This window comes from Trachypithecus francoisi, unplaced genomic scaffold, assembly GCF_009764315.1.
Source record: "Trachypithecus francoisi isolate TF-2019V2 unplaced genomic scaffold, Tfra_2.0 Lachesis_group17, whole genome shotgun sequence".
Classification (NCBI taxonomy): Eukaryota; Metazoa; Chordata; class Mammalia; order Primates; family Cercopithecidae; genus Trachypithecus; species Trachypithecus francoisi.
Window position 1 is genome coordinate 92612349 of NW_022681462.1, and position 70726 is coordinate 92683074.

General features: G+C 45.6%; 2 protein-coding genes and 1 non-coding gene across 5 annotated transcripts; 1 reads left to right on the forward strand and 2 right to left on the reverse strand.

Moving 5' to 3' along the window:
- Positions 1-24184: 24184 nt before the first annotated feature.
- MYCN (MYCN proto-oncogene, bHLH transcription factor) lies at positions 24185-30707 on the reverse strand. The gene is made up of 3 exons (XM_033176513.1): positions 30419-30707; positions 28316-29222; positions 24185-25694 (listed from the first exon to the last, which is right to left on the reverse strand). The coding sequence occupies exons 1-3, from the start codon at positions 30572-30574 to the stop codon at positions 25090-25092; spliced, it is 1668 nt and encodes a 555-aa protein (XP_033032404.1). The 5' UTR covers positions 30575-30707; the 3' UTR covers positions 24185-25089.
- LOC117062701 lies at positions 29243-35227 on the forward strand. Of its 3 annotated transcripts, XM_033176515.1 has the most exons (4): positions 29243-29635; positions 30067-30189; positions 32435-32663; positions 34305-35227. In XM_033176515.1, the coding sequence occupies exons 1-3, from the start codon at positions 29437-29439 to the stop codon at positions 32440-32442; spliced, it is 330 nt and encodes a 109-aa protein (XP_033032406.1). In that variant the 5' UTR covers positions 29243-29436; the 3' UTR covers positions 32443-32663; positions 34305-35227. The 3 variants fall into 3 exon arrangements, 2 of the variants coding, with proteins under 2 accessions (XP_033032406.1, XP_033032405.1); XM_033176514.1 differs by lacking the exons at positions 32435-32663; positions 34305-35227 and adding an exon at positions 30810-31261; XR_004428498.1 differs by lacking the exons at positions 32435-32663; positions 34305-35227 and having other exon boundaries at positions 29243-29630; positions 30067-30109.
- Positions 35228-68124: 32897 nt separating this feature from the next.
- LOC117063164 lies at positions 68125-68228 on the reverse strand. Its single transcript, XR_004428778.1, has one exon. It is a non-coding gene; the product is annotated as a small nucleolar RNA U13 (small nucleolar RNA).
- Positions 68229-70726: the final 2498 nt, after the last annotated feature.

The following is a 70726-nucleotide window of genomic DNA, read 5'->3' on the forward strand; positions in this document are numbered from 1 at the left end:
GTGCTGCACCCATTAATTCATCATTTACATTTGGTATATCTCCTAATGCTATCCCTCCCCCAGGCCCCCACACCGCGACAGGCCCTGTTGTATGATGTTCCCTACCTTGTGTCCAAGTGTTCTCATTGTTCAATTCACACCTATGAGTGAGAACATGCAGTGTTTGATTTTCTGTCCTTGTGATAGTTTGCTCAGAATGACGGTTTCCAGCTTCATTCATGTCTCTACCAGGGACATGAACTCATCCTTTTTTATGGCTGCATAGTATTCCATGGTGTATATGTGCCACATTTTCTTAATCCAGTCTGTCACTGATGGACATTTGGGTTGGTTCCAGGTCTTTGCTATTGTGAATAGTGCTGCAATAAACATACGTGTGCATGTGCCTTTATAGCAGCATGATTTGTAATCCTTTGGGTATATACCCAGTAATGGGATGGCTGGGTCAAATGGTATTTCTAGTTCTAGATCCTTGAGGAACTGCCACACTGTCTTGCACAATGGTTGAACTACTTTATAGTCCCACCAACAGTGTAAAAGTGTTCCTATTTCTCCACATCCTCTCCAGCACCTCTTGTTTCCTGACTTTTTAATGATCGTCATTCTAACTGGTGTGAGATGGTATCTCATTGTGGTTTTGATTTGCGTTTCTCTGATGGCCAGTGATGATGAGCATTTTTTCATGTGTCTGTCAGCTGCATAAATGTCTTCTTTGAGAAATGTCTGTTCATATCCTTTGCCCACTTTTTGATGGGGTTGTTTGATTTTTTTCTTGTAAATTTGTTTGAGTTCTTTGTAGATTCTGGATATTAGCCTTTTGTCATATGGGTAGATTGTAAAAATTTTCTCCCATTCTGTAGGTTGCCTGTTCACTCTGATGGTGGTTTCTTTTATTGTGCAGAATCTCTTTAGTTTAATTAGATCCCATTTTTCTATTTTGACTTTTGTTGCCTTTGCTTTTGGCATTTTAGTCATGAAGTCCTTGCCCATGCCTATGTCCTCAATGGTATTGCCTAGGTTTTCTTCTAGGGTTTTTATGGTTTTAGGTCTAACCTTTTGAGTCTTTAATCCATCTTGAATTAATTTTTGTATAAGGTGTAAGGAAGGGATCCAATTTCAGCTTTCTACATATGGCTAGCCAGTTTTCCCATCACCATTTATTAAATAGGGAATCCTTTCCCCATTTCTTGTTTTTGTCAGGTTTGTCAAAGATCAGCTGGTTGTAGGTGTGTGGTATTATTTCTGAAGGCTCTGTTCTGTTCCATTGGTCTATATCTCTGTTTTGGTACCAGTACCATGCTGTTTTGGTTACTGTACTCTTGTAGTATAGTTTGAAGTCAGATAGCGTGATGCCTCCAGCTTTGTTCTTTTGGCTTAGGATTGTCTTGTCAATGCAGGCTCTTTTTTGGTTCCATATGAACTGTAAAGAAGTTTTTTCCAATTCTGTGAAGAAAGTCATTGTTAGTTTGATGGGGATGGCATTGGATCTATAAATTACCTTGGGCAATATGGCCATTTTCATGATATTGATTCTTCCTATCCATGAGTATGGAATGTTCTTCCATTTGTTTGTGTCCTCTTTTATTTCGTTGAGCAGTGGTTTGTAGTTTTCCTTGAAGAGGTCCTTCACATTCCTTGTAAGTTGGATCCTAGGTATTTTATTCCCTTTGAAGCAATTGTGAATGGGAGTTCACTCATGATTTGGCTCTCTGTCTGTTATCGGTGTATAGGAATGCTTGTGATTTTTGCACATTGATTTTGTATCCTGAGACTTAGCTGAAGTTGCTTATCAGCTTAAGGAGATTTTGGGCTGAGTTGATGGGGTTTTCTAAATATACAATCATATCATCTGCAAACAGGGACAATTTGACTTCCTCTTTTCCTAATTTAATACTCTTTATTTCTTTCTCCTGCCTGATTGCCCTGGCCAGAACTTCCAACACTATGTTGAATAGGAGTGGTGAGAGAGGGCATCCCTGTCTTGTGCCAGTTTTCAAAGGGAATGCTTCCAGCTTTTGCCCATTCGGCATGATATTCACTGTGGGTTTGTCGTAAATAGCTCTTATTATTTTGAGATATGTCCCATCAATACCTAGTTTATTGAGAGTTTTTAGCATGAAGCGCTGTTGAATATTGTCGAAGGCCTTTTCTGCATCTGTTGAGATAATCATGTGGTTTTTGTCTTTGGTTCTGTTTATATGCTGGATTACGTTTATTGATTTGCATATGTTGAACCAGCCTTGCATCCCAGGGATGAAGCCAACCTGATCGTGGTGGATAAGGTTTTTTATGTGCAGCTGGATTTGGTTTGCCAGTATTTTATTGAGGAGTTTTGCATTGATGTTCATCAGGGATATTGGTCTAAAATTCTCTTTTTTTGTTGTGTCTCTGCCAGGCTTTGGTATCAGGATGATGCTGGTCTCATAAAATGAGTTAGGGAGGATTCCCTCTTTTTCTATTGATTGGAGTAGTTTCAGAAAGGATGGTACCAGCTCCTCTTTGTTTGTAACTCTGGTAGAAATCGGCAGTGAATCCATCTGGTCCTGGACTTTTTTGGGTTGGTAGGCTATTAATTATTGCCTCAATTTCAGAGCCTGTTATTGGTCTATTCGGGGATTCAACTTCTTCCTGGTTTAGTCTTGGGAGGGTGTATGTGTCCAGGAATTTATCCATTTCTTCTAGATTTTCCAGTTTATTTGCATAGAGGTGTTTATAGTATTCTCTGATGTAGTTTGTATTTCTGTGGGGTTGGTGGTGATATCCTCTTTAACATTTTTTGTTGCACCTATTTGATTCTTCTCTCTTTTCTTCTTTATTAGTCTTGCTAGCGGTCTATCAATTTTGTTGATCTTTTCAAAAAACCAGTTGCTGGATTAATTGATTTTTTGAAGGGTTTTTTGTGTCTCTATTTCCTTCAGTTCTGCTCTGATCTTAGTTATTTATTCCCTTCTGCTAGCTTTTGAATGTGTTTGCTCTTGCTTCTCTAGTTCTTTTAATTGTGATGTTAGGGTGTCAATTTTAGATCTTTCCTGCTTTCTCTTGTGGGCATTCAGTGCTATAAATTTCTCTCTACATACCACTTTAAATGTGTCCCAGAGATTCTGGTATGTTGTGTCTTTGTTCTCATTGGTTTCAAAGAACATCTTTATTTCTGCCTTCATTTCGTTATGTACCCAGTAGTCATTCAGGAGTTGGAGTCTTGCTCTGTGGTGCAGGCCAGAGTGCAGGAGTGTGATCTCAGCTCACTGCAACCTCTGCCTCCTGGGTTCAAGCAATTCTCATATCTCAGCCTTTCAAGTAGCTGGAATTACAGGCGTGTACCACCAAACCTGGCTAATTTTTGTATTTTTAGTAGAAACGGGTTTCACCATGTTGCCTAGGCTAGTCTTAAACTCCTGGCCTCAAGTGATCCACCCACCTCGGCCCCCCAAAGTGCTGGGATTATAGGCATGAGCCACCGCTCCTGGCCTAGTTTAACCATCTTTAAGTGTACGATTCAGTAGCATTTAAGTAATTCACAACGTCGTGCAACCATCACTACTATTTTTCTCCAGAGTTTTTCATTCCAAATTGAAACTCTGTATCTGTTAAACAATATCCCTCCATTGTTATTTTCTTTGTTTTTGTGTTTGTTTTTGTTGTTTTGTTTTGTATAGTAAAGTAGTCATCCTATTGGGCATAAAGTGGTATCTCATTGTACTTTTCATATGTATTTCCCTCACAATTAATGATGCTGAGCATCTTTTCATGGGCTTATTGGCCATTTGTATGTCTTCTCTGGGGAAAGTGTCTATTTAAAACCTTTGCCCATTTTTGAGTTGGGTTGTTTGTTTTTGGGGGGCACTGGGAATTTTTTAAGTGTTCCAGATGTTTCTAATATCCAGCCAGAGATGAGAACCACTGTAAGATGACAGCTCATAGGCCGGTCACAGCGACTCACACCTGTAATCCCAGCACTTTGGGAGGCCAAGATGGGTGGCTCGCTTAAGCTCAGGAATTCGAAACCAGCACGGGCAACATGGCAAAACTCTATCTCTACAGAAAAATGAAAAAAAAATTAGCTGGGCTTGGTGGAGCATGCGTGTAGTCCCAACTACTTGGGAGGCTGAGGTTAGAGGATGGCTTGAGCCTGGAAGATTGAGACTGCAGTGACTCGTGACTGCACCACTATACTCCAGCCTGGGCAACAGAGCAAGACCCTGTCTCCAAAAAACCAAATCAAATCAAAGCAAGACAGCTCACAGGCTTCAGGGGCAGGTGTCACCAGCTCAGTCATAGAGCACAGCTGAGGCCAGGAACTGGGAGACACCTGCAGCACAGCCAAGAACCTTAGAACCAAGTCCATTCCAGAGCCTTGGGAAACTGTGTAGAACCCACAGGGGGTTTGGGAACTGAGTAGAGCGGAAGGTGGGAGCTCTCTCCTTCCCCTCTTTCCCTGGGTATTTTTATGCTCTTCTCCAAATCTTAATGTATGCTGGAAAATCTTGCTTTGCTCCCAATCTTGAAATTTCCATTTGGACACAATCAATGAATTACAGGAACCTATGGGACTAGCTGCATTGTTTTCACTTTTGAGAAATCCTAAGTGAAAAGAGGACATCACAGCAGTAGCCATTAACTCTTTTGATAGTAGCTACATCTAACATTAGCTACAGGCGTGGTGGCTCATACCTATAACCCCACCACTTTGGGAGGCCAAGATGGGAGGATCACTTGAGACCAGCCTGGTCAACATAGCAACATAGTCAGACATAACCTCTTAAAAAAAATTATATGTATATATGGAAGCTGGTACCAACTCTCTTCTGTGGATATACATTATATATATATATATTTTTTTTTTTTTTTTTCTTGAGGGAAGAGGAAATGGAGTTGTAGGGGTGAGAAGGAAAATATGACTTCATCTGTTTACCAAGATCTTTTTTTTTTTTTTTCTTGAAACGGAGTCTTGCTCTGCCACCCAGGCTGGAGTGCAGTGGCCGGCTCTCAGCTCACTGCAAGCTCCGCCTCCCGGGTTGACACCATTCTCCTGTCTCAGCCTCCCGAGTAGCTGGGACTACAGGCGCCCGCCTCGTCGCCCAGCTGGTTTTTTGTATTTTTTAGTAGAGACGGGGTTTCACCGTATTAGCCAGGATGGTCTCGATCTCCTGACCTCGTGATCCGCCCGTCTCGGCCTCCCAAAGTGCTGGGATTACAGGCTTGAGCCACCACTCCCGGCCTTTTTACCAAGATCTTAATGGTACTTTCCTCACTATAAAGTATGAAATTGAGTTGCTGGTAATAGAACTTTTCTTGTAGGTTATTTTTGGTGAAAGCCACTTGTGCTCAAGCGTGAGCACTCTGGAAAAGACCAGCACTGCCCTTTAAATCACTCTTCCTCCTGGAAAGGCTCTGTTGAGGTAAAAGGATTAGGTTGTTACTCTTCCAACAGCACCTTGAACTCTGACTCCATAACAACATAGATCAGTGATTCAAACTTAGAAGGTCTTTGCAGATTTAAAATAATTTTCTATTAGCACTATGAGGTCACGTTTAGCCTACAAAACACTGAACTGTGAAACAGAAGTCCAAAGTTCAAATCCCACTTCTACCACTCTAGGTGCATATGTTTAAGTCTTGGTTTCGCTTCATCTATAAAGTGGGGATAATAATACCTACCTAATCAGGTTATTATGAAGCCTTGAAAACCATGCAGAACTACAGAAATACAAAAGACCAAGGGAATATGGAATAAAAGTACACTAGACACAATGGATTTAGAGAGCAAGTAAAGAGAATGTAAGTGTAGGAAGTATTCTAAGGTTAAATAGATGGCACGACCTTATCCTTTAAGACTTGTCTTCAAATTGTTTCAAATAAATTCTATGAACACTGTATTAGTTTGTTTTTATGCTGCTGACAAAGATATATCCAAAACTAGGAACAAAAAGAGGTTTAATTGGACTCACAGTTCCACGTGGCTGGGAACGTCTCAGAATCATAGCAGGAAGCAAAAGGTACTTCTTACATGGTGGGGGCAAGAGAAAAATGGGGAAGAAGCAAAAGCAGAAACCCCTGATAAAACCATCAGATCTCGTGAGACTTATTGACTACCACGAGAGTAGCAGGAGAAAGACTGGCCCCCATGATTCAATTCCTCCCACTGGGTCCCTCCCACAACACATGAATTCTGGGAGATTCAATTCAAGTTGAGATTTGAATGGAGACACAGCCAAACCATATCATTCAGTTCCTGGCCCCACCAAATCTTACGTCCTCACATTTCAAAACCAATCATGCCTTCCCAGCAGCCCCCCAAAGTCTTAACTCATTGCAGCATTAACCCAAAAGTCCACAGTCCAAAGTCTCATCTGAGACAAGGCAAGTCCCTTCTGTCTATGAGCCTGTAGAATCAAAAGCAAGCTAGTTACTTCCTAGATAAAATGGGAGTATAGGTATTGGGTAAATATAGCCATTCCAAATGGGAGAAATTGGCCAAAACAAAAGGGTTACAGGGCCCATGCAAGTCCCAAATCTAGCAGGGCAGTCAAATTTTAAAGCTCCAAAATGATCTCCTTTGACTCCAGGTCTCACAGCCAGGTCACCCTGATACAAAAGGTGGATTCCCATGGTCTTGGGCAGTTCCGCTCCTATGACTTTGCAGGGCACAGCCTCCCTCCTGGCTGCTTTCATGGGCTGGCATTGAGTGTCTGCAGCTTTTCCAGGCACACAGCACAAGATGTTGGTGGATCTAACATTCAGGGGCCTGGAGGACGGTGGCCCTTTTCTCAAAGCTCCACTAGGCAGCCCCCTAGTAGGGACTCTATGTGGGGGCTCTGACCCCATATTTCCCTTCTGCACTGACCTAGGAAAGGTTCTCTGTGAGGGCCCCGACCCTGCAGCAAACTTTTGCCTGGGCATCCAGGCATTTCCATATATCTTCTGAAGTCTAGGCGGAGGTTCCTAAACCTCAGTTCTCGACGTCTGTGCACCTGCAGTCCCAACACCATGTGGAAGCTGCCAAGGCTTAGGGCTTGCACCCTCTGAAACCATGACCCAAGTACTACTTTGGCACCTTTCAGCCATGGCTGGAGCAGCTGGGACACAGGGCACCAACTCCCTAGGCTGCACACAGCACAGGAACCCTGGGCCTGACTCACAAAATCACTTTTTCCTCCTGAGCTTTCAGGCCTGTGAGGGGAGGGGCTGCCATGAAGGCTTCTGACGTAGCCTGGGGACATTTTCCCTGTGGTCTGGGGATTAACATCAGATTCCTTAATACTTATACAAATTTCTACAGCCACTTGAATTTCTCCTAAAAAAAAAAAAAAAAAAAAAAAAAAAAAAAAAAAGGGGTTTTCTTTTCTACTGCATCACAAATTTTCTGAACTTTTATGCTGTGTTTCCCTTTTAAAACTGAATGCTTTGAACAGCACCCAAGTCACATTTTGAATGCTTTGCTGCTTAGAAATTTCTTCCACCAGATACCCTAAACCATCTCTCCTCTTTCAAGTTCAAAGTTCCACAAATCTCTAGGGCAGGGGCAAATTGCGGCCAGTCTCTTTGCTAAAACATAACAAGAGTCACCTTTGCTCCAGTTCCCAACAAGTTCCTCATCTCCATCTGAGACCACCTCAGCCTGAACCTTATTGTTCATATCACTATCAGTATTTTTGTCAAAGCCATTCAATAAGTCTCTAGGAGGTTCTAAAGTTTCCCACATTTTCCTGTCTTCTTCTGAGCCCTCCAAACTATTCCAACCTCTGTCTGTTACCCAGTTCCAGTCATTTCCACATTTTCGGGTATCTTTTCAGCAACACCCCACTCTGCTGGTACCAATTTACTGTATTAGTTAATTTTTATGCGGCTGATAAAGACATACCTGAAACTAGGAACAAAAAGAGGTTTAATTGGACTTACAGTTCCACATGGCTGGGGAGGTCTCAGAATCATTGTGGGACGCAAAAGGCACTTCTTACGTGGTGGTGGCAAGAGAAAAATGAGAAAGAGGTAAAACTGGAAACCTTGACAAATGCATCAGATCTCATGAGACTTATTCACCATCATGAGAATAACATGGGAAAGACCAGTCCCCATGATTTGATTACCTCCCCCTGGGTCCCTCCCATAACATGTGGGAATTCTGGGAGATAAATTCAAGTTGAGATTTGGGTGGGGACACAGCTAAACTATATCAAACATCAAACACTCTATATTCAATGTCATGTTAATATGATAGATCTAAAGATCAAATAAGATAGAGTTCTTCTCTAGGAATTTCATAGACAGTAACAGGTATATATTACAATTATAGTAATTATAGTGTTTATTGTGGAATCTGGAAGATCCTTTTTATCGTCTCCACTTTAAGGATGGTAAAATTGAGGCTCAGAAGGCCACATGGGCCAGGTACAGTGGCTCACGCCTGTAATTCCGGCACTTTGGGAGGCTGAGGCAAGCAGACCACTTGAGGCCAGGAGTTCAAGACCAGCCTGGCCAACATGGTGAAATCCCGTCTCTACTAAAAATACAAAAATTAGCTGGGTGTGGTGGCATGTGCCTGTAGTCCCAGCTGGGAAGGATAAGGCACAAGAATTGCTTGAACCTGGGTGGCAGAGGTTGCAGTGAGCCAAGATTGTGCCACTGCACTCCAGCCTGGCTGACACAGCGAAACTGTCTCAAAAAAAAAAGACAGGCTGCTATGTGAACTAATCACTAGACACTCAAAGGAAAACCTGAGATGGGGAAGAAAAGAGTGGCAAGTGAGTACTAAGGAGGTACACGTGAGGTTTCAGCGAATTCCAACATGCAGGTCATGGAAGGCTTTGTGGAAGAGCGAGGCTTTGACCTGAGCCACAAAAAAATGGGTCATATTGAGAAAGGAATCGAGGGAGTCAGGGTAGCTTTCAGATAGAGGGGCCAGCAGGAGGAAGAGCACAGAGACTGCTGGGTGTCTTAATCCTACCATAGAACTATACCGTCAGGCAAGCTTGCAAATGCTGATATTGATTACACATTTCCTGCTTATTTGCTTATAGAAGAATTTTGAATATAGATGTTCTTCTAGGTACCCTGCATCAAAGTTGCCAATATAAGTGTATAGTTTCTGTCTTGCCCAAGGGATTTTTCTACTGACGGGGCAAGAAAGGAAGCGAAAATCCAGCTGCATTCTATTTGCCAACTGTGATTACCTACTGGAGCCACGGTTGCCTGTAGCAGAGAGGAAGCCTTTTTCTAATTCAAGCAAAAGTGCTTCATAGACTATTAGTAACACTGCAGGTCAGGAGAAACGAGGAATCCAGAGCGTTGAAAACAATTAGTTTTTCTCAGATTCTAAGAGTCGACTGATATCCCCAAATTGGCCCACTTTGGATAAGCCAAAAAAAAAAATTAGTTGAATTTAAACTAGGCAAATCTTAGGATTTATACGGACACATCTTGAGTGCATTAAATCATCGTTTTATTTATTTATTTATTTATTTATTCACATTTTATTTATTTACTTATTTTTTTGAGGTGGAGTTTCACTCTTGTTGCCCAGGCTGGAGTGCAATGCCATGATCTTGGCTCACTGCAACTTCTGCCTCCCAGGTTCAAGCAGTTCTCCTGCCTCAACCTCCCGAGTAGCTGGGATTACAGGCATGCACCACCACACCAGCTAATTTTGTATTTTTAGTAGAGACGGAGTTTCTCCATGTTGGTCAGACTAGTCTCAAACTCCCAACCTCAAGTGATCCACCCGCCTCGGCCTCCCAAAGTGCTGGGATTACAGGTATGAACCACTGCGCCTGGCTTATTTATTTATTTATTTATTTATTTGGTTTTTTTTTTTTTTGAGATAGAGTCTTGCTCTGTCACCAGGCTGGAGTGCAGTGGTGCAATCTCGGCTTACTGCAACCTCTGCCTCCCGGGTTCAAGTGATTATACTGCCTCAGCCTCCTAAGTAGTTGAAACTACTGGTGTGCTCCACCACGCCCAGCTATTTTTTGTTATTTTTAGTAGAGATGGGATTTCACCGTGTTTGGCCAGGCTGGTCTTCATCTCCTGACCTCGCGATCCACCCACCTCGGGCTCCCAAAGTACTGGGATTACCAACGTGAGCCACAGCACCCAGCTAAATCATTGTTTTATTGTTTGTTTGTTTGAGACAGAGTCTCAATCTGTTGCCCAGACTGGAGTGCAGTGGCGCAATCTCGGCTCACTGCAACCTCAGCCTCCCGGGTTCAAGTGATTTTCATGCCTCAGCCTCCCAAGTAGCTAGGATTACAGGCATGCAACACCACACCCGGCTAATTTTTCTGTATTTTTAGTAGAGACAGGGTTTCACCATGTTGACCAGGCTGGTCTTGAACTCCTGGCCTCAAGTGATCCACCTACCCTGGCCTCCCAAAGTGCTGGGATTGCAGGCATGAGACACCATGTCTAGCCGTAAATCACTGTTTTAATTATTATCATCTCATTTTAGTTTGGGGACATTACAATGTTAATGCCAGGAAGGATGTGCCCAGTCATCAGATGTGTAGGAAAGTTCTTTCTTCTACCTGTGTTGGAGATTTAGTGAGCAGAAGTCTTCAGATTACTGGAACTGAAAAGGACCTCAGACATGATGTAAACCAAAACTCTCGTTTTGCAGATGGATAGAGAAAAGCCTAATCAATCATTCATTCATCACTTGTTGCTTGCAAGTGATGCAATTCTAGAAGATGCAGAATACACAAAAATTCTAGAGGATGCAGAATACACAAAGATTCTAGAGGATGCAGAATACACAAAGATTCTAGAGGATGCAGAATACACAAAGATTCTAGAGGATGCAGAATATACAATGATGAGATAGCTCCTCACTCCTGGTAACAGATAAGACCCAAATACAATTCCTTATTATATATAATAGAAACTAATTAATGATCTTATAAAGATACAAAATAAGTGGGCATAGCCATACTGGTTTGTGTGTATATGAAAAAAATCTAGAAATAAATGCACCAAAATTTCAGTAGCTGCCATCTCTGAAAGGTGAGTTAACAAAGATATTTTTCTTTCTACATTTTTTTTTTTTTTTTTTGGAGACAAAAGTCTTTCTCTGTCGCCAAGGCTGGAGTGCAGTGATGCGATCTCAGCTCACTGCAACCTCTGCCTCCTGGGTTCAAATGATTCTCCTGCCTCAGCCTCCCAAGTACCTGGGATTACAGACACCTACCAGCTAATTTTTGTAGTTTTAATAGAAATGGGCTTTTGCCATGTTGACCAGGCTGGTCTCCAACTCCTGGCCTCAAGTGATCCACCTGCCTCGGTCTCCCAAAGTGCTGGGATTACAGGCATGAGCCACCATGCCTGACCTCTATTTTTCTTTTGTCTTTATACCTTTCTTGACTATTTTATTTTTTCATAAAGATCTTGATAGGAAGGGAAGGATTATTTACATTTTTCAAACACAAAAAGGTATAGAAAAGGCTCTGGGTGAGGTTAGAGGCAGGAGAACAAGCTTCCTGCAGCAGGGAGTCTGGAGGTTTTGTGCAGAAGGTTCCCCTGAGCTGCTTCCTGGAAGACAGTTGGGCTTTGGACCTATGAGACCAGGGGGATGGATAGAGGAAAGAGAGAAAGCACGGGATCGGCAGATGCTTGAGGTAGAAGAATCTTTAAGTGGTGGCCTCACTGAACCAGGACCCACCCCCACTCCCAGAGACCTAGGTCTGGGCTCTCCTCCCATCCCCAGGAGTGCTGGATCAGCACCCGTGCAAAACAGGTGCATGGTTACTTGTTACCAACGCCGATGCACATATGGAACGCTTTGACTTGATTAAATATGTCTATTGAGTGTCAATTTCTTCCAAAACCACAAAGAACTTCATCACGTTCCCTGTCCTAGGACACCATGCCTGGAGTGTCCTAGGACACTCCCCATTGCCTGGAGATGATCCTTAGACTCAATCCATCTGTCTCACCTCATGCTCCAGAATGCACTTGAGCCCTGAACACGCCATGCACATCCATGCACCTAGGTTCAGGCTGCCCTTCAGCTCCTCTTGTTTCTCCATCCAGCCAGTCCTTCTCCCTCCGTCAAGGCCACTTCACATATTATCCCAACCAGAGACGACTCCTCTGTCCTCCTATCCCACTTCCCATGCTCCCTCCTTACCTAGGTGATGCTCAGAGTCATCTGCACTCCTGTCTCTTCCCCGTCCTTCCTCCATCTCATCCCCACACATCTAATCTGCACTTCTAGAAGGACTGGATGGAATAGCATGGAGTTTTACATCTCGCTGTGAAGCCCTCTGGAAGCCTGTACCAATGGGAAGTGTTATATGGCTCAGGAGAATTTAGGGATTCTGGCATTCATAAAATTTACCATTTTATTTTATTTTATTTTACTTTTTTTTGAGATGGAATTTCACTCTTCTTGCCCAGACTGGAGTGCAATGTCACAGTCTCTCACCGCAACCTCCACCTTCCAGGTTCAAGCGATTCTCCTGTCTCAGTCTTCCAAGTAGCTGGGATTATAAGTGCTCGCCACCACACTCGGCTAATTTTTGTATTTTTAGTAGAGACGGTGTTTCACCATGTTGGCCAGGCTGGTCTCAAACTCCTGACCTCAGGCAATCCTCCCACCTCGGCCTCCCAAAGTGCTGGGATTACAGGTGTGAGCCACCATGCCCAGCCAAATTGACCATTTTAATTCAAAAAAATCAAAACAAAATTGCATTTCTTTGATCATGCATCGAGGTGTCTTCTTATGGGTGGGTGTGGAACAGGGCATGCTTGGAGCTCTGCACCAGTGGAAAGCATCCCCCGCGCCAAAACACCGCTGTGTTCTCCACCAGGATAGCTTTATGAAGTAGACTCTTCCAGGGCTCTCCCTCAACACCCCCATAAGGGTGTCCATCTGCATATTGAAGAATCCCTACAACAAACTCTCATTCCCAAACTCCAGGCCCTTTGACCCTTCTCCTAATAATATGCACATGTCATTAACATGACAGATCCTGTCCCCTTCAGGGGGCCCTGGAGCTAGGGAACATCTTCATCTGTGTACTTCATACTCTTTAAATAGGATTTTCAGGATATATAAGCTGTTGTTGGCTGGGAGTTAACTGCAGGGTTTCTCCCAAAAGCTAAATACATGTAAACACCTCTTTTAAAGGTCCCTAAAAGGTCCACTTGACTTTCCATCCTGTCCCTTTTGTGAAGGAACACACCTTCAAAGCCTGAGGAATGTCATCCCTCCGCCCTCAACAACAGATGCCAAAACGCTTTCACACTGCCAGAGTGCAGGAAAAACCCACTGCAAGAAGCAGTTAACCTAATGGGATGTGGTAACAGCAATGTTATCCCAGAGCCCTCAACCCAGGGAAACAAGGTCCGAACCCATTTCTAGGCACCTGAAATGGTGCTTCTTCTTGCAGCTTCTCTGATGAAATGAGGCCCGACTACCCACAGAATCTTGGCGAGGATTTTATTCCAGGTGCTTCCCTGGCTTCTCCTTAGACAAGCCCACACCCAGAGAGCTTCAGGGAGCCCAATGCCCTCACTGCCTGCAAGGGGGTTTGATTGATTTATTTACTGTTGTTGTTTTGTTTTGTTTTGAGAGAGTCTAGCTCTGTCGCCCAGGCTGGAGTGCAGTGGTAGGATCTCGGCTCACTGCAACCTCCGCTTCCGGGGTTCAAGTGATTCTCCTGCCTCAGCCTCCCAAGTAGCTGGGACTCCAGACCTGTGCCACCATGCCTGGCTAATTTTTGTATTTTTGTAGAGATGGGGTTTTGCCATGTTGACCAGGCTGGTCTCGAACTCCTGACCTCGAGTGATCCACGCGCCTCGGCCTCCCAAACTGTTGGGATTACAGGCGTGAGCCACCCTGCCAGGCCAATTGTTATATTAATTTGAAAACTGCTCCTTTTGGTTCCTTGCAAAGACCTGAATGAAGAATAAAGAGCAAAGCTAGTATCACAATGCCTCCGATATACAATATTTGTCATTCATCAGAAGGATTAGAGTGCGGGGCGGTCAGTGGAATTCTGGTCCCTGGTATTTGTACAGGACCTGCCACTTTTGCATTCATTATTTCCTGAGAGGCCAATAGCATCTCAAAAGGAAAACTGAGATTTTCCCTCTCTTGCCGTCTCAGGTGCTCTGAGTCAATGGGGTTTCCAGAGCTCAGATCCATGTGGTCTAACACCAAGACAATGTTCTTTCCAGGCTTGCTTGGGAAGGAGCACAGGTCTGTACACAGCTTGGCTGACCCTCCCACACTGCAGTCTGGTGGAGCCCTTGGCGGCCTGTGCTGTAGAGTTTCAGCCTGGGTCTCCAAGCCCGCCACAGGGAGCCTTGTGAAGCAGGTTAAACTGTGGTGAGAAAAAGCAAACACTGAAGAGAGGGAAGAATAGGGAGGCGGAGCGGGAGTGGGGAGGTTGGAGGGCTTTTTTTCGATTTGCCAGAGACTTGACACAGGACACAGGACTTTCCCGTTTTGTTTTTGTTTTTGTTTGGGATGGAGTCTCGCTTTGTCACTCAGGCTGGAGTGCAGTGGCGCAATCTCAGTTCACTGCAACCTCTGCCTCTTGGGTTCAAGCAATTCTCCTGCCTCAGCCTCCCAAGTAGGTGGGGTTACAGGCACATACCACCATCCCTGGCTAATTTTTATATTATTAGTAGAGACGGAGTTTCACCATGTTGGCCAGGCTGGTCTGGAACTCCTGATCTCAGGTGATCCACCCGCCTCGGCCTCCCAAAGTGCGGGGATTACAGGCGTGAGGTACCGCGCCCAGCCTGATATTCCTTTTTAAAACCAGGACAGTCACGGGCAAACTGGGAGAAGTCAGTCACCCTAGGTAAAGAGAAAAAAAGAACAACATCCTTGCAAAGAGACTCCTCCCCCTCAAATGAAAACACTGTGGAGAGAGCACTTGAATGTCAGCGAACATCATATCACATATGCATTTCATGGCAATTTCCACTCCAGTTACCCAGGCCTCAGCATCTCATCCCTCCAGTAAAGCTGGGGCTTGATGTGCACTTGGGCAAAATTCTGTTTCTTTTCTCCCAACATTTGTACCTTGTGGCTCATCATGGTGTGCAAGTCCTCCCATCGCTGCCCAGCCAGCAGGACCAGTGGCCATAGGCGAGAAGGCCGCCTCCACACAGTTGGTGCGAGCTGCAGCAGGAAACTGACTTGCACATTTGTTATCCAAAGGAATTATCAAGTGAGGTAACACTCCAGGAGAAATAACCTCCCAGAAGTGTTCAACAGAATGTATTCACAGCCATCCCGGAAGTTTATAGTTAAACCCATCCAAGAAAACCTCTGAGTTCATTATTTTAATGAGATGTCTGAGGGAGAGGGCTGCTGGTAGAAAGACGATTTTCCCTCAAAACAGACTATAAAATATTATTTCAGCAAATTCAGAAGGACCAACTTGGGATAAAAACGATATTTCTTTTGAAACTCAAATGTAATTAAACTATTTATAATAGTAAACTCAGGTCTCAATTCTGCCCTCTTTACCAAGAAAAATGCATCTGACTAAAGCTTCGTGGTTTCAAATCTCTAGTTTAAATTCCTTGTTCTTCCTGGCTTTATGCCAAAGAAAAGTGGCTAAACCAACCCAAGCAAAAGCTTGAGGTGTTAGATGTCTGTTGCCATATTCTATTTCATTTGAGTAACCAAACTAAAAACCAGATTAATCATAGTTGTCTGTAGTTCTAGATGAGACAAGCCTGTGTAACCAGTGTGTTTGCACAAATTGAGTCTCTCTATCTGGCTTTGAACAATCAGTCAAGTCTTTTCATTGGTTATCATTATTTAACAAATAATGAAGCAGCTATTATGAGCATAGCCGTGTTCTAGGTAGAGAGGAGCACCCAGAGGTGTGCTTATTTGACTTTAAAGGAGTTTCCTACTGGGGGAACCCACTTAGAGATGAATCCAGAATGCAAACGGTGGAATGGGTGGGCCGTGTTGGAAAGGGCTGAATATGTCAATATCTAGGGCAATGAGGGTTCTTCAAAGATTGCCCCATCTTCAAGTGCTATCACCTGCCTCCTATATGTCATTTGGTCCTTATGAGAGCCTGGTGAGGTGGCGATTATTATTATTGTTTTAGAGAGAGACAGTGAGATTCAGAGGGAAGTGACTGATCCTCAGTCATAGAGTTGGTAAATGGCAGAGCCGAGATATGCCCCAGGGCTCCTATCTGAGTCTCTTTCCTGCTGTTGTAATAGAATGCCACAGACTGGGTAATTTATAAAGGAAAGAAATTTATTTATTTTTATATGCATTTATTTATTTATTTATTTGAGATGGAGTTTTGCTCTTGTTGGCCAGGCTGGAGTGCAATGGCACCATCTCGGCTCACTGTAACCTCACCTCCTGAGATCAAGTGATTCTCCTGCCTCAGCCTCCTGAGTAACTGGGATTACAGGCATGCACCACCACACCCAGCTAATTTTGTAGTTTTAGTAAAGATGGGGTTTCTCCATGTTGGTCAGACTGGTCGTGAACTCCTGACCTCAGGTGATCTGCCCGCCTCGGCTTCAGTGCTAGGATTGCAGGCGTGAGCCACCGCGCCTGGCCAAGAAATGTATTTCTTACAGTTTTGGAGGCTGAGAAGTCCAAGGTTGGGAGACCTGCACGTGGCAAGGGCCTTCTTACTGTGTCACTCCGTAGCGGGAGGTGGAAGAGCAAGAGGATGTGAGAGAGAGAGAGAGAGAAAGGCTGCTTAACCTGCTTTCATAACAAGCCCACTCACTCCTGAGGCTGTAACCACCGGTGGGTTCACCTTGTCTGCTGTTTAGACAGAGCCAATTTATCAAGACAAGGAAATTGCAATAGAGAAAGAGTAATTCATGCAGAGCCAGCTGTGCGGGAGACCGGAGCTTTCTTATTACTCAAATCAGTCTCCCCAAGCATTTGGGGATCAGAGCTTTTAAGGACAGCTTGGTGAGTGGGGGGAAGTCAGTGAGCCGGGAGTGCTGATTGGTCAGAGATGAAATCACAGGGAGTCGAAGCTGTTGTCTTGTGCTGAGTCAGTTCCTAGGTGGAGGCCACAAGATCAGATGAGCCAGTTTATCAGTCTGGGTGGGGCCAGCTGACCATCAAGTGCAGGGGCTGCAGAATATCTCAAGCACTCGTCTTAGGAGCAGTTTAGGGAGGGTCAGAATCTTGTAGCGTCCAGCTGCATGGCTCCTAAACCGTAATTTCTAATCTTGTGGCTGGTGTTAGTCCCACAAAGGCAGTCTAGTCCCCAGGCAAGAAGGAGGTTTGTTTTGGGAAACAGCTAATCTATAAACTAAGTTCCTCCCAAAGTGAGTTCAGCCTATGCCCAGGAAAGAACAAGGACATCTTGGAGGCGAGAAACAAGATGGAGCTGGTTATGTCAGATCTTTCACTGTCTCAGTTACAATTTTGTAAGGCAGTTTCAAGGTCACTAATCCACTCCCCCAATAAGCACGTTAATCCATTCGAGAAGGCCGAGCCCTCATGACCTGATCATCTCTTATTAGGCCCCACCTCCCAACACTACTGCAGTGGGGATGAAATTTCCATCACACGAACTTGACAGGGCACGTCTTCCAACCAGAGGGTGTTGACAGACACTGCAGTCTTGCTGCCGTCTTTAAAGCTCCAGCCATTGCAGAGGACCAATGACTCTGGATCCTCAAAGTTGACAGGGAGCCCCAGAGATCACTGACTTCAGCCCATTCTACTTATAGAAAAGGAAACTGAGCAACAAGAAGTTACTTTCCCATTTCAAGGTTGAAAATAGTCAATAACTAAGTTAAGACCCAAGCCAGGGGCTTCTTCCAAACTAACTATTTCTGTGACTCAGGGTTGCCTCCCAGTCAACCCGGAACAACATTTTTCCAGTGGAGGGATTGCTGTTTTGTCCTCTCTCAGGAAGATGGCTGAAGATAGCCTGAGCCACAAAACAACACACAAAATTCAACTTATGTCAAGCTTTGTGAAGGAGTGGGCCCGTTTCCCCCACCCTAGGCCAAAGGCTTGCTGAAAATCTCAGGCCCACTGGAATGCAGAGAAAAGTCGATTTTGTGTTGCCTGTTCCTCGTGAATCCCACTGCAAATCGTCTGTAGCTATCGGAGGGGTTTGTGCTGTGTGTGCTCTCCAAACGTGCATTGTAGCAATAGGTCTGTGTGCTTCCACCATAAAAAGGCTCTGTTACCTCTCCTGGTCAAAGGTTTCAGGATGAATGTCTTGTAGCATGATACATCAATATCAAAAGAGATCAGGTAACCCTGGTCAGTGGCCTATGAAGAGATTTCCTTTACAAGTAAGGAAAACTAATAAACCATTGTAGAAGGCGTAGATGTTCTGCGGCACTCAAATTCCTAGGCTCCGTCTTAAAATAGGCTTCAAAGCTCACATTCATTTGTTTCCAAGGTACCCGTTTTCAGGTTTTGTAAGGCCTCTTTTGAGGAACAAAAGTCTGCAAAGTTCTTGTTAAGCTCAGGCTTGTGAATTTGTTCTACCGGTAAATGGTTTTTTTAAAGGTTCTTTGCCCTGGTAACATACTGAGGAAATAGAGAGAGGAAAGATCCCGTCAACATCAAATCATATTATTGAACAGATTTAAACTACACCTGTCACATGCCAGACACTACTCTATGTGCCGTATATAAATTAATTGAAGGCGGGGTGCAGTGGCTTATGTCTGTCATCCCAGCATTTTGGGAGGCAAAGGTAGGCAGATCACTTGAAGTCAGGAGTTCAAGACCAGCCTGGGCAACGTAGTAAAACCCCATTTCTACAAAAAATGGAAAAAATTAATTGGATATGGTGTTATGAGCCTGTAGTCTCAGCTACTTGGGAGGCTGATGTGGGAGAAGCACCTGAGCCCGGGAGGTCGAGGCTGTAGTGAGCCAAGATCAGGCCACTGCACTCCAATCTGGGCAACCAGAGTGAGACCCTGTTTAAAAAAATATTAACAATAATGATGCCATCCCACTAATAATCCCAGTGTTATTCTCCTCACGGTACCAGTTGGGGAGCTGCACAATCTGGAGCCTGTGAGTATGGGATTCAAATGCAAACCCAGGGAGTCTTTAACTTTTTTTTTCTTTGAGATGGACTTTCACTCTTGTTGCTCAGGCTGGAGTGCAATGGCACGATATTGGCTCACTGCAACCTCTGCTTCCTGGGTTCAAGCAATTCTCCTGCCTCAGCCTCCTGAGTAGCTGGGATTACAGGCATGTGTCGCCATGCCCGGCTAATTTTGTATTTTTAGTAGAGACGGGGTTTCTCCATGTTGGTCAGGCTGGTCTGGAACTCCCGACCTCAGGTGATCTCCCCGCCTCGGCCTCCCAAAGTGCTGGTATTACAGGCATGAGCTACCGTACCCGGCCAAACCCCAGGACTCTTAACTTCAGATTCATACTCTTTTTTTTGAGACGGAGTTTTGCTCTGTCACTCAGGCTGCTGCAGTGCAATGGCACGCTCTTGGCTCGCTGCAACCTCTGCCTCCTAGGTTCAGGCAATTCTCCTGCCTTCGCCTCCCGAGTAGCTGGGATTACAGGCTCCTGCAACCACATCTGGCTAATTTTTTTGGATTTTTAGTAGAGATGGGGTTTCATCATGTGGGTCAGGCTGGTCTTGAACTTCTGACCTCAGGTGATCCACCTGCCTCGGTCTCTCAAAGTACTGGGATTACAGGCATGAGCCACCACGCCCGGCCCAGATTCATACTCTTAACTACTATGCTCAATGGTTTCTTCTCGAGACAATGAAGGGAAACTTGCTGGGGTACATTTACCAATGTCTAGAGGGAGATAAGGGAAGTTAAGCACTGAACCAAGAAGCCTGAGGCCTGAGTTCTGATTTCTGAGCAAGTACAAGAGTGCCCAGGGCTGGATGCTCTCCCCACAGGCCCTGCCCCTCAGCTCCCAGGACCAGATACGCCTTCCCTGAGCCGCCTACCTCTGCTGTTGGCATCCCTGAATTCCTCTAGCCTTTCTACTTATTTTTTTGTGGCATTCACCACTATATTAGATACTGTTTAATTTATTTGCTTATTCTGTTTATTTGTACAGATGTCACTCTCTCTCAGACTATAAACTTCAAGAAGGCAGAGAAGATTTGGGAGAGTTTTGTCTTTTTGTTCATTGATGTCTCCCAAGCACCTAGAACAGTGCTTGATATATGGTAGCTGCTAAATAAATATTTGTTGAGAGAGAGAGAATGGGAAAGAGGGAAAGAAAAAAAGGAAAAAGAATGCTGCCAGGCATGGTAGTGTGTGTGCACCTGTAGTCCCAGCTACTCAGGAGGCTGAGGCAGGAGGATCACTTGAGTCCAGGAGCTCTGGGCTATAGAATCCTAGGTCTCCTGGGTGTCCACACTAAGTTTAGCATCAATATGGCAAGCTCCTGGGAGCAGGGGACCACCAGGTTTCCTAAGGAGGTGTGAACTGGCTGGCCCAGGTCATAAATGGAGCAGGTCAAAACTCCCGTGCTGATCAGGAGTGACACTGTGCCTGAGATCAGCCACTCCATGCCAGGCTAGGCAACACGGCAGGGCCCTGTCTCAAAAAATAAAAATAAAGTAAAATAAAATAAAATAAAGGAAAAATATAATTCTCACAAGCAGACTGTAGGTGCCTTCCCTGAAATGGGAGAGTAGCTAGTTGACTTCTCTGCTTCTTCCAAATCAAACAACCTCTGATTTTCAAAAGAACTCAAATCAGAATTTCAAAACATAGCCACCATAGGGATTAGTGAAACTAAAACTCAGAAGACCAAGTTCCCTCACTTATAATGTGGAAAAGTGACAAACTGGTCAAAAATCCTCAAGGATTTGTGAGAGTCAAGCATACAAAAATTTGGGAAGCTCTGCAGTGCTACGCAGGGGTGGGAGGCACTGCAACCTTTTTCACTGTGAGTGTAGACCATCTGTGGCCTAAGGCCAGTGTTTGAGCTGCCTCAGGCCAGGCCAGGGGTAGACTCAGTGAACCAAGGCAGAGGACCAGCTTCCTCTGTCAGACTGCCCCAAACTCAGCCACGAGGGCCCTCATATGCTTTCATTCATCAGCCCCTCAACCCCAGTGCCTCTTGGTTTCTCCCCTTGCCTTCTATACAATCTCCAGGGCTTTAACTCTCTTGCAGACTGTGGGCTTTTTGTAGACAGGCCTCTATGAGCATTTTATCTTCACTTCCCCAGAACTACCGGCATAGTCAGTACCAGACACTCACTGAGGACTAAGGGATATCTTTTCCCATCTGAATTAGCCCAGAGCTTGTGAACTGGGGTTGGTGGGAGACCCACCCATAATGGAAATCCTCACCTCACTCCTTCCTCTGTTACCGTCTCTACTGCTGGCATCTGCTAAGGCTCTGTCACCTGTCAGTCACAGGGCAGGTGCTCAGAATCAGAGGCAAATAAGAGCCCTAACTGCCTTAAGGGAGCCCACAATTTAGAGGGTCTAGGAGGTGTGTAAGGCAGCTTTTCTGTCTCCAGAGGGGCTAGAGGATAAGTGCACAGAGGCCAAGGGCTGGGAAAGGCCCACCTGGGGATGCAAGATTGAGAAGGATTTCAATTAATGGAATCTGGATAACCCAGAAGGTGGGATGCGGCGAAACAAGTCACGAAAGAGAAACAGCCAGAGTCCAACACCCGGAGAGCCATGGGCAATGGAGCTGGTGGGACGGGTAGAAGCACCTCCGTGCTGGGCCGGAGAGTCAGGACTCGATTCTGTAAATAGCAGGGAACAGTTGTAAGTTTGCATAACAAGTAGGTGGTTTAGAAGGGTTAATATGGAAGCATGATGTAGGTGGACAGGAGGGCCAGGAGGTGGGGAGGCTACTGTGTGGGCAATGAGAAAGCAAATGTTTTGGGAAGGGCACTGGGCGGATCATAGGAGACCCTGGCTCTAGTCTCCCTGGGTAAAGCCATTAATTCCAGGTGGGATCCCACACCCCCATTCTGTGAAATGAATTTCAATGGGATGATCTCTGTGCTGCGTCTCATCTCTATGATTTATTGATCCAAATGATGTAGAGCTCTTTCCCGGTCTCAAAACTGCTCTTGGAATGCAGAGATGGTTTCTCATGTTATTGAAACAACTAGCTCAATTCTTCTGTGACTACAGCAATTACTTTATAGATAATTACAGAGCTAAATTTGGTGACATTCCGTCAGCTAGGTCAGAAAAGGCAAATATGGGATTTTTTTCACTTTAGTTTTAATACTTTAGGTGCATCTGTGTGGTCCACCTAATGCAAAAACATTTCATGTTATATACTACATTATATACGTTAAAAAGATGACTAACCTAACAATGAAAAACAAGAAACCATAAACATTTAGAAGAGAATGACCACTGGAGATGTTAGAGGGGGTGGAATTTGGCTCTGAGCTTCCCAGCAGCCAGAGCAAAAAGAGAGCATAGGAGGAATTGTAGTTTAGTGGCCTCATTCATATGAACAGTTTTCTTTCTTCACAGTTAAGCATTCCCTTTCACTGGACACACTCAGGTAGGCTCCTTATGGGAATCACAAATAGAGAAATTGGGATGACTGAGCTGGGCTTCAAGAATCTTAGGTGCACAATTAACGTGAGGTTGCTTAACTTTCTTTTGCCTCTTGCATACACAGAGGGGCAGAGGCTGTGAGTGATTTGGGGCCTATAAAATGCAAACGAACAGAAGTTTTTTGAATGACAATTCAAAAAGAAAGGGTGCATTATTTTTAGTCTGGGGATGGGGACTAGGAGAATTAAAGGGCATTTTTTCTATTTTCTACATGGCAAGACCATCAGAAAGATGTACATGGTAGTCTCACCTATCTCACATCTCAAACTTGAGTTCTGAACTCCTACTTGCCTTTATAAAATGACCAAAGTGGCTGGGCACAGTGGTTCATGCCTGCAATTCCAGCACTTTGGGGGGCTGAGGTAGGTGGATCACAAGGTCAGGAGATCGAGACCATCCTGGCTAACATGGTGAAACTTTGTCTCTACTAAAAATGCAAAAAATTAGCCAGGTGTGGTGGCATGCACCTGTCTTCCTAGCTACTCAGGAGGCTAAGGCAGGAGAATCGCCTGAACCCGGGAGGTGGAGGTTGCAGTGAGCTGAGGTTGCGCCACTGCACTCCAGCATGGGCACCAGAGTGAGACTCCATCTCAAAAGAAAAAAAATAATAAAAAAAAAAATGACCAAAGCAGACAAGGACACATGGCTTGGTGTCTCCCATTTCTGCCCCGACAAACTGTGTAGCCAGGCAAGCAAAGCTGTCTCATCTCTGGACCTGCTTTCTTCTCAGCGAAGCAAAAGGCCTTTTTTTTTTTTTTCTTTTTCAGCTCACAATCAAAAATCTGAGATAAACAAAACCCTAGAGAAATAACCGAGTACAAGCTGACACTCAAAAGAGAAATAGGTTATTTGTACACTTTTAGTTCTGAGAAGCTGCTTACAAGCAAGGGTCTTACGTCCCAACAGGTCAACTATCTGAAACCTCCCTAACAAGTAAGTCTTGGCTGTCTTCTGGAGCCTGCAAGATTGATCCCATCTCCACAGGAGTAGCCAGACACTGCTGTGTGATAGGAATGGCTAGTAGGGAGCTACACCACCCATATGGGGTCTCCATTGTGACCCCAGGGTCTCTCCTGCACCTGGAATTTGCTCTGGACTACATAACTGTCACTTCATTAATTACACGTTGGTGAATCAGATTGAGTTCATTGAAGGGAGGAACCCATTTCCATCTTTTTATTCTGCTTACCATGCTTAGCCTAGAACCTCCACAGATCCTAGTAAAGGTTTTTAACAATGAATTCTTGGAGACAAACTGTGCTCTATGTTAAAATAGAAGACTGTCTGCCAATGGGGAAATACTACCAAAGCCCAATACAAGCAAGTTAAACAACTCTGTGACTGCTTTTACAGGGACTGATCTGAGGTCCCAGCTTAATTCCACTAAGGAGCCACACTATACAGAAGTGCTCTGCAAACTGTCAAGTGCCATTGCTACAATGCACAGAATAGTCACTAGTAGCATCTCTATTCTGCATAATCTTGGAAATTTCCCCAAACTCAGTTTCCTCCACCGTAAGTGGCAACAATGACTCAGGACCCCCAACCAGGATTGTACAGGTGCAAAAAGGGCTATTTATGGAAACCAAATCCCCTCTATAAGTTATGGATTATTTATGGTTGCTTCTTAAGGGACAAAGTATAGTGCCAGGAAGGAAAAGGTTGAGTTGCATCATTTAATTTTAAGCTATTTATTTTCATAAACATGAGGTATTTCAAAGTGCTATAAGATGCAGCACTAAATATATACATTTTGAAGAAATTAAACACAGAACTTTGCATTTACCCAGTTCTATGCACCAAACATGAACAAATACATTAACAGGAAGAAACAGGCTAGGAAAAAGGCATATATATATAGTAAATTTCTTTACAAAAGTTTCTTAGTTCAAAAAGTGATAAAGTAATATCTACTCAAAACTTTCACAACTCATTTTCATACGAAAATATAAGTATCAAATTTAGTTATGTATCAGCGTCATACTAAAGTATACAGGCAGTGTAAGAATTAGTACAGTACATAACAGAGATTAACAATATATTTGTATACAAAACATGCTCCTCAAACATTGAGGTATTATTACAGTACTTAGGTATGAACTTCCAGTCTAATACTGGCCGCAAAAGCCACCTCTCATTACCCAGGACGTATACAAAAGGCGGATGTGTCAATGGTATTTACAGAAATGTTCCCCAGGGGTATCAAATGGCAAACCCCTTATGTGGCATCTGCTGGAACTTAAGCACCATTTTAAAAAGAAGGAATGACTTTCTGTTGTTTGGAAACTTGGAACACACAAGGTGACTTCAACAGCCCCAGAGGCTCCCAACCGTCACCAACTTTTACCGCTGTCATGGAGGTGAGGTGGAGGAGGCTGCAGGGCCACCCAGCATCCTGGGATGCAGGCTCTCCAAGGTCCCCGCAGAACCCCACACTGGTGGTCCTGCTCCCCACCCAGAGCCGAACTCGACAGGGGACCGATTTGAAAGTAAACCAACATTCTTAATGTCAACACAATGTTTGTTTAAAAAAAATCAAAATGTGCAAAGTGGCAGTGACTGTCCAGTTTTGAGAAGCGTCTAGCAAGTCCGAGCGTGTTCAATTTTCTTTAGCAACTGCTGCTGTCTTGCCTGCAATTTTTCCTTTTCCAGCAAAAGCTGGTGCTCCTCGGCCTGGAGGGAGTGGACGTACTCGGTGGCCTTTTTCAAAATGACCACCTTGGCGGCCTTCTCATTCTTTACCAGCTCCGGCACGTGGTCCCTGAGGGTGAGAAAGCTGGACCGAAGGTCGTTGCGGCGCTGGCGCTCCAGGATGTTGTGGTTCCTGCGACGCTCACTGTCCTCCGAGTCAGAGTTTCGCGGGCTCAAGCTCTTAGCCTTTGGGGGGATGACACTCTTGAGCGGACGTGGGGACACCTCACTCTTTATCTTCTTCTGGGGGGGTGCATCCTCACTCTCCACGTAGGGAGATGGGGCGGCATAGTTGTGCTGCTGGTGGATGGGAAGGCATCGTTTGAGGATCAGCTCGCTGGACTGAGCCCTCCCGGGACCCAGGGCTGCGTTCTTGGGACGCACAGTGATGGTGAATGTGGTGACAGCCTTGGTGTTGGAGGAGGAACGCCGCTTCTCCACAGTGACCACGTCAATTTCCTCCTCTTCATCTTCCTCTTCATCATCTTCATCATCTGAGAACAAGATGCGAGTTACTCTCATGTGAGAACCATTTGAATGAAATTCATATATATTCATGTTATTATGTATGTGTTATCTGTCTCTTCCGGCAGACCCTGGCACAGAGTGTGCTATTTTTATGGGTCCATCAACGTAGATGTGGACAGTCATGTATGTTTTAGATCTCTTTAAATTAAATATATCTGTAGGACGGACGTGGTGACTCACACCTGTAATCCCAGCACTTTGGGAGGCAGAGGTGGGAGGATCACCTGAGATGAGGAGATTGAGACCATCCTGGCTAACATGGTGAAACCCCGCCTCTACTAAAAATACAAAACTTTTCTGGGCGTAGTGGCATGCTCCTGTAATCCCAGCTAACTCGGGAGGCTGAGGCAGGAGAATCACTTGAACTCGGGGGGCAGGCGTTGCATTGAGCCCAGATCACACCACTGCACTCCAGCCTGGGCAACAAGAGCAAAACTCCGTATCAAAAAACAAAACAAGAAAAACATACATGCATACATATACATGTATGTGTGTACATGTAAGTATGTTTTCCTTCCCCATTCCCCAACTGTGCTTTCAGTCTCCATTCAAGACTTGAGCAGGTAGTAGAAATAAATATAAAGAACTTGGCCTTCAGGGTCAGACAGAATCCTGGCTCCACCGCAGACTAGTTACATGACCCTGGTCAAGTTACCCAGCCTTTCTAAGCCTCTGTTTCCTCAGCTATTAAATGGGGATACCACTTTGACAGATAAAATGTAGACTTAGCATAGAGCTGCGCCTAGTAGACAGATGCTCAGTCAATGGTAGCTTTTATCATAATCAGCAGTCTGCCCGGTGGACTTATTTACATTTCTAGCTCCACACTTAAAGAGTTGAGGCCTCTCATTTTAGGAGCCTCATTTGGCAATTTACACATGGTTGTGTTTGATTTTAAGTCCTTAAACAAACTAGAGGAACAATTTAATTAACTGAAGAAGAAAAACAACTTTTCATCCACAAACCTGAGTTTTATACAGTAAGCAGTTTTTCATTTAACAAAGATCAAGTCTTAACTACAAAGCCATAATCCACAGTTGGTATAAACCCCCAAATGGGAGCAGCTCTCCTCAAATAACAACAGTCTCCACCAATAACAACAGCAACAACAAAAACGTGTAGCATCATGTGTGCATTCTTCCCCTCTCTCCTCATTGACTACCACGCTGAGGTAGAAAATTATTGTTTAAAATACAAGCATGAAAATCAAAACACATCTTCTGCTTGATCTGAAGGGGACCGGAAAGCTGAACAATTGTGGGATTTGTTCTAAAGCCGAAATGTGAGGCTGTTCCAGTCTGTAGGTCCCTTTAAGCCAATGTTTTGGTTTTCTGCCAAGAAGACAGCTGTTGGAAGGAAGTGCTTCCTCACCGAAAGCTGTCAAGGCGCAGACATTAAAGGGACAGGCCGTTTCAAACTGGAGGCTTATCACCAAGTTTCCTTCCAGGAGCCTCAAAGATCTCTCCTCAGCCCAGAAGTAAATTTAGGATTGTTTCCACCTGCATTCTGAAAACACTGATTTTCAAAGTCCAAGGGGGGGTGGTCCCAGCTCCCTGCTCCAAGGACAAGGCAATGCCACTCTTTGGGTTGAGCTCTGTTCATCCAGACCCCCAGGGAAAGGCCTGGTTTTAATCCTTCCCTTCAGCTTAAGGCACAGACAAATGCACACAATAGAATTAACCAGGGAGTCCTCCCAGGATGCGAGCATTCCTGGAGAGGCTGCTGAGTGCCTGCCCTCGCCTTCAAGGGCACTGGGTTACAGATACAACTCACATCTCAAATTAGGCCTGGAATTCAGGATGGAAGACAAAACTGGAGCCAGTTTTCACTGCACATTGGAAAGAGGAGGCCCCTTAAGAATGTACACAACTGCTGCTGCACTTGCAGCCAGCTGCTGAATGGAGGGAGGGAGGGTGCCCCCCCCAACCCCCAGCCTTTCAGATCCCGGGCCCGCCTGCTGGACTCGCATATCGCCGCCTGCTGGCCACGCACCAGGAGCAAATAGCCCACCACCCACTGAGGATGGGGGAAGGGTACCGACATTAAAGAAAAAAAAAAAAAAAAGAAAAGAAAACCGGCTCTAGCCATCTGTGCAACCCTCCTATAAGTTCCTGCGCCTTAAAAAGGGCTTTGCACAGTCCTTGTATCTTCTCGGGATGTCTTTCCCTCCCCTGACCTGGGCCGGAGAGTCCCTTTCACCCTTGCGCTAACAGGTTTCTGTCCAGGCAATGCACCCAGCAACCCCCTAAACCCACACCCGGTTTAGCCACCAACTTTCTCCAATTTTATTCCTCAGGCTGCGCTACAAAAGATGGGGGGAGGGAAGGGGGTGAGGGCCCGTGATGGCCTAGAGGAGGGCTCCGCAGGAGAGGGTGGAAGGAACTTTAGTAAAGGCGAGAATTGGAGAGCACCCTTTGCAGTGGCCTTCTCTCAGCCCCTTCTCTTTACCCCGAGGACAGACTTGGAGGAAACAGGACCTCTCTGCCCCCAGCACTGCCTCCAAAATGCTCCCCAAGCACTAACAAAGGGGACGCGACCCGGGGTCCAGTGCCCCAGGGAGGCAGCCGGACCCGAGTTCGTTCTTTACCTGAATCGCTCAGGGTGTCCTCTCCGGAGGTACTGAGGGCCTTGTGGTCGCCGCCGCTGGTTTGGCGGCCGCCTGGGCGCAGAGGGGCGACCCCCGGGGCCCCGGCTGGGGCGGAGACACCCACCCCCGAGGCGACCGCAGGGCCCGCCGCCGGGGCACTGGCCGGGGGTGCGGGCATGGGTGCTGGCTCGCGCTTGTTCACAGGAAAGGGGAAGACCACCGCAGGATCCACGCACTCGGCAGCCGGGTGGGCGAGCTCGGCGGGCAGGGCTGCCCCGGCGCGGCCGGCTCCCGCAGCCCCGCCGTGCCCGCGACTCGCAGGGCTGGCGGCGCCGGCTCCCGGGGACTGGGCGGTGGAACCGGCGGTCGGCGGCCCGCGGCCGTGCTGCAGCTTCTCGCTCACGGCGCGCTCCAGCTTCTCGCGGGCGGAGAAGCCGCTCCACATGCAGTCCTGGAGGATGACCGGGTTGGGGGTGAGGCCACCCAGTCCACCCAGGCCGAACGCGTCCTCCTCCGCCGGGCTGCCCCACAGCTCGTTCTCGAGCAGCATCTCCGTGACCCAGCTCGGGGGCTCGGAGCTGTGCTCCGCGAAGCCACGGCTGGGCGACAGCGGGGGCGTGGGCAGCAGCTCAAACTTCTTCCAGATGTCCTCCCCCGGGGGGGTCGAGTCGGGGCCGCCGAAGTAGAAGTCATCTTCGTCCGGGTAGAAGCAGGGCTGCAGGGAGTCAAACTCGAGGTCTGGGTTCTTGCAGATCATGCCCGGCATGGTGGACGCGGAGCAGCTCGGCATTGGCTCGCCTCCCGGCCGGCGACTGAACGCTTCTTTCCGCCCCGCTCGTTTTAATACCGGGGGTGCTTCCTTCCCGTGGGGGGCGCGGAAGGCGGGGGCCGGCGCCGACCTCCAACACTGCAACCGACAGACACACCGGAGAGGGTGGGCAAACGGAGCAGACTGAGGGGATAGGCAATGGGCGCCCCCTCTAACCCGGTTCCCCAATCTTCCCTCCAAGCCCCCCACTCTGCCCACGGCTCCCGAAGGTGGAGGAAGTTGTGCCTCTCGCTCCTTACCTCCCTCCCTCCTTTTGTGTACAAGCTGTCTACGACAGGGGGTGGGAGGGGGCATGCAGATGCAGGGGGTGGTGGCGTGGCTCCGCAACTTTGGAAACTGCCATTTCATTCACACAAGGCACTGCCTGGGGGAGGGGGTTGTTCCAGGCTGCAGAATTCTAGCTCTCACGAGCACGCAGACAACCCCACTCGCAGCGGTGTGGGGCCGGCTGCTCAGGAGAGCTGGGCTCTCCGACACAGCTACCGGGTATGGTATTTGGAGTACTTCTACCCCCTTTGTAAAAATGCAGCCTCGGGAGTGCAAATGATAGCAGGGGATTTAGGAAACTTTGCAAATGAAAAAGCCTTTCTCTAGACAGAGACCAACAACAGACACCCATATCCACAAATCCTTCCCCTCCCCAAATTTGAGCAAACGCCCTCGGCATTCACCCGCTGCAGGGATACTCCTACCGATAGCTTATCTGGAACCTCTCTAAGCCCATTCCTGCTCTTCCAAACCCCCAACAACGTCCTCTTCCAGGGAGGGGGAGGTTGAGCCCCTGTTCTCGGGAATGGTGCAGGGGCGCCCGCGCGAGGAGGGTCACCGGGAGAGCCGCCTCTCCTCCGAGCTGGAGCAGCCGTGACCCAGATTACGACCGCGGTGGCCTCGCCCTGCCTAACCTCCCGTCTTCTTCCTCCAGGGGCACCCTTTGGAGAAGAACCCCAGCCTAGGGTGGGGACGCACCGGCTCTCCGACAGCTCAAAACAGACAGATCTTCTAGAGCAGGGGGAATTTCTTTTCGCAGAAGCCATTACTCCCCCCGGTAAGGGCTGCAAAAGGATTAGGGCGGGTCTCCTCTAGCCAGGATGGCTTCGGGGCTGGAACTGGCTTTTCTGGGAAAACCCAGAGATGGTTTTGTTTCGGAAGCAGAAACAGTCCCCCGGGCATATTCGGGCGCCCGGTGCGCACGTCGCAATCCCGTCCAGGGCTTGCCTTGCCCCGGCGCTCGTCGCTCCCTGGGCGCCGGGCGGTTTGGAAGCCCTGCTCCTTACCTCCCGCCGACTGCAGGGGATCCGGAGGCGATTCTGCACGGGTGTCTCCGGGTGGGCCGGGGGGCGGGGGTGTCCTCGGGTGGCTACAGTCTGTGCGCGCTTGCGCCTGGCTAGCGCTTGCTCGGCTCCAACACAGTTCCCAGGAGCCCCCCGCATCCACCCAGCGCGTCCAGACAGATGACTGTCACTGCCTGCGCTTTGAAGCTCGGGGGATATTATTAACTGAAAAATCTGACACACCCGGGGGGCGGGGAGAGAAGGGGGCTGTGGCGCAGACAAGGGGGAGGGAGAAAGGAGAGGAAAGCGGCTTTACCCCGCCCTCCTGATTTCCATAAAAATCAGGGGAGGCGCCAAGGCTTTCGCGCCAAAAGCCACTTGCTTTTCTTTGCAGAGAGAAGGCTGCAAAGCTGGGAAGCCCGGGGTGTGCTCCTCCCGCCCTTTTGGACCCCCGGGCTTGCACCGGCTGCATTCAGAACCAGCTGCGCGCCGAGCGGTGCAATGCAGCACCCACCCTGCGGGCCTGGCAATTGCTTGTCATTAAAAGAAAAAAAAAAAAATTACGGAAAGCTCCGGGGGTGTGTGTTGGGGAGGGGAGACCGATGCTTCTAACCCAGCCCCCGCTTTGACTGCGTGTTGTGCAGCTGAGCGCGAGGCCGACGTTGAGCAAGGCCTTGTAGAGAGGTTGCTCCTGTGTAATTGCGAAAGAAGGCTAGTCCGAAGGTGCAAAATAGCAGGGAGAGGACGCGCCCCCTTAGGAACAAGACCTCTGGATGTTTCTAGTTTCGAATTGAAAGGAGAGGGGCGCCCCCCTTGTTTGAAAATAAATAAATAAGTGCGAGCTACGAGGGTGGCGCCGCGGTGGTTTCTTCGGCCGAAGGCGACACCTCGCGGAGACTGAGCAGAAAGCGGAGCTGCCCGGCCTCGGCGCGGACCTGGAGGGCGGCCACTCCGCAAGTCTCCCGCCATCCCCGTGAGACTGTCCACGAGTCCTCACCGCTGCGGAGGGGAGGCGGCCTGACTCTGCTTCCGAGGGGGAATGGGCGTACGTTCCCTGCAGCGGTCCCTAGGGCTCCCAAGTTAACCTTTTCAAAGCCACCATTCTCCCCAATTATGGGCAGGCGAATCTGATTTCCAGAGATGGAACTGCTGTCCACACCTCCTGAGGCCCAGCCTCGGCTCAAAAAGCTTGATTCCGAATTGTTGAAGGGAAAAAGGAAAGCTGCTATCACTACTTCGTTTCTTTGTGCCTCAGTTTCCTCAATTGTGAAATGGAGTTTGTAGTGCCTCTTACCTGAGAGTTATGAAAGCTCTCGTAAGTCTTCAGCCCATAATAGTTGTGTCAGCTATTATTATTATGATGACCACGACATGATATTCTTCCGGGGACAATAACACCTCTCTGTCCAGCAGCAGCATTGGCCCCTCCCTTCCCTCCACCATCAAATCCTGGCTTTACTTCACGCTGGTCTAGCTTTCTTACAGGTGCATTTGTCTGCAGGGGATCAGACATTACTGCCCCTGCCCGCCAAACTCTTCCCCAAGAACAGTCCTGGTCTCCTGGACAGCCCCCTTTACAACCAAATACACAGTGAGGTGGGATTTTGCCTTGAAAAACATCCCTTAGGCTTGTGTGGAGGGAGGGAAACCTGGCCCTGGGATTGGGGTGGGAAGGCTTCCCCACCTCCCCCTCACTTTTTTCTCCAAACTGGAAATGCCATTCTCCATCGCCCCCACCTCTTCAACTCACCATCGGATCTAGTTAAGGAGGAGGATGCTGAGGGTCAGCGGGCAACCCATAAAATGCTCACAGATTAGCATTTGTGAAGGCCTTTCCAGCCCTGACCCTGGATGCCTACAGAGCTATAGGGAGAAAGATTCCCAGAGTTCTAGGAAGAGGCCCATGAATGCGGATGAGCTGCCCTTCCAAGCACCTTTATTATTGTTATTTCCCTCACAAATGTAAAAGGCTTCACCTTTGCAAAAGCCTTTTACAGCCCCACTTCTGCTTTTCCCTAGCCCCCTAATCGACATCAAGCCCTCCTGCTGAATTCTCGCCTAGCATCCTGTCCTTTCCTGCCCAGCACTCACCTCCATTTGTAATGATCTATGCCTGGGAGTATTTGTTCAGTGCTCACTTCGGTGACACTGTAGAAGACAGGCTCACTCTCCCTCGCTAACCTGTGATGACCTGGGTCAGTTTTGCTCCAGAGGGGATCCTCAGGGCACAGCAGCATACCTGTATATAGTAAGTACTCATGGTATTGTTCAAGACCAAGATCACTGAGTGAGTCCTTTGAAGGCAGCCAGATCTTCCGTGGCAGGACTGTGAAAATAGGCCAGGATGGGTTCAGTTGCTCAGAGTCAAAGCCCTGCCTTTGTCCTTTCTCATCAGATGAATGACCATCAGTAGGTCATTCACCCTTTGTTGAGGGACAAGGTGTAGCAGAAGAGAGGGACAGAGGGACAGGAGACCTGGTTACTCTACATGCCTTTGAGCAAATCATTTATACTTCCTGGACCTCAGTCTCTAATCTCCTGCTTTTAATGCAAGCCAGTAATTACTGACAAGTCTGAATCTGAAGGTTAACAGAATGATAAAATGCAACAAATATTTATCGGTTACCTTCATTTGTAAGTAGAAAGATAAAAGACTTTGTACATGGAGAAAACATGCTAATGCTGATTCTTAGTCTGCTTATAGAGAAGCCTGAAAATCTCTTAAAAATGTTGAAATACTTCAACTGTGTGAATACACACAAAACAAGTCTTCATATGGCTTCAAAGCCAAGGTTTTGTTCAGTATTGCCGTAGTTTCAATGTGTCCCCCGACAAAAGCACATGTTGGAAATTTATTTATTTATTTATTTTTTTGAGATGGAGTTTCGCTCTGTCGCCCAGGCTGGAGTGCAGTGTCCGGATCTCAGCTCACTGCAAGCTCCGCCTCCCAGGTTTACGCCATTCTCCTGCCTCAGCCTCCCCAGTAGCTGGGACTACAGGCACCCGCCACCTCACCTGGCTAGTTTTTTGTATTTTTTAGTAGAGACAGGGTTTCACCATGTTAGCCAGGGTGGTCTCGATTTCCTGACCTCGTGATCTGCCCATCTCGGCCTCCCAAAGTGCTGGGATTACAGGCTTGAGCCACCGCGCCTGGCCCATGTTGGAAATTCAAACCCCAGTTCAACAGTGTTGGAAGGGAGGTCCCCAAATACCAGAGGGATCTAGACCCCAGCCAGTGTCCAGACTCTTGACATTGTCAAGAGAATGAATTCGAAGACCAGTTGGAAAATAGTGAAAGTACAATTTATTGCAAAGGGAAAAGTAAACACTCAAGAAAAGGGAATGCGGGTGTACTCGAGAGACTCACATGAAAGGGGGTTTGGGGCTGCTACCTTTATGAGTTTCTTTAACCAAGAGGTGGAATATTCATGATCATTCCTAGAAAAAGGTGGAGATTTCTCAGAACTGTGACACTACCTATTTTTACAGCAAATGTGGGTCTTCTCGAAACTCTCACGATGCTGGTGGGGTGTGTGATTTAGTATGTTAATGAGTGTATAATGAGGTCCTAGGAGAAACCTAGGTCAAATCCAGTGCCTTGCTGAGTTCAGTGGGTCTTAGCCAGCTTGGTCCACACTCTATTCTTCAGGGTCTTGTCAGCCCATGGCCTCTGCAGCTATTTCAACAGTTTCCCTTTGCTAGTCATGTGAAATTGCTGCCTGAAATTTTCTATTATTCTGCAGCCACTTTGTATTATTCCTGTTTCAGGACCTAATGGGAGGTGTTTAGGTCATGAGGGTTCCACTCTTGTGAATGGATTAATGCTAATTATAAAAGGGCTTGAGGCTGGGAGTTTGATCTCTTACTCTCTCTTCCTTTTTCCTGCCAGGGGATGGTACACCATGAAGGCCCTCAGCGATTGCTGGCACCTTGATTTTGGACTTCTCAGCCTCCAGAAACGTGAGAAATACATTTCCTTTCTTTATAAATTACAGTCTGTGCTATTATGTTATAGCAACACAAAATGGACTGAGACAAGTACCCATCTACTACTGTGTCTGAGCCCCTGGGGAGGTTTGAAACAGAGGTAAGTTAAGGCGCAGCCGCAAGGAGCTCACTGTGGACCAGGGAGGGAGACCCACATCTGAAATGGATGCCTCAATCTAATGACCAACTGCTAGGATAGAGTTATATACAGGGTTTGGCTTATAATTAAGTCAGGCGATTTTTGAGGGAGGAGAATATTTTTGTTTACATATCTCCTCTTTACTAAGACACACACACAAAGAAACAACACACACATACACACGTTGAGAGGGGCCCAAACCATGACCAGCTAGGAGAGCAACAGCCTCTAAATGGTTTTTCCAGATTGTGAATTAAAGATCTGCTGAGTTGGTCAGGCGTGGTGGCTCCTGCCTGTAATCCCAGCACTTCAAGAGTCTGAGGAGGGCAGATGGCTTGAGCCCAGGAGTTTGAGACTAGCCTAGGCAACATGGTGAAACCCCGTCTCTACAAAAAATATCAAAATTAGCTGGGCGTGGTGGGTGCACGCCTGTGGTCCCAGCTACTTGGGAGGCTGAGGCAGAAAGATCACCTGAGCCCAGGGAGATCAAGGCTGCAGTGTGCCATCATCACGCCACTGCATTCCAGCCTGGATGACAGAGTGAGACCTTGTCTCAAAAGAAAGAAAAAAAAGGAAAAAGATCTACTGGGTCTATCTTCAGGGATAACAGCCCAGTTTTTCCTAGGATCTTCACACCTTCTCCCTCAAAATGTGTACATTTTTACTGATTAAATAATTTTAAAATCCTTGGGATTGATTTACTTCATTTGGAAAACAGTAAAGCTAGCTCTCTGCCTAACCCAAATGCAAAAAAAAAAAAAAAAAGGCGGGGGAGGGGTGGGGGTGCTGGATGTAAGAATTTTACTACAATAAAAAGATGACAACAATAATAGAAAATTCTTGCCATATATTGAGTCAAAGATTATATCCCAGGTATACAAAGAGCTCCCACAAATTGAGTAGAAAAAAACAGGCAGACAGAAATATGACTCTAGGATATGAGTAGGTAATTTACTGAATAAGAAATGCAAATTGTCAATAAACATATGAAAAGATGCTCAACTTTACCGGTAGTCAGGAGAATGCAAATTAAATCTCAATGAGATTAACGTTTTTGGGTCTAGCAGACTGGCCCAAAGTAGTGGCCAGCCTGGGGAGTGGGGGCAGGGGCCTCACATACACTGTTGGTGTGCCTGCCCTAAGAGGAAAAGCAGTTCCACTCTTCAGGATCCATCCTACGAGAAATAATAAGACAAACACACAAAAGCATATAAATAAGAATGTGTGTGGCTGCATCATTCTCAATAACAAAAATACTATAAGCAATCTCAATATCCATAACAAAAGCAAATTAAACAGGAGAATGGTATGTAACATATCCATGCAGTGGAATTACATACACCCACAAGAAATAATGTGTTAGATCTGTAGTTACAGACTTGGGAAATGTTCGTGAATGTGAAGGAAAATAAGCAAGGTATAGGTCAATCTGTCTGGCATTTTGGATATATATGTACTAATATGTACTTAGATATATCTGCATCAACCCAGTAACAAATTGAGAACAGTGGTTTACTTTGAAGAAGAGAATCAGTCAGGTGGAGGGAGAAACTTTGGACTTGATATAACATTTATTTATTTATTTATTTATTTATTTAGACAGTTTCATCTAGGCTGGAGGGCAGTGGAGTGATCTTGGCTCACTGCAACCTCTGCCTCCCAGGTTCAAGTGATTCTTGTGCCTCAGCCTCCCCAGTAGCTGAGATTATAGGCACCCGCCACTATGCCTGCCTAATTTTTTTTTTTTTTTTTTTTTTAGATGGGGTCTCGCTTTATTGCTCAGGCTGGAGTGCAATGGCACAGTCTCGGCTCACTCAGCCTCCACCTCCCTGGTTGAAGTGATTCTCCTGCCTCAGCCTCCCTGGCAGCTGGGATTACAGGCACATGCCACCACACCAGGTTAATTTTTGTATTTTTAGTAGAGACAGGGTTTCACTTTGGTGGCCAGGCTGATTTCAAACCCCTGACCTCAAGTAATCCACCCACTTCAGCTTCCCAAATTGCTAGGATTACAGGCGTGAGCCACCACGCGTGGTCTATACCTTTTTTTTTTTTTTTTAAAGCAGTGGGGTTATGAGCAAATTTAATTTGTTTTTATTTTTCAAAAATAATTTTGCTACTCTCCAGTAAAGTTAATCATTTCAAGTGACGTAAGGGACCCTTTTGTGAAGCCTAAAGTCACTCCCAAATTTCTCCTTTGTTTCCCAGGACGTTTGGCATTTTTCCCACCAAACTACTATTGAACTGAGTCAGCTGAGAGTGGGTTCAAAGAGACCAAGATGGACCAAAACGGGCACTGCTTTAATTAAGATTAGAATCAAGCCCATCAAAGCCATTCAACATATATGATGTTGGATGTGCCCAAGGCAAAATGCATAGTTTTTTGACATCTGAGGCTGGAGGAGAGTTTGAGACCCACCATTGAGAGTTGGAGGTGGGAAGTTTTATTTGTAATGGCATACATAATTAGATTTAAAACAAAAATTATCTTCACTTAATGCCAGTAATTTGATTACTGACTTAGAAAATGGAAGTGTCCAGCAGACCCTGGACTGCCCTCAGAGACTAATTTTGCATCCTTGGAGGCAGCTCAAAGACCCCTTCCACTGTGAAGACTTCCCTCCAGCTTCATGCATTACATAGACTCGAGAGCGGACTAATGGAGTGAGTCAAAATGCACTGCAAACCATGAAGAGCTGCGGGAAATGGACAGTGGTATTGCCGCTGTGGAGTTGGAATTCTCATTCCCCTTAGTTTCCTTATGCTAAAAGTCAAAATGGGAAAGATGTCCCTGGAGGCAGCTGCTCAGGGCCAGGCTCCACAGGTATGGGGTTTGAGGGGAAATAGGTTTCCCCTTGTGGACCTCAAACTTGAATTTTTCAGTGCAATGGAATGGTTCACAATTAGGGGATCCTCATCTTAGTAGAAACCTGTAAGGGCTACAAGGAACTCTGATGCCAGATCTGGCCTTTGAGTCCATTTGGCGCTGCCCCTTGGAACAGGCAGGCTCTCTATGAAGGAAAGGGATCTCCTTTTCCTGGGATTACTTTCCAGGCACAATGACGTGCTTTGGCTGTATCCAGATCACCTTGCTCTGTGCTGCAGTTTTCGGATCTTCTTCTCAGGTGATTACTTAGTAGATGGCTGATCTCACCCACTGATTCTTGCTAATTTCATTTTCCTATAATGCTGGATACACTCCTGCAGCCCCACGGACGGCCCTGGCCACCTCAATATCTGAGTGGAATTGCTAGAATCTGCCTGCTGGCCCTTTCAGTTTCCTTGGACTCAGATAACAATCACTGGTAAATATCAGTGATTCTATCTGCTCATTTCCAGAAGCTGCTACTTCTGGCCTAGAAAGTCTTTTCCTTTCATTTCTGCTTATTCAAATTATTTCCTCAAAGTTCAGCTGGAGACTGTCCTGGAAGGAATCTCGTCCTCCCTTCCCCTAACCCTACTCGTTCTCTGCCCCAAATCTCCATTAATCTTATATTGCCTGCCGCCAACAAGGGGGTTCTTTTTTCTTTTTTTAATTCTTGTCTCCCAGGCTGGAGTGCAGTGGCACAATCTCTGCTCACTGCAACTTCTGTCTCCCAGGTTCAAGTGATTCTTGTGCCTCAGCCTCCTGAGTAGCTGGGATTACAGGCGTGTGCCACCACGCACGGCTAATTTTTGTATTTTTGGTAGAGACGGGCTTTCTCCATGTTGGACAGGCCTGCAGAAAATGGCTCTTTGTTTTAATGGGGCTGGTGAATCATTCTTTCTTCAACTGGAAATCTCTCTGGGCCACGCCCCTTTACTCTTCTTGGCTTGTCTGTAAACAAGTAACTTTAGGCTTGAAAGAAGGTACTGGTAGTCCTAGTAAGAACACAGGGTCACCTGGAGAGAGGACTGGAGTTCTTCAAGCTTAGAATTGTGTCTTACTTCTTGAGGAATTTTAGATTGGTCCATTAACTTCTCCTGGTCCATAAAATCGGAATAATGAGCCCTATCCCTGCTTTTATTCCATAAGGAAAAGATACCTGTAGAGCAGTGGGCTTAGATTCAGAAGTGAAGTTTGATGACCTGGTTCTATTATTTCTATATGATCTTAGGCACGTCCATTTCCATCAGTCTCAGTTTTCTTACCTACAAATAGGGATAATAATATTCTTTTAATTGCAACAGAGAAGACAGGAAATCTACAATCAAAATGGGGCCACGTATGTTCCTTTGCTGTATGTTATGAGCTCTAAGAAATTGTAGAGGAAAAGGACTTTATTCTGTGGGGTAGGGGCTTGAAAAATGGTAAAACCTCTACACATGAAAAATGTGGGATCCTGTATGGAGTTCCTAAAACAGGGCTGTTTGGGATGGACACTTTTGAATCCTCTTACAATGCTTATAATGGTCATATTTCCTGGTAAGTGGTATCAAATCCAAAAACCTGTCAAAGGGACAGATGGCATTCTTAGCACAAAAGAGGAAACCAATTAGAAGTTAAAATACAGAAAAATGTGAACTTGTAAATGCTAACAAATTGTTTCAATGTGGAGGACTGTGCTGTTTTTCCTGACACTGGCCAAGGAAGGTCTCTTTCTGGTCCAGCTATGCTCACAGGGCACTGACTATTGGAGTCTGAAAGAAACCTTATGGACTCTCTCTCCTCACTGCCTTGATTTCAAGCTTGCATACCTAGCTCGAGTTGTTGGGCAGATGCTGCTGATTGCACCATGTCACTTTTACGTGACAGACTGTGTCTTTGCAGCTCAGAAATGAGCTCTGAACAGTAGGCTTTAGGAAGCAATTTCTAAATACAAGCATTCATTTAGTCCATCAACAAACACTTGTATATGAATATATATAGCTATAACTTCTGCTTGCAAGACACTTATAAGCCACACAGAAAAATCCGATGAAAATTATTGTGTGCTACAATTAAGGATGGTCCAGAGGAAAGAGACTCTACCCCTCCCTGGGGGAGTGGAACATGGTTTCACAGACTGGGAGGGACATTTGAGCTATAGGATGAGAAACCGTTTGCCCAGGACACAAGGGTGGATGGGATTGTATTCGTCAGGATGGGTGAGAGTATGCTGTAGTAACAAACAAACCTCAAATCACAGCGGCTTAATGCAACAAAGCCTTACTTTTTGCTCTTGTTACACATTATAGCCTTCTTGTTAAGTGAGCAGCCCCTCGTGAAAGAGGGAAAACAGCCAGAAGGAACAAACCAAATCAAGCATGCAGCTGTTACACTCCATGCTAAAACCCCCCAATGGATCAAGGTGGCCCAGCTGGATAGAATAGTTTGTTTGGAGGGAAAATACCAAGAGCATGGGACCAAGAAAGCTTCATAAGCTGAAGGTGCTAAAAGTAAGTCTAGAGAAAAAAGTAGGGTCTTATTTTTGTTATTTGTTAAATAACCTTTTAAATTATAAGTCTTAACAGTGCAAATTTAATGGATTTTTGTTTTTTTTAATTAAAAAAAAATTTTTTTTTTTTTTGAGACGGAGTCTGGCTGTGTTGCCCAGGCTAGAGTGCAGTGGCATGATCTCGGCTTACTGCAAGCTCCGCCTCCCGGGTTCCTGCCATTCTCCTGCCTCAGCCTCCCAGGTAGCTGGGACTACAGGTGCCCCCCCAACCACGCCCGGCTAATTTTTTGTATTTTTAGTAGAGACAGGGTTTCACTGTATTAGCCAGGATGGTCTCGATCTCCTGACCTCGTGATCCGCCCACCTCAGCCTCCCAAAGTGCTGGGATTACAGGCATGAGCCACCACGCCCGGCCTTGGATTTTTATTATAATTATGATTTACAGCAAACTGTTGAAGATATTCTTTTTTTATTTTTTTCTGAGGTGGAGTCTTTCTCTGTCGCCCAAACTGGAGTGCAGTGGCACAATCTTGGCTCACAGCAATCTCCATCACCCCGGTTCAAGCAATTCTTGTGCCTCAGCCCCCTGAGTAGCTGGGATTACAGGCATGTGTCACCACACCTAGCTAATTTTTTTTTTTTTTTTTTTTTTGTATTTTTAGTAAAGATGGCATTTCACTAGCCTGGCCAGGCTAGTCTTGAGCTCCTGACCTCAAATGATCCTCCGGTCTTGGCCTTCCAAAGTGCTGGGATTACAGGTATGAGCCACTGCTCCCAGCCTGTTGAAGATATTCTAATTAACCCTAAGTTAGTCCTGCAAGTTGTTTCATGAAAAAAGTTCTCTATATTAAAATACATATAGGTTTAAATAAAAAACGAGAAAGAGAAGTCTTGAAGAGAATGGGTCTGTAGCTACATCTGATCGGAATGAAGTCATTCAAGGACAGAAGCCTAGACTTCACTTCAAAATGCTTCCTCTGAACTGGCTGCCGTGGTGTCACCTGTGCCCCCAAGCACAATCTCCTCAAGGGCAATGGCAGTCATTACTAGACCTTTTTATTTTTCATGATGCATAGTGGTACCTGGCACACAGGAAGTGCTCAAAAAATATTTTGTGGAATGAATGGACGGATTTCTCTCTGTTCTCCCAAAACGAGACTTATGTCACTGTGTACATAAGGAGAATGTCGGGGCCGGGTGCAGTGGCTCATGCCTGTAATCCAGCACTTTGGGAGGCTGATGCAGGTGGATCACTTGAGGTCAGGAGTTCGAGACCAGCCTAACAAATGTGGTGAAACCCCATTTCTGCTAAAAATACAAAAACTAGTGGGGCTTGGTGGTTGGAGCCTGTAATCTCAGCTACTATTATAAATAAATAAATAAATAAATAATATATATATATGTATTATATGTATGTATATATGTATATGCATTATATATATATATATATATATAAAAAGAGAAGATCAGGACCAGCAATCTGTAGAAAACTGAAGCAGCAGACTTGTAGTTTTCAAACTTGCTTGCAGCTACAAAACTTTTTTTTAAAAAAAATGCTAACTAAATGTCTTTTACATTAAGCTTGATTTTTTATTAAAAAAATTTTTTTTTGAGATGGAGTCTTGCTTTGTTGCCCAGGCTAGAGTGCAAATGGCACCATCTCAGCTCACTGCAACCTCTGCCTCCTGGGTTCAAGTGATTCTCCTGCCTCAGCCTCCTGAGTAGGTGGGATTACAAGCACCTGCCACCTTACCCGGCTAATTTTGTATTTTTAGTAGAGATGGGGTTTCGCCATGTTGGCCAGGCTGATCTCGAACTCCTAACCTCAAGTGATCCATCTGCCTTGGCCTCCCAAAGTGCTGGGATTACAGACACGAGCCACTGCTCCCAGCCCCTCTGGGGATCTTGAAGGGTTTCAAAGCCAGACTGAAAGCCACATATTCAGATCAATCAAATCACACAAACAATAAAACCCCAGCACTTTCTCATGAAACCAGGAGAATGTTCTGGCTTTCGTCTCTTCCACCTGTGGAAATCAGCAGTTGTCTCTGTTCTCCTTTGGGGATTGGAGTGTTCAGTTTCTCGATGAAGGAATGAAATGTTCACAAGAGCAAGAACACGCCGTCTGAGAAGAGGGCTGGAAGAAGCCTCTAGCTCCAGTATCCTCAAAAGGGCGCCTCTGCAGGTCCAGGGTCCGGAGTTCCTCCAGAGGCACAGATGAGCTAAGTGGGGCTCCTAGGGCCTCGGAAAGGTGAGAGCCCTGGCATGAATCACCTTTTCTGCAGAATCTGCTTCAGGTTCCTCCATCGGAGACTCATTTCTCACCATCCATGCTACTGGCGGGGCTGGGGAGAATGGAGAGGATGTCCTGTTGGTCAGCGTCTCCCTTCTGACTGACTGAAGACTCCTGACCCACTGTAGTGCCAGACAAGGGTGACAGTACCCTCTCCGTGAGGGCCCCAGAGAGAGGCTGACACGAGCTGTCAGTTCCTCTCATCGCTGCTAATCTGAGTCAGAGATAGCCAGACCCCCAGGACACTCTCCCGCTGTCGGATGCTGTCCAGGGCAGCAAGGTGTGTCTGTCCTTCCTGAGCAGGTCCCCTGACTTCCCCTAGGATGATGGACTAGGCTGCTTGATTTGCTTTCTAAACATCATCGTCCTGTGCCAGTCACTCCCAAAGCCGCATAGAAAGATGAGATTTCTTGACCGGGCGCAGTGGCTCACGCCTATAATCCCAGCACTTTGGGAGACTGAGGCGGGCAGATCACCTGAGGTCAGGAGTTCAAGACCAGCCTGACCAACATGGAGAACCCTCATCCCTACTAAAAATATAAAATTACCCTGGAGTGGTAGCGCATGCCTGTAATCCCACCTACTCGGGAGGCTGAGGCAGGAGAATCGCTTGAACTCAGGAGGCAGAGTTCAAGTTGCAGTGAGCCGAGATTGCACCATTGTACTCCAGCCTGGGCAACAAGAGTGAAACTCCATCAAAAAAAAAAAAAAGAAAGAAAGATGAGGTTTCTTGCCCTTTTCCGCATTTCATTCTATTTCATTATAACATGAGATCAGCCTTAGATAATTCCAGACTGTCTGCTCACCTCTGAAACCGTGAGGATGGATGAAAGAGATTTTCATTCTGCGAACTCTAGCACAAGTGAGTTCCCATGCTCCCTCCTCTGTACTCATGGAGCCCCCAACTGCCTCAATTCCAAACCAAAGAAGAGCTCCGGTAGCCCACACCACGCTTCAGGGCAGTGACATGCCCCAGTTGGGAGTTGGGACAGAAGTCATGGTTGCCAGCCCAATGCAGGTCCCACTTTCCCGCATTCGCTGTTTTCTAACACAGTGCCGGCTACATCACAGGTGGTCACAAAACACTGTGGACTATTTAGCCCTTAAGCCAGATGTCACAGAGCAGCATTCCTCTGAAATTGCGGAAGGAATCTCAGCTCTACTCGAGGCAGGAGGTCAGACGCCAAGGGCTCACTTCGCTCCTTTTTATGGTTTACCCACTGGCGTAGGGCCTTAAAGAATCAAAGTCCACCTTCCTCTACCTGACTCCCAACTCCTGTCCTTGCAGCAGCATGGCAGCTTCTGTGAATCTCAGTTTCCTCCTCTTTATAATGGGAATAGTGGGCCCCTCTCTCCTTGCAGGACTGCAGCCATTGCCAAAAGCAAGATAAGTGACAGAGCACCACGTCACTGAGAGGTGGTGGTCAATACTACAAAAATGATTCCTGCTCATTCAGAATCCTCTAATTGGCTTATCTGGATTATCTCTGACCTCTGCCATATTTTCGAGATGAAATAATCAGATGTTAACCTGAATTTTTCTGTTGTCATCCAACCTTTAGAATTGTAGACTCAGGGCAAACCTTACATGTCACTGACATTACTTCTTTTAAAACCCTTTTAAAAAATTATTTATTATTTATTTTTGAGACAGGGTCTCACTGTGTCACCCAGGCTGGAGTGCACTGGTGTGACCATAGCTCACTGCAGCCTCGACCTTCCTGGCTTAAGTGATCATTTCACCTCAGCCTCCCAAGTAACTGGGAGTATTGGCCTGTGGCACCACACCCAGATTTTTTTTAAGTTTTTTTTTTTTAGTAGAGACAGGATCTTGCGATGTTGCCTAGGCTTGTCTCAGACTCCTGACCTAAAAGGATCTTCTAGCATTGGCCTCCCAAAGTGCTGGGATTACAGGTATGAGCCACCGCACTTGGCTAAAAGCCCTGTTTTTTTGTTTTTTTTGTTTTTTTTTTTTTGTTGTTGAGACGGAGTCTCTCTCTGTCGCCCAGGCTGGAGTGCAGTGGCCGGATCTCAGCTCACTGCAAGCTCCGCCTCCCGGGTTTACGCCATTCTCCTGCCTCAGCCTCCCGAGTAGCTGGGACTACAGGCGCCCACCACCTCGCCCGGCTAGTTTTTTGTATTTTTAGTAGAGACGGAGTTTCACCATGTTAGCCAGGATGGTCTCGATCTCCTGACCTCGTGATCCGCCCGTCTCGGCCTCCCAAAGTGCTGGGATTACAGGTATGAGCCACCGCACTTGGCTAAAAGCCCTGTTTTAAAAACCCATCTTAGTGATACCTGGCAGTGGCTAGGTGCAGTGGCTCACGCCTGTAATCCCAGCACTTTGGGAGGCCAAGACTGGTGGATCACCTGAGGTCAGGAGTTTGAGACCAGCCTGGCCAGCATGGTGAAACCCCGTCTCTACTAAAAACACAAAAATTAGCCAGGCATGGGGGTGCGTGCCTGTAATCCCAGCTACTCAGGAGGCTGAGGCAGGAGAATTGCTTGAACCTGGGAGGCGGTGGTTGCAGTAAGTAAAGGTCACGCCATTGCACTCCAGCCTGGGCAACAAGAGTGAGACTCTGCTTGAAAAAAAAAAGAAGAAGAAGAATATTAGTACCTGGGTGTGAAGAGGATGGAGCTGGAGCTCATGTCTATCATATAGTGTCAGATGCAAAAAGAAGTGGCAGAACAATGTGTATGGCATGAGCTCATTTTTGAAGGGAATACATCATATGTGCTTGTATAAGCATATCTGGAAGGTTGCACACCAAACTGTTTAGCGGAATTATTGGAGAATGGGACTGAGGATTGAAATGGAGGGATGGTGAAGTTTTCATTTGTTTTTCTATTGATGGTTTGAATTTTTAAAATAATGATTGGGTGTCGTTACATTTTAATTTCACATTTTTAAACATTGACAGACACTTTAAACATATGGCCTTGAAATATTTTTTACTAGATTGTATATCTCTGTTCTTACTATTTAACTTTCTAAATAAATTAAAGGAACATTCTCTCTCACGTTTAAAATTAGGATCTACAATTTTGATCTTTCCATTTATTGAGTGCCTGCTACATCCCTGGCTGAATATAGGTGTTTTTGCACTTAATTCTCACCCCAGCTTTGCAAGGTTAATTATTTTCATACCCACTTTCCATCTGAGGAAACTGGGGCCCAAGGTCACACGGTTAATAAGTGGCACAGCTGGAATTCTAACATGGCACAACCTGACTCCAAAGTGCACATTTGTTTATGAAGGTTCCCTGATGCCATCTTTAAGATTGCATTTAACTGGCCGGGCACGGTGGCTCAAGCCTGTAATCCCAGCACTTTGGGAGGCCGAGACGGGCGGATCATGAGGTCAGGAGATCGAGACCATCCTGGCTAACACGGTAAAACCCCATCTCTACTGAAAAAAACAAACAAAAAAAACTAGCCTGGCGAGGTGGCGAGGGCCTGTAGTCCCAGCTACTCGGGAGGCTGAGGCAGGAGAATGGCGTAAACCCAGGAGACGGAGCTTGCAGTGAGCTGAGATCCGGCCACTGCACCTGAACTCCAGCCTGGGCGATAGAGCGAGACTCTGTCTCAAAAAAAAAAAAAAAAAAAAAAAAGATTCCATTTAACTAAGTGCACATACTTAAAATTTATTTTTTTGTCAATACACACTTGTACATACAATTTTATTTTAAAATAAAATATTTAATATTGTGTAGTAATCCTCTTGGTGGTCTGGGGGGGTGCTCATCCACCTGAATGAGCAAAGCTTAGGTAAGACCTTAAGGTGTGCTGTCTTTTAAACAAATTATATCCAAGTGCGGCCACAGCAACTAACCAATCTATTCAGAACTCCTTTTAGAACAAAGGTTTCTTTTTTATTTTTTGAGACAGAGTCTCACCCTCTCTCCCAGGCTGGAGTGCAGTGGCACGATCTTAATTCACTGAAACCTCTGCCTCCCGGGTTCAAGTGATTCTCCTGCTTCTCCTGGAATTACAGGTGCCCACCACCACATTCAGCTAATTTTTTAAAAAATTTTTAGTAGAGATGGGGTTTCACCATCTTGGTCAGGCTGGTCTTGAACTCCTGACCTCGTGATCCACCCACCTCGGCCTCCCAAAGTGCTGGGATTACAAGTGTGAGCCACCGCACCCGTCCTTAGAACAGAGGTTTCTAAAATACTCTAAGTTTGTAGACTTGTAACACCACCACGTGAGATGAAGTCCTCTACATATCTCCCAAGAGCTTCATCCTAATATAATCACTGGGGAGGAGAGTATGATATCTCACGAGCCTTTTGTTTTTCTCTCTTCAAGGAGTCAATTCTTGGAGGAATCTTCCAATGGGAAATGGAATTTCGCGGTTGCTCCAGGAAGTGAAATTCATAGCTGACAAGAGGAAAGGACAGGGACCTCTATTCCAGCATAACATAGGAAAGAATTTGGTAGCAATTAGAACAAGCCAATAATGCAGGGGGCTGTCTTGGCAGGTACTGAGATCTCTGACACTCACAGGATTGAAAAAGAGGCTAGGGAAGCATCTGACTTGCTATAGAAGGGATTTCTGTCTTAGATAGGAAGTTGGACTAAGTTATTTTAAATTCTGTTTCTTAACTGTATTTTTGTTTTTTTTTTTTTTGTTTGTTTTGTTGCGATAGAGTCTTGCTCTGTTACCCAGGCTGGAGTGCAGTGGCACAGTCTCAGCTCACTGTAGCCTCCACGTCCTGGGTTCAAGTGATTCTCCTGCCTCAACATCCCAAGTAGCTGAACTACAGGTGCACGCCACCACGCCCGGTTAATTTTTGCATTTTTGGTAGAGACAGGGTTTCACCATGTTGGCCAGGCTTGTCTTGAACTCCCGAACTCAAGTGATCTGCCTACCTCAACCTCCCAAAGTGCTGGGATTACAGGTGTGAGCCAACACACCTGGCTCAACTGTATGTTTTGCATTTTTCTTTATTTTCATTGAGATGGTGTCTTGCACCATTGACCAAGCTGGAGTGCGGTGGCACAATTTTGGCTTACTGCAGCTTCCGCCTCCCAGGTTCAGGTGATCCTCCTGCCTCAACCTCCCATGTAGCTGGGATTACAGGCACATGCCACCACATCTGGCTGATTTTTGTATTTTTAGTAGAGATGGGATTTCACCATGTTGGCCAGGCTGGTATTGAACTCCTGACCTCAGGTGATCCACTTGCCTCGGCCTCCCAAAGTGCTGGGATTACAGGCATGAGCCACCATGCCTGGCCTTTATTTCTTATTGATAGACTAGTATGTGGTCTTAAGGAAGATCATCCCTGAGCTGATAAATGCTATGATCCAAATTAACCCCACCGTTGCGGTATAGGTTATGAAACTGCTGCTTCTTTGAAGGTTTGCATTTTAAAGACCATCAATCAATTGTTTAGCCCTAATTAATTTTGCCTGAGAACATCTGACATACTAACATAAGTACCAATTAAAATTGAATGGTGGTGTAATCACCATCTCAAATATTTGAACAATGTGATTATATAATATGTACTAACAAGGTTAAAAAAATACACTTAGAGAAGGAGATGTGAAGGAAAAATAGGTATTGCTTCGGGGTTTGGAAAATGCAGTTTCTTCTTCGTCTGCCTCCCAGATTTCGAGATTGAAGACAAACTCTTGCCAGCCCCTCCCGCTGACTTCTGACAGCCCAGCGCACCTAGGGAACTTTGAGCTGAGATATACCCTCCAGGTGTCTGTGTCGATCATAATCAGACAAAGGATGTTCTGTGCTTTTCCTTAAAGTCAGTCTGCGTGAGGTCCTCCCAGTCACCTCCCAAGCTGGGCTGATGTGTTCACATTAGAGGTTTCTCATTCAGCCCTGGGGTGTCAGCAACACCAAATCAAGACAGACTAGTTGAGAGCCTATTATGTGCTGACTGATACCTCCCACATCTCTGATAACATCCCCATCTTATTTCCTAGAAAGTCTACACCCTTCTATACAAAACAGGCATTGCTTTCTGGAAATCCCAGAGGTACGCCACATCCAATGTGTCCCAAACAGAACTCTTTATCTCTCCTCTGAAGGCTACTCCTGCCAATGAATTTCTCTTTCACTGGTACCCAGATCAGAAACCTGGCCTTTGGGCTGACTGCCTTCTTTTTCTTCATCTTGCATTTTTGCAGTGGCCATATTTTGTTATTTCTACTTCCATCCAAGCCTTATAGAAGGCATCAGAGCCAGGCATGGTGGCTCACGCCTGTAATCCCAGCACTTCGGGAGGCTGAGGTGGGTGGATCACCTGAAGTCAGGAGTTTGAGACCAGCCTGTCCAACATAGTGAAACTCTGTCTCTACTAAAAACACAAAAATTAGCCAGGTGTGGTGGCACATGCCTATAATCCCAGCTACTCAGGAGGCTGAGGCAGGACAATTGCTTGAACCCAGGAGGCAGAGGTTGCAGTGAACCCAGATTGTGCCACTGTACTCCAGCCTGGGCAACAGAGTGAGACTCCATCTCAAAAAAAAAAAAAAGAAGATGTCAGAATGTCCATACCCATTTTTCAAATATTAAGACCCCTCCATGCAGTCAATGGAGAGCCACTGCTCCAATTTCCCAACATGCCCCTTTGCCCACCACTTCAGCACCTGCCTCCATCCTCTGGCCCTTCCCAAGATCCAGCAAACAAATGGCTAATGTCTGGCATAAGAGGGAGCTTCCAGGAACTTGTTGCAACAGAAGGTCAGTTTTGTTTGGCTAGGGCCTGGCAGTCCCTTTCCTTACTTGATGACCACTGCGCGCTCTGGGCCAACTTCCTCACTGGACATAGTAGCACAGTGTCTAGGCCTACTGTACGTTTTTTGTTTTTTGTTTTTTGAAGATGGAGTCTCACTCTGTCACCCAGGCTGGAGTGTAGCAGCGTCATCTCAGCAACTTTTGCATCCCAGGTTCAAGTGATTCTCATGCCTCAACCTCCTGAGTAGCTGGGATTACCGGCATGCGCCACTACACCTGGCTAATTTTTGTATTTTTCAGTAGGGACGGGGTTTCACCGTGCTGGCTAGGCTGGTCTCAAACTCTGGCCTCAAGTGATTTGCCTGCCTAGGCCTCCCAAAGTGCTGGGATTACAAGCATGAACCACCGTGACCAGCCACTACTAACCTTCTTTTAAAGGATGGAGTTCACAAGGGCAAAAGTGCGTCAGACCCAATGAAATCCCAGTGCATCCTGCTCTCAGCTCCAAGCACCGAAATCCTCCTTCTCAATGCCCTCCTCCATCCTCTTCCTTCCTCTTTTGCTCACTTTTCTTCTTCCATCCACATTTGTTGATTGCCGACTGTGTGTGCCAGTTCTGAGGATTCAGAAACAAAGGAGGCCCCACTCGCTGCCCTCTGGGTGCTCCCAGCCCAGAAGGCACGAAGATGCAGACAGGCTCAACTGCGGTACCCCGCGATCAATGCCGCATAGGAGCCCGGGAGCGCCAGAGAGAGAGAGAGAGCGAGAGAGACAGAGGGAGAGAGGCCTGCTCCAGCCATGCTGGGTGAGGGAGGCCTCCCCAAAGACATGATTTATGAACCCCAGGAGACAAGCTCCCCAGTGCCCCTGCAGAACTCCCCTCACCCAGGATGGGAAGGCACAGCACTGGGGATGCTTTGGAGTTCGACATTCTTTTCTCAGCCCTGTCGATGTCCACACAGCTACTCCCAGCACTGTCTGAGATGGGTCCCCTTTTCCGATTTTAGAGGGCTAGTGAGGATTCACTCTTGGTGGTATCATCCCGGGCTGTGAGAGTGTCTGGCTCCTTGGAGAGGACCAGCACCACTCACTCAGAGGAGGCGGCCCCTGGCAGTGGAAGGGCCTACCTCCAGGGAGAAGCAGGAGGAGGGGGTGCAGGCGACCACAGAACTCAGCCAGAGGCAGCTGTGTGTGCTTTGGTGCTCGAGGCTTCAGGGGTCCAAGGCTGCTGGGGTAGCCACCACACTGGTGCTAAGACCTTAGCAGGAGGGAAGGCAGGGGTGAGGACACTTGACCAGACACGATGCTGGCTTGCTACCCCAGCAGCTCCCTGTTCTGCATCCCACAGCGGCCTCCCTTAACTGTCTCCTCTTCTCCCCTCCGCCCCACCCACACCATTGGCTCCAAAGGCTGGTCCTGCCCCAAGCATTTCCTATATGTTCACACCTCTGAGCCTCTCCTTCTCCAGCTGTGAAGTGTGACCTGGCCCTTGAAGCCCTCAAAGTTCTTCAGTGAAAGCCAACTGTATTCCTCCAGCTGGAATTACGGTGACTTTCTCCGTAGTCCCAAAATGTGCACAAAACTTATAAAGGTGTGTGATGACCCTTAGATATTTGGGTATGATTTAATTGCATGCATGTGTCTTCCTGCCTGGGTCAATTTCTTTGAGATCAGTGACCACATGTGACCTTTGCCTTCCCAGAGACCAGCACAGACCCATCAGTGAGGCCCGTTCTCAACAAACACTTGTAAATGACTCATTCCTACTGGGGTCTAGAGGACGATGGATCCCAGATCAAGTTGCCTGTTGCCTCATTTGTCAAATTCTGCCTGTACATCGGCTGTTCTTCCTTATGATAAATCTGAAGATCAGAAACAGGACAGAACAACAAGCATGCAGGACAAGTCCATACTTCCCAGAACACCCTAGAGTTAGCTCAAAGCCGGAAAACAGCATGAGTCGCATCCAGCAGCAGACATGCAGGGAACCCTGCTCTCCCCTCTACCCTGAGAGGAAACAACAGTGCCTTCCCTGCCTAGGGAAAATCCTACTCATGCTATCCATCTCAGGTAGCAGCTCCTCTGCGAAGCCATCTTCTGCTCTCTCAGAAAGAGTCAATTGTTTCTTCCTCTGCATTCTCTCTTGCCTCTATTAAGGTGTTGAGCAGATGGTATTGAAATGATCTCCTTGCCTATTTGGTATTTTCCACTATGGCAGACACATATGGGAATCAGTTTTGGGAGCAATGGTTTAAAAGGAGGCAGACCACCAAACATCAGGAGAAGAGCAGTCAGGGTAGGGAAGGACCGGGAAACCCGTGCCCCACGAGCGGACCGAATGTTGAGTTGGTCCCAGACATTGCTGTGTCTTGGTGTAATCATCAATAGTACCCACGTTCACTCTCAAAAGTGTCCTGGTTTAGTCCATCACATATATAATCACCCTCCACGTGAGAAATATGTAAAGAAGCCACAGGGGTTCAACCCACGGGAGCCTTGGGGAGCCCATCACTGTCTTCAGTCATTCAGGGTGCAGCCACATGCTCTGCGTGGCCTCAGAAGACATGTGGGAGAGGATGATGTAACGAAAGCCTTTCCCCTAGTCTCTGTTTTGTTTACTGTTGGGCACCCAGGACTTGGCATCGTTCCTGGAATACATTAATCTCTTGATAAATATCTGTGGGAGAGAGGAAGAAAGGGAGGGAGATAGGGGGAAGAGGGTACAATCTGGCAAAGAGCTGATTGCATTGCAGGCCTGTCCCCTCAGTGGGGGTGCCCACCAGAGGCTGAAAGACCCCTTGTTGGGGATGGCACGGATGGTGTATGGGCTGTATTGCACCCCCCTCCCACGAAAAGGATATGTCCAAGTCCTGACCCCCAGTGCCTCAGAGTGCAACTGTTGCAGGTGTTAGTTGAGACGAGGTCATACTGGAGTAGAACAGGCTCCTAATCCAATATGACAGGTGTCCTTACAAAAAGACAGTCATGTGCAGACAGAGGCCTACAGGGAGAAGTCCACGTCTGGACAGGCAGAGGCTGGCATGATGCAGCTCCAAGCCAGGAACTCCCAAGATTGCCAGAATACCACCAGGGTCTAGGAAGAGACAAGGAAGGATTGTCCCAGAGCTTTCAGAGGGAGTCTGCCAACACCTTGATTTCAGACTTCTAGCCTCCAGAACTGTGAGAATACATTTCTCTTGTTTAAGCCTTCCGGTTTGTGGGGGTTGTTTATGCCAGCCCTAGGAAACTAACATGGAAGGAACTCTGCCTTGGGTGGGAAGATGCATGAGATGGATGATCTCTGGACTCACTAGGCTTCCATCTGGGAGCCAGGTAGCAGTGATGGATTTGCCTCAGGCAGCCTTGCAGACCCACTGCGCATCCATCGGGCTGTGCACTGGTGGGCTGCATCCAGGGAGCCAAGCACAGGTCCATCTGAGTTAACTGCAGCACCAGCATCCTGAAACCTCCCTTCTCTGTCCAGCCGGTCATGGGCTCAGGGCTCTTTGGCTCCTGGAACATCAGAGTGCATGGAAACTCACAAAGACACCCAAGTCCACCCCTCCCTCACACTGCCAGATTCCAGACCCAGAGGCGTGGGGGATACCTGGACTCTTTCCCTGCTCTGTGCTCTTTCCATGTTGTTACAAGAAATAACTCTGTGGGCTACTCATTGTTTTCCAAATAAGCCCCAACCTTCCCACCTGTAGGAATCCCCTTTGCCAGAAATTCCTCACCCCAGCCTCCTCCTCTCAGCCTGCCAAGATGCACTAAGATAGGAGACCACTTCCTTCAGCTGATCTGTCCTGGGGGATCTCTGCTTCCCTCTGTCCCCAACCCTGCCTGCCACGCAGAATCCTCTGGCCTCACCCCCAGGCAGTCCACCCTTACCTGCCACTTGTCATGGGCTACTTTGCAGGGGGCTAATGACATCTTATTCTTTCACCTCTATTCTTGTTCCTGCTAGTCATTCAATCACCCACAGATATTTATTGAGAACCTACCTTACTGCAGAAATTACATTATGAATAAGAATAAAAAGACTATAGTGTTGGGGAACATGGATACTTCAGCATTCACTTACAATATAGAGTCCCAAGCAGAAAAATTGGAAAAATACAGGCTTCCCTTGAGGTCAGAACTGGAGAGAGTGGTGGGGAGCTGTCAGGCAAAGTCCACAAGTGCCCCAGGCCTCCTCCCAGACCTCACTTCTCACCACTGGCCCCTTCCTGTCTGCCCCAGCCACTCTGAATGTCTTGCTCTTTTCTCCACACTCCAGCTTTATTCCCACAGAGGCTTTGCACGTATTTCCCCCAACCTTGAACATCTGTGTCTCTCCCATTCTTCTTTGCACGACCAGCTAGCTCCCTTACTTCCGTGTTCCCTGTGTACCACACCCACAACAGCACCCTGCCGCTCTCTAATTCCTTCCCTGCCCTACTGTGCTTCAGAACACTTGTCCTTAACAGAAATTAGGTATGTCATTTGTTGACATGTGCACTTTTTTCTTGGCTGTCTCCCTACTAGAATATAGCACATCTGTCAGAATATAGTGGGCACTCAGTAAATCCTGAGTGAGTGAGTGAGTGAATGAATGAATGAATGAATGAAATGAATGAAGTGATCCCCAAGCTGTGAATTAGGTGAACAAAGTTCCTGGCTAAGGGAAGCGCATTGAAAATGGAAAGAGTGGCACACTCAGGAGAGAAGTTCAATATGGAGGGAAGAGGAGCTGGAAAGTGGGAATGGACCCAGGAGAGAGAAGCAAGGGTCTTTGGAGCCATGCTAAACTTTTCCCCAGGTCCCTGGGAAGCCACTGAAAGCTCAGGCAGAGAAACTGAGCCACGTACACTGCCTATAGTGTAGAGAAAAGGTTGGAAGAAAACAAGAGTACAGACAACCAATTAAGACGCAGACATCTGGATGAGAGAAAAAAAGGGCCCGGGCTAGAGTCATGGCCGAGGGGCTAAGGAGAAGTAGATGGGTCCTAGAAATACTCAGCAGGGGCTGAGCATGGTGGCTCATGCCTATAATCCTAGCACTTTGAGAGGCTGAGGTGGGCAGATTGCCTGAGCTCTGGAGTTCAAGACCAGCCTGGGCAACATGGTGAAACCCCATTTCTACTAAAAATACAAAAAATTAGCTGGGTGTGGTGGTAAGCACCTGTAATCCCAGCTACTCGGGAGGCTGAGACAGGAGAATTGCTTGAACCCAGGAGGCGGAGGTTGCAGTGAGCTGAGATCACGCTACTGCACTATAGCCTGGGCAACAGAGTGAGACTGTCTCAAAAATAAATAAATAAATACATAAATAAATACATAAAGAAATAGAAATATGACGTAGATAGAATTATCAGAACTGAAAGGATTGAAAGCCGGTGTGGAATGGCTCTCAGCCTGCATGCCACCTTTGATAGTGAGTTCCCTGAAGGCGGGCATTTGTCCGTTCTGAGTCTCCCGTGCCTGGTGTGCTACCTGCTGAATGCGTGTCTCACACTTCTGTCACTTCCCACTCCTTCGATGTGACATAGCCACCTGCACTAAGTGAGAGCAGGGACTAAAGGGGAGAGAGAGCCTTCTATTTTGGTCTTGTCACTAAATCAGCTGCCTCAAATTATTTTTAGACCAAGGACAGGTAAAAATAAATGTATAGGAATAGTCACACGTCTGTGCAGGAATAATCACACATCTTTGAGAAGAGGAAAGCAGATGTAAGATTTATTTTCAAATAGTAAGGGCCAGCATTTTGCAGCTGCAATATCCTTTACTCCTCAGAACAATCTCTGGTGTTCTGATCACCAGCTCCATTTTACAAAAGAGAAAACTGAGGCTATGAGAAGCTAAGTAACTTACCCAAGGTCATCCAGCTAGAGACCCAGGATTCACGCTCAGCCCTTCTGACTCCAAAGCCTGGTTTCCCTCCACTAGAGTACAATGCTCCTCCCAGATTTCTGGTGCAGACACCGTGGGAAGTAGGGAGCAGGAAGAACAGTGGATTTAGAGAAGGCCTTACCCTGGAAGTCTCTGCCCTGCTATTTATTTCTAGCACTTTGTGTACTTTGAGGTTCTGTGATAAAGGTGAGCTCTAGGATGCTCTCTCTGGCCAATCCCATCCTATCCTTGGCCTATCCTAGCCCTGAAGGAAAGCTCCCATAGAAGGGACTGCCAAGTCCTCCTGTTTCTGTGCGAATGGGAAGCACACTGGCCACCCACAGCTTCCTTGGGGCAGAGAACTGAGCGCTCCGGACCAAGAGGCAGCCCCTTTTCTGGACATGAACTGCCTCTCCTGCCAGTAGAAATTCCAAACTTGGGACTGACAGTGGCTCGCTCAGGTTCACTGAGAGTGCCGGACCTTTCTGAGAAGCAGGTCGGGGTGTCATACTTAAGACGGCATACCCTGTGGCTGCAGGCAGCACCACTGACCCCATGGCCACCTGGCAGCCTAAATGGCTCAATCATACTTAAAAATGCTTCAAATGCACTTATTGAGTTCTTTCTATTCCCTAGACTCTATGATAGATGGGAGGCCCTTGAGTTTTTAAAACTGAACTCCTTTATCATGGGTTGGGTTCATCACTGACTTGATCAGATTGGTTAATCTAGTTGAGCCCCATTTTCCCTCTGAAACAAATGGAATAATTTTAACATCCATCTCATCTTTATCATCCTCATAAGTATGCAAAGTAACATCTGCACAGTACTTGGCCCATAACAGGCAGTGAATGGTGGTTGTTATTATAATCAATAACTACCAACACATTGGCCACATAGTAGGTGCTCAATAAAAATGTAAGGATTGGAAATTAAGCTCAAAGTGCTCCCTTTAATTCCCCATTTGAATTCCACCCAGAGCAGGGAAGATATGGGAGAAGAAAGGGGAAATCCAACATGTTCAGTGTTTGGAAACATGACATCCAAAAACGTCTGTTTTCTTTTCTTTCTCCTTCCTTCCTTCCTCCTTCCTTCCTTCCTTCCTTCTTTCTTTTCTTTTCCTCTCTCTTTCTCTCTCTCTCTCCTTCCTTCCTTCCTTCCTTCTTTTCCTTCCTCCCTCCCTTCCATCCTTCCTTCTTTCCCTCCCTTCCTTTCTTCTTTTTTTTTTTTGAGATACGGCCTCACTCTGTGGACCAGGCTGGAGTGCGCGGTGCAATCTCACGGCAACCTCCGCCATCCTACTGGCACATGTTACCATGCCTCGCTAATTTTTGTATTTTTAGTAGAGATGGGGTTTTGTAATGTTGGCCAGGCTACTGTCGAACTCTTGACCTCAAGTGATCCTTCGTCAGCCTTCCAAAGTGTTGGGATTACAGGCGTGAGCCATTGTGCCTGGCCCCAAAAAATGTCTGTTTTCTTCCTTTTTTTCTTTTTCTTTTTTCTTTTTTTGAGACTGAGTCTCTCACTCTGGCACCTAGACTGGAATGCAGTGGTACGATCTCGGCTTACTGCAACCTCTGCCTCCCAGGTTCAAGCAATTCTCCTGCCTCAACCCTGCCTCAACTCCTGCACCTCAATGGACAGGAGGTGCAAGACCTCAGGAGTTTGAAAGGCTGTTGAGGACGGATGAACAATGGAGTGGGATTGCTATGGCTGGGATTACAGGCATGTGCCACCACGTCTGGCTAATTTTGTATTTTTAGTAGAGAAGGGGTTTCTCCATGTTGGTCAGGCTGGTCTCAAACTCCTGACCTCAGGTGATCCGCCCGCCTCAGCTTCCCAAAGTACTGGGATTATAGGCGTGAGCCACTGCGTCCGGCCTAAAAATGTCTGTTTTCAAGTCACAATTATTTTCTTTACTGCAGCTGTCAGGGGCTAGAATTACTTAGGAACTGTGGCCAGCTTTTTGGGAGATGAGTTGGTGGAGGAAAGACCTACTCAGATGAAAAAGATAACACACCAGACGAATGGTCCCTCCAGTGCTCATGTCATCTGGCAGAGCCCACTAAGTAAGGAGGAATTTCCCTCGTACCTGACAATAACATTTTTTCAGAATAAAATATGTCGAGGCTGAGAAGTTTATCTTGGCTGAGCATTGTACCATTAACTCAAGATTAAATGCATCCTGTCCAAATTCTTTCGCTACTTGTAATGGGTCTCAGGCTCGTGGTCTCCAGATGTTGATTATATGGGTGTCCCAAGAAAAGAAGCTAATCGCTCTTTGCGATAGAAGCATGGAAGTGGGGCTGTGGTGGCTGTCCCAGTGCACTCCCTACGCCCCCCTGCAGAGCCAAGGCAGGACTCCTCCAGCCATCATAGCTTTGCCTGCTGAAGTGTAGAAGATTGGCGGAGGTTCAGCTGGGTCCCTCCCTGCACACTATGTTTAGCTGAAAGCAGCTGCCATGCAGCCTGTCTAGTGGGGTAGCCCAGTCTCACAGTTGACTGATGTGGGGGACTAAAGCCTAGCCCTTCGGTGCTTCAGTTTGGGACAACTTCAAAGTGTTTTCCAGCTCCAGAGCTCTGAGTCCTATGAGACTAGCGCAGGCTATTGGTGTGAGGCCTTCAGAATAGAACTTCTTCTGGCCACACTTACTTTCTTTCTTTTCTTTTTTTGAGACAGAGCCTTGCTCTGTCACCCAGGCTGGAGTACAGCGGTGCCATCTCGGCTCACTGCAACCTCTACCTCCCAGGTTCAAGCGATTCTCCTGCCTCAGCCTCCCAAGTAGCTGGGATTACAGGTGCACGCCACCATGCCTGGCTAATTTTCGTATTTTTAGTAGACATGGGGTTTCTCCATGCTGGCCAGGCTGGTCTCGAACTCCTGACCTTAAGTGATCCACTCATCTCAGCCTCCCAAAGTGCTGGGATTACAGGTGTTAGCCACCGCACCTGGCATATGTTTACTTTCTTTGCTTCTCTGCAGGGGATAATTCAGAGGATGTTCCCTATAAACTTACCACACATCCGTCTCCAGCTCAGAGATGCTGGTGCCAGGAAGGGTTTGAGGAAGCAGACTGTGTATGGCATTTTGAAGTTTGATCACTCATCAGCCAGTTGACCACGAGGTCGCCATCCCTTGTGGCGGTGGAGCACTGTTTTCCCCAGGCATGCTGTGCAATTGGTAAAACGTCCATGATTCACTTGGGTGGAACAGTTTTGGAAAGGAATGGACAGGAGGTGCAAGACCTCAGGAGTTTGAAAGGCTGTTGAGGACGGGCGAACAATGGAGTGGGATTGCTGTTGCTGAGAATCATCAATGCGTTTGAGAAACGCAGTGGAAGGCTGAGAGTGATTAATCACGAAGGTCAAGTGTGACAGACAGAGGACCTCGTTGGTAGCATGTAAAGAGACCATCATCTCTCACAACTTGAGGGCGGAAAAGGCTGAGTATCAGGCCCAGGGCTGAATTTATAAGAGTTGTGGCGCCCCAGAGATGGTCAATTTCTCAACCCTATGGAGTCTGTGATGCCTAGGTCAGGGTCCTTGTGCCAGTGCCGTGAGACTGCAGCTCAGTTCAGTGCCTCCCTCCCTCTGCCCAGCCCCGCTGCCTTCACTCCTCACTAGAGCACCCCCACAAGAATCTTCCTGTATCCTAATCTCAATTTCAGAATCAGCTTCCCACAGAACCCCACGTTGGACAGGGCAGATGGCCCTACCAAAGAGCAGTCATCAGTTTCCTGCCAGCAGGGTTCAGCATGGGTTTGGATGACTTTTTTAGTTTCACCTCAGTCTTTGCAGTTACCATTCTCTGCACCTGAAACACTGTTTCTGGTCTTTCCACAGCTGGTCACCCAGGGTTCAGCTCAAATACTGCTTCCTCGAAAACATTCCTTGACCACTTACCCTGAAGTATCCCATGTCATGCCTGCTCAGTTTCTGTTTTTCACATGACCCTGTTTAATTTGCTTCACAGCCCTGACAAGCATTTGCAACTATTTGCTCATTTATTTGTTTATTTTACTTTTCATCCCTCCGGCTAGAGGTAAGTTTCATGAAGCCCCAGGCCAGTGTTTAGTGTTGTGCTTGGGAGCTATATGAATACTTTTGAAGGCAAAAAAAATAAAATAAATAAATAAATAAAAAAAGAAGGAAAAGGAAGGATGGAAAGAAGAAAGGAAAAAGGGAGGAGTACTTGGTTCAAATTCTGACTTTGGTCCTGGCATGGCGGCACACACCTGTAATCCCAGCTACTCAGGAGGTTGAAACAGGAGTATCGTTTAAACCCCGGAAATGGAGGTTGCAGCGAGCTGAGATCACGCCACTGTACACCAGCCTGGGTGACAGACCAGGCTCTATCTCAAAAAAAAAAAAAAAATTCTGGCTTTGGTGAACCTAGAAAGATTCTTTGACTTCTCTCAGTTTTTGATGCCTTCTATGTCAAAAGGGGACACAAATTCTTTTTGAAATTCAATGAGAGAATTTGGGCAGAGAGCTCACGTTTTGCTTCTTCCCCTGGACACATCTAGAATGTTCTCTTTAGAATAGCACTCAACTCTTTCTTATTTTTCTTCTTACTCACTTTGCCCTTCTTTCACCTCTCGCTTCTCATCTAAAGGGGAGATGTTCAGGAAACTGAAGTTACCAAACAGGAGACGTTTTTGAGAGATTATGTCCTAAGCATGAAAGGCAGCCAGCCTGTGGGCCAGAGCAGGAATCTTACCCCAGGCTTCGTTGTTTTGTGTGTTTATATTTGTTATTGTTATCGTGTGTGTAGGAGGGGCTATAGGGGCCTAACCTTACAGTAGTCAGCGGGCACCGGCTCTCTGGAAGCCCAGCTGCTGTCCTGGAATGTGTCTCCATGGCAGTTTCCCAGGGGAAGGCTGCTTCCAGCGCTGTGTGCCAGGAACCTGGCCAGCGGCTCCCATCTCTGGGATTTTCCATCTCGGTTCCTACCTTCTTTTCAAAGTCTTGTCCTCCACTTTCTTGACAATTATCAATGAGGTGGGTTTTGTTCACCTGCATTTATTCACTCATTTATTTTATTCTTCATGAAAGTATTAAATGGAAAAACCCAGGACCAGTACAAATTAAACCGGGGAAAAATAAAGAGTTGACATCACTGTTTGAATTTGTAGTCATGTTCTCACAGGACTTTTTCCATACAGTTTCGTAAATTTAATTTTATCATGTCTAAGGGATTATTTATAGATAGTTTAAAAACCAGGGAGTGTTGGCTTTTGACAACAGCCAGCAATCTAAGGTCCCAGACTTCCCTCCCAGTTCCCACTCCCTAGAGGCAATGGTGATTATTCCCTTCAGCTGTGTCTCTGCTGTTTACCTCCCTCAGTCTGAATACTATGCTTACATTACCATTTCTTCATCTACTAGTTTTAGGTTTTTGCGTTTTGACTTCTAGGTATGGTGGATGAGATTTTACATCTCTTCCTCTTGCCCTAATCGCTCAGCCTTACACCAATTCCCACTCCATCTCCCCAAATATATTCTATCAATTTGGCTAAACAATCATTACTCACATTTTGATGTCTATATTAATATATTTGGAATCAAGCCATTTTTTGTCCTACTATTACATTTCTTGTCTTGTAAAACTGTTTTTGCTTTCTTTGCAATTAATAGTTGCCTCATGCTGTTTACTTAGCTTTCTATGTATCTATCTCTAATTTTACCCCCTACCTCTCCAGAACTGTATTTCCTCATTATTTTTATTTATTTATTTATTTATTTTGAGACAGAGTCTGGCTCATTCCGGCTGGAGTACAGTGGCACAATCTTGGCTCACTGCAACCTCTGCCTCCCAGGTTTGAGCAATTCTCCTGTCTCAGCCTCCCGAGTAGCTGGGATTACAGGCATGCAGCACCTGGTTAATTTTTGCATTTTTAATAGAGATGGAATTCCTGTTGGCAAGGCTGGTCTCGAATTCCTGACCTCAAGTGATCGGCCCGCCTCAGCCTCCCAAAGTGCTGGGATTACAGGTGAGCCACCCCGCCCAGCCCCAGCCTCCTCAGTATTGTAATGAGTGCCTTCAAACACAGAAGCCAGCTATGTCTTCCATTTGTTCCTTGGAAATGTCCTCCCTGGAGCACCCCATCTTCCTTCTCCAAACTGGAACAACTGCTCTCTCATGCCCAGCTGCACTCTAGACCTTCTCCCCACCAACTCTGGAAGCATTCTCATCTCCTATCTCTTGTCCTGGATCCCACTTCTATACATCATGGTTTTGTAAGGGTTTTTTTTTTTTACTCTTTTTATCTTTAACAGCTTATTGAGGTGTAATTAACAGACGGCAAACCCCACATGTTAAAATATACAATCTGATGAATTTTGACATATGCATACATTTGAGTAACCATCACCATCATCAGGATAATGAGCATGTCCGTCACCCCCAAAGCTTCCTTGTCTCTCTCTCTCTTTTTTTTTTTTTTGAGATCGAGTCTCACTCTGTTGTCCAGGCTGTAGTGCAGTGGTGCCATCTCGGCTCACTGCAACCTCCGCCTCCTGGGTTCAAGCAATTATCCCGCCTCAGCCTTCCCAGTAGCTGGGATTACAGGCACCCGCCACCATGCCAGGCTAATTTTTGTATTTTTAGTAGAGACGAGGTTTCACCATGTTGGCCAGGCTGGTCTTGAACCCCTGACTTCAAGAAATCTGCTCACCTCGGCCTCCCAAAGTTCTGGGATTACAGGGGTGAGTCACCGCACCTGGCCCCTTGTGTTCCTTTGTCATTCCTCTCTTCTGCTTCTCTCCCCATTCCCAGGCTCTCTGTCAATATAGAGTCATTGGCATTTTCTATGATTTTATTTTTATTTTTTTATTTATTTCTTTTCTTTAAGACAGAGTTTCACTCTTGTTGCCCACACTGAAGTGCAACAGCTCAATCTCAGCTCACTGCAACCTCCACCTCCAGGGTTCAAGCGACTCTCCTGCCTCAGCCTCCCAAGTAACTGGGATTACAGGTACCCGCCACCACACCCAGCTAATTTTTTGTATTTTTAGGGGTTTCATCATGTTGGCCAGGCTGGTCTCGAACTCCTGACCTAGGTTGATCCACCCACCTAAGCCTCTCCAAGTGCTGGGGTTGCAGTCGTTAGCCACAGTGCCCGGCCTAGAGTTTTATATAATGGATTCATACAGTATGTACTTGTTTTTGTCTGGCTTCATTTACTCAGTATGTGTATATATATACCTATATAGAGAGTATATATAGAGAGAGAGATGAGGACTTGCTATGTTACCTAGGCTGGCCTCAAGCTCTGGGCTCAAGGGATCCTCCCACCTCAGCCTCCTGCGTAGCTGAGAGTACAGGCCTGTGCCACCATGCTCAGCTCTCAGCATAATTATGTTGAGATTTGTCCGAATTACCATTTCTTGTTTTTCTTTTCTTTTCTTGTTGCCCAGGCTGGAGTGCAATGGCGCAGTCTCAGCTCACCACAACCTCCTCCTCCCAGATTCAAGCGATTCTCCTGCCTCAGCCTCCCAAGTAGCTGGGATTACAGGCATGTGCCACCACGCCTGGCTAATTTTGTATTTTTAGTAGAGATGGGGTTTCTCCATGTTGTTCAGGCTGGTCTCAAACTCCCGACTTCAGGTGATCCACCTGCCTCGGCCTCCCAGAGTGCTGCGATTACAGGCATGAGCCACTGCACCTCGCCTGCATTGCCATTTCTCTTAGCAGTTCATGGCTTTTTATTGTAGAGTAGTAGTCTGTTGTTTAGATGTCTCATAATTTGCTTATTCATTCCTATTGAGGACATTTGAGTTGCTTTCATTGTTTAGCTATTACAAATAAAGCTGTTATGAACAGCCATGTAAAATTCATTGTATGGTTATATGCCTTCATTTCTCTTGGATAAATATCTAGGAGTGGAATGGCTAGGTCATACAGAGGTGTATTTTTAAATTTAATTTTTTTTTTTTTTGAGACAGAGTCTCACTCTGTTGCTCAGACTGGAGTACAGTGGCACAATCTTGGCTCACTGCAACCTCCGCCTCCTGGGTTCAAGCAATTCTTCTGCCTTAGCTCCCTGAGTAGCTAGGATTATAGGCGCCTGCCATTACGCCAGCTAATTTTTGTATTTTTAGTAGAGACGGGGTTTCACCATGCTGTCCAGGCTACTCTCAAATCCCTGTCCTCAGGTGATCTGCCCGCCTCAGCCTCCCAAATTGCTGGGATTACAGGCATGAGCCACCATTCCTGGCTATATTGTTGTTTTTTAAGAAACTACCAAATTATCTTCTATATTAGTCTGTTTTCACGCTGCTGATAAAGACATACCTGAGAGTGGGAAATTTACAAAAGAAAGAGGTTTATTGGACTTACAGTTCCACATGGCTGGGGAGGCCTCACAATCATGGTGAAAGGCGAGGAGGATCAAGTCACATCTTACGTGGACGGCAGCAGGCAAAGAGAGAGCTTGTGCAGAAACTCCTGTTTTTAAAAATCATCAGATCTTGTGAGACCCGTTCACTATCACGAGAACAGCATGGGAAAGTCCTGCCCGATGATTCAATCATCTCTCAGCAGGTCCCTCCCACAACACATGGGAATTAACTACAAGATAAGATTTGGGTGGGGACATGGCCCAGCCATTTCATCTTCCAAAATGTTTGTATCATATTAGCTTTTCACCAGCAGTGAGTGAGAGTTCCAGTTGTTCCACATGCTTACCAATACTTGGTATGATCAGTCTTTTAAATTTCAGGCATTCTATTCAGTGGTATCCATTGAGGTTTCAGTTTCCATTTTGTAATGACAAACAATGCTGAACTTATTTTCACATGCATATTTGCCATCCATGTATCTTCTTTATTGCTCATATCTTCTGCTCATTTTATTGTGAAGTTGTTGGTTTTCTTATTATCAAGTTTTGAGAATTCTGTGTGTATTGTGAACACAAATGCTTTGTCACATATGTGCTTTGCAAATATTTTCCCCTAGCCTGTGGCTTGTATTTTGGAACAGTGATTTTGAAGAGCAGAAGAGAAATTTTTTCTTTTTTTTTTTTTGAGACAAGATCTTGTCTTGTCACCCAGGCTGGAATACAGTGGTGCAATCATAGCTTACTGCAGCCTCAAACTTCTGGGCTCAAGTGATCCTCCCACCTCAGCCTCCTGAGTAGCTGGCAATGCAGGCACGTATCACCACACACTTGGCTAATTAAAAAAATTTTTTTAGTCTCACTATATTACTGAAGCTGGTCTGGAACGCCTGGCCTTGAATGATCACCTCAGCCTCCCCAAATTCTGGGATTACAGGCATGAACCATCACACCCAGCTTGAAAAGAAGAGGTTCTTAGTATTGATGAAGTCCATTTATCTGTTTTTGTTCCCCCCCTACCCCCCCCCCACGGATTGTGTTTTTGGTATTGTATCTAAGAGATTGTCGCTTAACTCAAGACCACAGATTTTTCTTCTATTTTTTCTTCTAAGTTTTTTGTACTTCTGGGTTTTACATTTAAGTCTCCAATCCATTTTGAGTTAAATTTTGTGTATGGTGTGATGTATGGATCAATGTTCATTTTTTTGCATATGAATAACCATTATTTTAACACCATCTGTTGAAAAGACTATCTTTTGGCCCATCAGTTCACTTTGCATGTCTCTTGAAGATCAGCTATCTATATATATGTGAGTCTACCTGTTTTGTCATATTTAATTATTTGTATAGTTTGAGATTATTACCACACTGTCTTAATTTTTATAGCTTTACAAGTCTCACAGTCAGGAAGGACCAGTTTCCAGCTTTGTTATTTTTCAAAATTACTTTGGTATTTTAGATTTTTAAATTTTCATATTAATTTTAGGATTAATATGTCAAATTTCTTTTCTTTTTTGTTTGTTTGTTTGAGAGAGTCTTACTCTGTCACCCAGGCTGAAGTGTAGTGGTACAATCTTAGCTGACTGCAACATCTGCCTCCCAGATTCAAGTGATTCTCCTGCCTCAGCCACCTGAGTAACTGGGATTGCAGGCATGCGCCACCACGCCCGGCTAATTTTTGTGTGTTTAGTAGAGATGGGGTTTCACCATGTTGAACAGGCTGGGCTCAAACTCCTGGCCTCAAGTGATCCATCCGCCTCGAGCTTCCAAAGTGCTGGGATTATAGGAGTGAGCCACAGCGCCCGGTCAATATGTTAAATTTCTACCAAAGAAGCTTGCTAGAATTTTATTGAAAGTGTGTTGAATTTGGAACAATTTAGTGAGAACTGACTTCTTAAGGATATTGGGTCATTCAATCTGTGAACATGTATTTCTCTCCTCGTATTTAAGTCTTCTTTAATTTCTTTCAGCAATGTTTTGTAGTTCCCAGTGTATAGGTTTTACACATCTCCTGTCAGATCTGTCCTTCAGTACTTAATATTTTTGGTGTTATTATTGTAAATGGTATTAATTTTACTTCAATTTCTGCTTCTTTATTGTGAGAATCTAGAAATACCACTGATTTTTATATATTTAGTCTTGTGTCCTGCAACTCTGCTAAACTCACTTTATTAACATGTGTCTTTATTTCTTTTGAGTAAATGTCTAGGAGTGGAATGTCATATAGAGGTGCAATTTTACCCTCTATATGGTAGTTCTAGTAGCTTTTATGTGGATTCAAAATAATTTTCTATGTAGATGATCACGTCATCTATAAATAAACACAGTTTTATTTCTTCCTTTCCAATCTAGATGCCTTTTAGTACTTCTTGGCTTTATGCAATGGCTTCAACATTCAGTACACATGTTGCATAGAAATGGTGAGAGGAGACATCATTGCCTTGAACCTGATCATAAGAAGGAAGCATTCAGTCTTTCTATGATGTTAGTTGTAGAGTTTTTGTAGATGCCCTTTATCTGATTGAGGAAGTTTATCAATGTTCCTGGTGTGCTGCGAATTTTTGTCAGAAATAGGGGTTGGGCTTTGTCAAATGCTTTTCCTCCCATCTACTAGAGATAATCATACGCTTTCTTGCTTCATTTTGGTTTGGATTTTAGTCTGTTGACGTGGTGGATTACATTACTTGATTTTCAAATATAAGAACAAACTTGTATTTCTGGAATAAACTGTGTTGGCTGTTGGTACATTATCCTTTTTATTCATTGTTGGATTCAATTTGCTAAAATCTTGTTAACAATTGTTGCATATGTTCATGAGGGAAATTGATCAAGTTTTCTGGTAATGCCTTTATCTGGTTTTGATATTATTGAATGTTGGTCTCATAGAATCTGTTAGTAATTATTTTTTCTGATTCAGTTTTCTGGAAGATTTTGTGCATATGTTTCCTTAGAAGTTTGCTGGAACTCACCAGTGAAGCCATCTGGGCCTGGAATTTTCTTTGTGGGTAAGTTTTTAACAACAAACTCAATGTTTTTAAAAGGCATAATGTCATTGTGTTATCCATTTCTTCTTGAGTAAGCTTTGGTAGTTTGTCTTCCTAGAAATTTATCTATTTCATTTAAGTTTTCAAATTTATTGGCATAGAATTGCTGATAATATTTCTTTATTATCCTTTTAATACCTAGAGGATCTGTAGTGATGTCACCTCACTCATTGCTGATATTGAATATTTGTATTTTGTATGTTGAAGTCAAAATAAAAATGTAGAGCTGAATCTCTAAACATAATGTTTTATTTGGGAAGAGAAGTAATTCAGGGCATACATGCAGACCAGGTGGCCTATGGTATGTCTGAAGAACAAAGACAAAGTTAGAGGTTTTATTAAAAAGAAGAAGAAATGTCACGTATTGCTCTTTGAGAAAGTTCATTGCCACTAGTAAGGGTTTGTAAAGCTGGGAAGCCCGAATAGGTGAGCAATAGTGACGGGCAAAACTATTTCTAGAGCTGCAGCAAGTTATCTCAGAAGCTATAGATAAAACTAGTTTTAGGTTTCAACAAGCAGTTTCAGCAGCCATACTTACGATAATTACATTCTTGGAGTAACGTTTTATACTGTGAGTGATTTTCCTCCGGTGGCTTCTTGACTCTGTTTTAGTTGGAAATGACAAGAATAAGCCAGTTCTTATGATCAACTTTCACACTTATTTTTTCCTCATCAGTCTGGCTAGAAGTTTATCAATTTTATTGATCTCAAAAAGCCAGCCCTTGGTTTCACTGATTTTCACTATTATTTATATGCTTTTCTATATTATTAATTTTTTTTTTTGAGACAGAGTCTCACTCTGCTGCCCAGGCTGGAGTGTAGTGGGGTGATCTCGGCTCACGGCAACCTCCATCTCCTGGGATCAAGCAATTTCTGACTAATTTTTGTATTTTTAGTACAGACAGGGTTTCACCATGTTGGCCAGGCTGGCCTTGAACTCCTGACTTCAAGCGATCCACCCACCTCAGTCCCCTAAAGTGCTATGATTACAGGTGTATTTTATTGACTTTTTCCTTTGATCTCTCTTTCTTCTACTTTCTTTTCTTCAGTTGTTCTTGTCTTTCTGGTTTCTTAGGGTGAAAGATAAGGTCTTGGGTTTGAGACCTTTCTTCTTTTTTATTTAATCATTTAGTATTATACATTTCTAAGTACTGCTTTGGTTTCATTTTCTTTCAGTGGAAAATATTTTTAAATCTACTTTGAGACTTCCTCTTTCAATCACAGATTATTCAGAGGTGTGTTATTTAGTTTCCAAATATTTTGGATTTTCTAGCTATCTTTTTACTATTAATTTATAATCTCATTGGGTCAGATAATATACTTTGTAAAGACTTGAATTTTTAAAAGTATACTGAAGGCCAGGGGTGGTGGATCACGCCTGTAATCCCAGCACTTTGCAAGGCTGAGGCGGGCGAATCACCTGAGGTCAGGAGTTCAAGACCAGCCTGGCCAACGTGGTAAAACCCTGTCTCTACTTAAAATACAAAAATTAGCCAGGCGTGATGGCAGGTACCTGTAATCTCAGTTATTTGGGAGCCTAAGGCAGGAGAATCTCTTGAATCTGGGAGGTGGAGGTTGCAGTGAGCCGAGATGGCGCCACTGCACTCTGGCCTGGGTGACAGAGTAATACTCCATTTCAAAAAAAAAAAAAGAAAAAAAAAGAAAAGGGTATACTGAGACTTGTTTTATGGCCTAGATTATGGTCTATCTTGGTAAATGTTCATGTGCACTTCAAAAGAGTGCATATTCTGCTATTGCTGGGTGGAGTGTTCTATGAATGTCTATTAAGTCAATTTGGTTGATAGTGTTTTCAAGTCATCTGTAGTCATACTAATTATACGTTTTCTTGTTTTATAATTATTAAGAGAGGGTCAGCAAGTTCTCAGACCATAATTGTGGACTCGGCTATTTCTCCTTGCAATTCTATTAGTTTTTTGCTTAATTTATTATTTAATTTAATTTATTTTTCTTCTCATCAGAGAGGTAATGTGTCAATGTCTGAACAAGATTTGAGGGAGGCACATCTCACACATGCACCTAAAAACTCAATCATCATGCTTATGAACTACAAAAGGGTCACTTCGTTAATTTTTTTAATTACAATTTTTTCTTGAGATGGGGTTCTCACTCTGTCAACCAGGCTGGAGTGCAGTGGCGCGATCTCGGTTCACTGCAACCTCTGCCTGCCAGGTTCGAGCAATCCTCCTGCCTCAGCCTCCTGAGTAGCTGGGACTACAGGTGTGAGCCACCACACCTGGCTAGTTTTTTTGTATATTTTGTAGAGACGGGGTTTCATAATGTTGGCCAGGCTGATCTTGAGCTCCTAGCCTCGAGTAATCCGCCAGCCTCGGCCTCCCAAAGCGCTGGGATTACAGGCATGAGCCACTGTGCTCAGCCACTTTATTTATTTTTAAGCTTGGTTATTAAGGCACATAAGTATTTAGGATGTTGTAACCGCTTGTGTAGTGACCTGCTGGATCCCCAGTAATATTCTTTGCCTGAAATCTACATGGTTTTGTATTAATATTAATATAACCATTTCATTTACTTTTGATTACAGTTAGCATAGCATATCTACTTCCTTTTTTTTGGCTTTTATCTTATTTATATCTATATATTAAAATGGGTTTCTTGTAGGCAGTCTGTCATTGGGTCTTGGTTTTTTTACACTTTTGTTATTATGGTAAAATTTATATAATGTGAAATTTACCATTTTAACCCTTTCTAAGTGTACAATTCAGTGATAGTAAGAACATTCACAATGTCGTACAACTATCACTGCTCTCCATTTCCAGAACTTTTTCATCATCCCAAATGACTCTGTACCTATTAAACAATATCTTTCCACTCCCAGCCCCTGGTGACCTCTAATGTGCTTTCTGCCTCTGTGAATTTGACTATTCTAGGTACCTCATATAAGTGGAATCAGAATATTTGTCCTTTTATGTTTGGCTTGCTTTCCTTCCTTCCTCCCTTCCTCCCTTCCTTCCTTCCTTCCTGCCTGCCTGCCTTTCTTTCTTTCTTTCTTTCTTTCTTTCTTTCTTTCTTTCTCTCTCTCTTTCTTCTTTTCTTTTCTTTTTTTTTTGAGACGGAGTCTCTCACTCTGTCACCCAGGCTGGAGTATAGTGGCATAATCTCGACTCACTGCAACCTCTGTCTCCCGGGTTCAAGCCTCAGCCTCCCGAGTAGCTGGGATTACAGGCTCCCACCACCACGCCTGACTAATTTTTTGTATTTTTAGTAGAGACGGGGTTTCACCATCTTGGCCAGGCTGGTCTCAAACTCCTGACCTCATGATCCACCAGCCTCAGCCTCCCGAAGTGCTGAGTTTACAGGTGTGAGCCACCACACCTGGCCTGGCTTCTTTCACTTAACATAATGTCTTCAAGGTTTATCTATGTTGTAACATACATCAGAATTTTAGTTTTTTAAAGCTGAGTAATATTCTGTTGCATGTATATACTACATTTTGTTAATCCATTCTTCTATCAGTGAGCATTTGGGTTATTTTCACCTTTTTTTGTTTGTTTGTTTGAGACAGAGTCTCACTCTGTCACTCAGGCTGGAGTGCAGTGGCGCGATCTCGGCTCACTGCAACCTCCACCTCTTGAATTCAAGTGATTCTCCTGCCTCAGCCTCCCAAGTAGCTGGGATTACAGGCACACACCACCACAACCTGGCTGATTTTTGTATTTTTTATAGAGATGGGGTTTCACCATGTTGGCCAGACTGGTCTCAAACTCCTGACCTCAAGTGATCAGCCCGCTTCAGCCTCCCAAAGTCCTGAGATTACAGGTCATTTTCACCTTTTGTTTTTTGTGCACAGTGCTGCTATAAACACTGCTGTACAAATATCTGAGTTCCTGCTTTCAATTCTTTGGAAATTGAAATATGCCTGGAAGTGGATTGCTGGATCATGTGGTCACACAATGTTTAACTTTTTGAGGAAACTTCCACAGTGGTTGCACTGTTTTATGCTCCCAGCAGTAACGTACCAGAGTTCAAATTTCTCAACATCCTTGTGAAACTTGGTGTTTTCTGTTTTTTAAATTTTGTTTGGTTTTTAATTTTAACATAATAGTCATCCTAATGGGTATAAAGTGGTGGCTCTTACTTTTTAACCTAGTCTGACAATATCTGCTTTTTAATTAAGGTGTATGTTAGTTATCTACTACTGTTTAACAAATTACCACAAAACATACTAGCTAAAGAACCAAACATTTTTTCATCTTTCAGGTTTTGAGGGTCCAAAATCTGAAGCAACTTATCTGGGCAGATCTGACTCACGATCTCTCATAAGGTTAAGATCAAGCTGTCAGAGGGGGCTGCAGACTCTGAGGATTTGACTGGGGCTGAAGAACCCACTTCTGAGCTCATCCAGGAGGTTGTTTGCAGGAAGCTATAGTTTCTTACCATGTGGGCCTCTCCATGGGACTGCTCTCAGCATGGCTTTCCTCATAGCTGATACTGATACTGGGAGAAAGAGGAAGAGAAAGAGAGAAAGAGAGGAAAGAGAGGAAAGAGAGAGAGAGAGAATGCAATGCTGCCCTGCCCTTTATGGCCTGGTCACCAATT

What these genes read in the sequence shown, in the direction of transcription:
- LOC117062701 (XM_033176514.1), top strand. Translation starts at nt 29,437, where the DNA reads ATGCAGATGCAGGGGGTGGTGGCGTGGCTCCGCAACTTTGGAAACTGC. An exon ending in CGACACAGCTACCGGGTATG is followed by an intron (nt 29,636 to 30,066) that starts GTATTTGGAGTA and finishes TTCTTCCTCCAG; the next exon opens with GGGCACCCTTTGGAGAAGAA. An exon ending in AGAAGCCATTACTCCCCCCG is followed by an intron (nt 30,190 to 30,809) that starts GTAAGGGCTGCA and finishes TTTTCTTTGCAG; the next exon opens with AGAGAAGGCTGCAAAGCTGG.
- MYCN (XM_033176513.1), bottom strand. Translation starts at nt 30,574, where the DNA reads ATGCGGGGGGCTCCTGGGAACTGTGTTGGAGCCGAGCAAGCGCTAGCC. An exon ending in TCCCCTGCAGTCGGCGGGAG is followed by an intron (nt 29,223 to 30,418) that starts GTAAGGAGCAGG and finishes TGTCGGTTGCAG; the next exon opens with TGTTGGAGGTCGGCGCCGGC. An exon ending in GGACACCCTGAGCGATTCAG is followed by an intron (nt 25,695 to 28,315) that starts GTAAAGAACGAA and finishes TCTTGTTCTCAG; the next exon opens with ATGATGAAGATGATGAAGAG.